The 72,089-nt window shown below is 34.9% G+C and overlaps 1 protein-coding gene and 1 long non-coding RNA gene across 2 annotated transcripts; both read right to left on the bottom strand.

Moving 5' to 3' along the window:
* Positions 1-21,081: 21,081 nt before the first annotated feature.
* Positions 21,082-22,568, bottom strand: LOC127085698 (uncharacterized). Its single transcript, XR_007789254.1, has 2 exons — positions 21,872-22,568; positions 21,082-21,765 (listed from the first exon to the last, which is right to left on the bottom strand). It is a non-coding gene; the product is annotated as an uncharacterized LOC127085698 (long non-coding RNA).
* A 23,342-nt stretch (positions 22,569-45,910) lies between these two features.
* LOC127085697 (uncharacterized) lies at positions 45,911-49,423 on the bottom strand. The gene is made up of 2 exons (XM_051026193.1): positions 49,199-49,423; positions 45,911-47,353 (listed from the first exon to the last, which is right to left on the bottom strand). The coding sequence occupies exons 1-2, from the start codon at positions 49,290-49,292 to the stop codon at positions 46,332-46,334; spliced, it is 1,116 nt and encodes a 371-aa protein (XP_050882150.1). The 5' UTR covers positions 49,293-49,423; the 3' UTR covers positions 45,911-46,331.
* Between the last annotated feature and the right edge of the window lie 22,666 nt (positions 49,424-72,089).

The raw sequence follows: 72,089 nt of genomic DNA, 5'->3' as shown, positions 1-72,089 counted from the left end.
GGTAGTATCCATAGAAGAGTCGAAAGATTTATCAAAACTGACAAAGGAAGAGCTTCAAGGGACGCTTGAATCTCATGAACAAAGAATGACTGAAAGAGCTACAGGAAAGTCAAAGAGTGATATGGCTTTGCAGGCTTAATCGGCAAAAGAAAGAAACGAAAAAGGAAGTTGGAATGGCAAAAGAGGCATAAGAGGTTACAATAATTCGACTAGTCGAAATCAGCAAGAAGGAAACTGGTCGAATCAGAGAAAATCCTGGAACCAAGGCAACCAAAGAGGTGGTGCTGAAGGTAGAGGAAGAGGTGGTGGTCAAAATCCAGACAACAATCACATTCAGTGTTATAATTGTCAAAGGTATGATCATTATTCTATTGATTGTCCAGAAAAGAAGAAGAATCAAGAAACTTATGCAAAGCTGGCGAAACACGAAGAAGAAGAGACGTTGTTGATGGTTACAACAAGAGAAGAAGAGAGATTCAAGGACCAGTGATACTTAGACTCAGGATGCTCATCACACATGTCTGGAAGAAAAGTTTGGTTTGTCAACTAAAGCCTTCAATGAAGAATATGGTGAAATTTGCAAATGACAACACTCTAGCAGCTAAAGGTGTTGGTGATGTTCTGATTATGAGGAAAGATGGCAAGAGGTCAGTAATTTCAAATGTGTTGTACATACCAGGCATGAAGAGTAATTTGCTCAGCATATGGCAGTTGATCGAAAAGAACTACAAGGTGCCAATCAAAGACAAGATGATGAGAGTTCTCGACTCAAATGGAAGGTTGATCTTGAAGGCTTCAATGTCTCATAATAGAACCTTCAAGGTTGAGTCTAATGTGATGGAGCATAAGTGCCTTGCAAAAGTAGCCAGCAGAGATGAATGGATATGGTATTATAGACTTGTCCACCTTAATTTCAAAGACATCAGAGATTTGAAGAGAAAAAATATGGTTTCAGGATTACCAGAAATCGACGTTCCAAACGAAGTGTGTGAAAAATGCGTGCAGGCGAAGCAACATAAGAATAGCTTCAATAAGGATGCAGGAAGCAGGTCGAAGGCAATTCTTGAAGTCATATACTCTGATGTATGTGGTCCTCTCCAGGTGGATTCGATTGGAGGTAATAAATTGTTACATTTATAGATGATTTCAGTCGAAAACTGTGGTCTTACCTGATCCAGAAGAAAAGTGAAGTGATCGAGGTATTTGCCCAGTTTAAATCTATGGTCGAAATACAGAGCGGTCAAAAGATCAAGATCTTGAGAATTGATGGTGGTGGAGAATATGTGTTGAAATACTTTGATGCATTATGTGTTAAAGAAGGGATTGTGCATGAGGTGGTGCCACCCTACACTCCACAACAGAATGGAGTCGCAGAAAGGAAGAATAGAACCATTATGAATATGGTTAGAAGTATGTTGAAAGGCAAGCAAGCATCTACCAAAAGAATTATGGGGAGAAGCTGTGTCGAGTGCGACATATATCCTGAACAGATGTCCGACGAAGAAGCTAGAAGGAATTACGCCAGAAGAATATTGGTCTGATGTCAAGCCTAGCTTGAGTCATCTGGGGGTGTTTGGATCTATAACATATAGACATGTGCCATATCATTTGAGAAGAAAACTTGATGACAAATCGAGTCAGATGATCCTGATAGGATATCATTCGACTGGAGGATACAAGTTATTCGACCCAGTGAATAAGCAAGTGGTGATCAGCAGGGACGTGATAATATATGAGCTTAAGAAGTGGGATTGGACTGAGAATGTCAAGAAAGATTCGGTGAGAATCTTTTATGATGAACCAGCTAGTGAAGTCGAAAGATAAGTTTTCCAGGAAGAAGTCAGAGGTGAAGCAGACCCAAGCAGACCTCAAAGAACAAGACATGTGCCTGCAAGGTTACGAGAATGTGTGATTACATCAGATGATGTGGTCGTTGAAGAAGGTGAGCTGGTAAACTATGCTTTCTACGCAGATGTTGAACCTGTCAATGCAGTTGAGGCGTTGAAAGATTCGAAGTGGATGAAAGCAATGGACAAAGAATTGAAGTCAATCAAAGTCAATAACACTTGGTCACTTATCTAATTGCCCTAAGACAAGAAGGAAATCAATGTGAAGTGGGTATACAAGGTGAAGTTGAATCCTAAAGGAAAAGTGACTCGACACAAGGCGAGACTTATGGCGAAAGGATTTCTTCAGAAAGAAGGAATCGACTTCGATGAATTTTTTGCACCTGTTGCTAGGATCGAAACAATCAGGCTGGTTGTTGGTCTAGAAAACATGAGCAACTAGAAGATGTGTCCGATGGATGTGAAATGTGCATTCCTTAATGGGCCCTTTGAAGAATAAGTTTATGCTGCACAACCATCTAGGTTTGTGAAATATGGCGAAGAAAGAAAAGTGTATAGGCTGCATAAAGCCCTGTGCGGACTTAAACAAGCTCCAAGAGCTTGGGATAAAAAGATAGATGGCTTTCTAAGGGAGAAGAAATTTGTGAAGTGAAAATATGAACATGGAGTATATGTAAGAAGAAGCAAAAGTGAATTGCTTATACTATGTCTCTATGTCGATGACCTGTTGATAACAAGTAGTTGCAAGAAGGAGATCAAAGAATTCAAAGGTGATCTCAACAAGGAATTCGAAATATCAGATTTGGGTTCCATTTCATATTTCATTTCCATCAAATTCTACAAGAGTGGTAGAGGTTTGATGATGTATCAAAGAAGGTATGCAAGCTAAATTCTCAAGAGATTTGAGATGCAAGATTGCAACCCAACTTCGACTCCAGCTGAGCCTAGGTTACAACTGTCGAAATATTCAAATTCAGATGATGTCGACCCGACCTAATATAGAAGACTTATTGGGTCACTTCGATACATTTGTCATACAAGGCCTGACCTAGCATACAGTGTAGGTATGGTGAGTAGATTTATGTAGAAGCCAAAGGTATCACATCTAGCAGCGGCGAAGAGGATACTAAGGTATCTGAGAGGAACTCTCGACTATGGTATTTTATTTCCTACAAATGATGAAGGAAAAGAATTAAAATTAGTGGGATACACCGACTCAAGTTGGTGTAGTGATGCTGAGGATCGAAAATCCACAACTGGCTATATGTTTATGCTAGGTGGTGCACTAGTTGCTTGGAGTTCGAGAAAAGATCCAGTAGTGACATTATCATCGTGCGAAGCAGAATACATAGTTGCTTATCTTTATGCATGTTAAGCAACATGGATGGTGAATCTGGTCGAAGAAATAACAGCAAAGAGTCATGGAGCAATTACCATGAAGATCGACAACATGTCAGCTATCAATCTGGTGAAAAATCTAATAGCCAATGGTCGAAGCAAGTACATCGAAATGAGGTTCCATTATCTTCGAGAGCAGGTAGCAGATGGGATGATGAATGTGGAACACTATAGAACTGAGAATCAGATTGCAAACATCATAACGAAGGGAGTGCAAGTCGAAGTGTTCAGAAGACTAAGATTTATAATGAATGTAGATAGCTTAGACACAATGAATTATATGGTGTATTGAATTATAATTCCTTGTGTCGAAGCAGGTTGCTCGATAGAGCAAGGAAGTTTCGAACCACCTAGTGTGTTAAGTTGTGTTAGTGTGTCAAAGTGTCGAAGCATGTTGCTTCACACAGGATTTCGACTTAAGCATATTTTAGTGTGTTAGCTATTTTGGGATTTTATAGTTTTGGGCTTTGCCTTGAGGTCCAAGTTAACCTAAATCTATAAATAGAGGGAGTAACCCTTATTTTTTGTAATGAATTGAATAGAGCATTCATAACATTGTACTCACAATATTTTATAGTTGCAAAGTGAATAAAAAGTTTCAACAGTTTGTGGACAGAGAGAAACTCTGTAGAATTTTAATTCTTCTTCTCCTTCGTCGTTCTTTACACTCTTTCTCTCTCCATTATTCTTTTCTTTTCATTGCTATAGTGTGGGTGATAACAATCTTGTTCATCAAGATTGATTGAAATTCTCCATAGGTTTAGGTAGATTTCCAATACTAAACACCTCTAATTTGAACAAAATTTAAATTATGATAACCTAAAAACAACAACATTAAAGATTCAATTCCAACATAAACCTTTTAACATTAACCTTTTACTGGATAAAAACAACAACATTAATTTAACAAATATAAATAAATTACTTGTATATGGATAAAGTTAATATCTTAACCCATGAATTACTACTTCCTCTTGACATAATATCATACATATGTTTCGTAACATAGTATCCATGCGAATATCCGTTGAGTTATTTTCGTGACTACAAATAATTTTTATATAGTTATTAATACACATAAAGCACAGGAAATACATTAACGAAAATAAAATAATATCAAAAAGGATAAGTAATAGTTACTTTTGGAAAAATGAACCTTTGATTTTTACCTCTTATTGTACGATTCACAAAATTGTATCTCTCCATAGCCTTACATGTTGGTAAAAATTAAATATGAATAAAAATTATTCAAATCTAAAAGTAAAATTTGAGTATTACAAATAATCAACGTCAACTATCGATAAATCAAGATCATAGTGCACTACTACAAAAAATACCGAACATATGACTAAAGGTAAAAGGTAACCTTTTGGTCAACAAAAATAGGAACAAAAACGTCGCAAAAAGAAACAAACAATATCAACCACACTAATAAAAAAAAGAATTTTATGTTGGTTAGAATAAAGATTTTATCAGAGTTTCATATATGAGGTAACGAATGGCGTTATAGTAATTTGTCACTTTATTTCTCGATTGTTGTTCCATTGAGGGAAAAGTTGTATTTGGTCATTTTCTATCCCCGACAACGGTATTTTTTTTATTTTCAAAACTATAAAGCGCGTGCCACATACCTTATTTTTGTTTGAAATTAAACTTGAGGGGTAAAACGTATTTTTTGTCATTAAAAATTTGTTTTAGATCCCAATTTGACTGACCTGTATTTTTTTAGATGAAAAGAATATACAAATTTTGTGACAGAATCAGAACATTTTATTTTATAACAGAACATAACTAAATATACACATAATACTAAATTACATTGTTTATAAAACCCAATGTACACATATCCAAAATAGTACACCAAGAGAATTTATATACATATTTGAAAATATAATCAGACAATGACAAAACCAAATACACGTGTAACAGAAAACCTGTACACTACAACTAAGAAAAAATTGTATTGTTGATATTCATAAACGATAGGAAGAAATCGGTCCAAGGTGATCGGATGTAATCTATATCTTCTTGTAGAAAAGATAGTTGGTCGCTAAACACCTATAATTTGAACAAAATTTAAATTATGATAACCTAAAAATAACAACATTAAAGATTCAATCCTAACATAAACCTTTTAACATTAATCTTTTAGTAGCTAACAACAACAACATTAATTTAACACATATAGATAAATTACATGTATATGGATAAAGTTAATATCTTAACTCATGAATTACTAATGTCTCTTGAGACAATATCATACATATATTTCATAACATAGTATCCACACGAATACTTGTTGAGTTATTTTCGCAACTACAAATAATTTTTAGACTTAAATAGTCTTTTAGTCCCTGTAAGTAGTGAGTTTTTATTTTGCTTCTTGTATCTTTTTTTGTCTGAGTCCATATATATCATTTTTGTGTTGGGATTAGTCTCTGACATTAAACTTTCGTTAAAAAAAATTAATGTGATCAATGTTGTTGACGTGGTAGGCCTTTTTATTCATTTATTTATTTATTTTAATCTCCAATAATTCCACATAAGCGCCTTAATTCCACATGAGCGTTGTTTTGCTTGGGGGCTTAAATCTTAAAAATGAAAAAGAATTAAAACTTGATCCTATATGGGACTAAACTCATAACCTTTATTATTTCAAACAACTAACTTTCCACAAGGCCAACTATTTTACTCTATAGAAACGTTGAAACAAAAATATATATTTTATAATTGATTCAGTATTTAATAAACTCCTTAATATTTCAAGTATTAATGATTATATAATTTATTTCAACTATAAATTACTTAATATTCCATTAAGTGCTTCTGTATTAATATTTTATATTATTTAATAAACTAATTTTTATTTCATATTAATAGTTATGGTTGAAATAAATAATTAATTAACTAATTTTTATTTCATACTATTTAATAATTATATGATATATGAAATAATATTAATATTATTAAATATTTCAATTATTATATATTAAATAATTATGTTATATTATTTCAACTATTTAATATTACAACTATTTAATATTTCAACTATTAATATTTTAGCCATTAATAAATCAACTATTTAGTTTATTAATATTTATTCTATTAAAAATTACTTTATTAAATATTAAATATTTAGTATATTAAATAAAAAACCATTAAATATTTAGTCTATTAATAATCATTTTATTAAATATAAATATTTAGTATTTTAATAATTATTTAACATAAATATTTACTATTATTTAATATTTAAAATAATAAATATTTTAGGACTAAATATTTATTATACTAGATATTTAATATTTAATAAAATAATTATTAATAAACTAAATATTTAATATTTATTAAAATAGTTATTAACAGACTAAATATTTAATGGACCATTATTTAATATACTAAATATTTAATAGACTAAATATTTAATATTGATTAAAATAATTTTTAATAGAATAAATATTTAATAAACTAAATAGTTGATTTATTAATAACTGAAATATTAGTAGTTGAAATATTAAATAGTTGAAATAATATTACATAACTATTTAATATATAATAATTTAAATATTTAATAGAACATTTAATAATATTAATATTATTTCATATATCAATAAAAATAAAAATAAAGTATAATATCAAATTATTATTAAATAGTATGAAATAAAAATTAGTTAATTAAACATTTATTTCAACCATAAGTATTAATATTAAATAAAAATTAATTTATTAAATAATATGAAATATTAATACGGAAGCACTTAATAAAATATTAAGTCATTTATAGTTGAAATAAATTAATTAATTATTAATACTCTAAATATTGAGTAGTTTATTAAATACTGAATATATATTCTTGTTGTAATGTTTCTATAAAGTATAATAGTTATCCTAATGGAAAGTTAGTTGTTTCTAATAACGTTAGAGATTAATCCCAACACAAAAGTGAGATATAGATAATCAAATCAAAAAAATACAGAGATCAAAATCAAAAACTCGTTAACTTACGGGGACCAAAAGACTATTTAAGTCTAATTTTTATATAATTATTAATTTACACAAAGCACAAGTAATACATTAGCGAAAATAAATGAATATCAAAAAGCACAAGAAATTCTTATTTTTGACAATAGAAACATTTATTTTTTATCTCTTATTTTATGATGCACTAAATAAATTATATCCCTCCATAGTCCTACATGTTGGTAAAAATTAAACATGAATAAAAATTATTCAAAACTAAAAGTAAAATTTGAATTACAAATTATACCATTTACTCACTCAAAACGTCAAGTATCGATAAATTAAGATCATAGTGCACTACTTCAAAAAGTATATACAACGAAACTCATTTTACCATGGTTCTTTGAAGGACCGTGGTGACATCTCTAAAATCAGGCGCCATCATTTTTATTTATTTTTTAGTTAAAAATAATTTATATATTACCACGGTTGGATAGAGATACTGTAGTGAAAGTTCCTAGAGTTTATAGGTTCGAAGCTCAGTGCCAGCAAATTTGCGATTACTTTAATATTATAGTGGTGCTTTTCTTTTTTATTTATTTTTAAATTAGATATAAATGTGATTTTACTACGGTTAATTATTCTCACTATGGTGATATCATTTACCTTTTTCATTTTTATTTTTATAATAGTGTCATTATTTTTTTTAATCTAAAAATATTACAGGTGTTACTACGGTTGTTTAAACCAACCGTTGTGACATATTTTCCCTTTTATTTTTAAATTTTTAAATGGTTAATAACTAACGTCTTTCATAAAATTTAATTAAATAAGTCAAATATCACCACAATTGGTTTTATCGACAGTGGTGAAATATTTTATTTATAAAGAAGAAACACAACTTAGCTTGTCTATTTTGTTGTCGTTTTTTCATTTCATCACAGAGAAACCATTTGAATCCTAACATATTCAGTGATGAAAAACCATTTGAACCCTAACCATATTTTCATTTCCATTAATGAAATGAAATACACATATCGTTCTTGGCTTAACGTACAAAGTCATCATTATCGTTCTTGACTTAACGTGGAAAAAACGTCACCATTATCGTTCTTGGTTTATCGTGTAAAGCAAAGAAAAACACAGGAAAACACAAAGGAGGAAGATGAAGAATATTACAAGAAAGGAGGACAAAACTCATAATATTTAGCTCTTTTAGTTATTCATCACGTTTCTAGTATGTAAATTTTTCACCACGCATGTACAATAAAATATTGACCTATAATGTTGTTATTGTTTATATTTATGTTGTCGTTGTTGTTTATATTGTTGATGTTGAATTTTTATGTTCTTGTTGTTTATATTATTGATGTATTCATTTTTATGTTCTTGTTGTTTATATTATTGATGTATTCATTTTTATGTTCTTGTTGTTTATGTTTATGTTGTTGATGTTGATATCGAAGAAGAAGCACAAGATGTTGAAGATGCTGAGAAAGTTGAGGAAATTGTTGATGACTACTTGTTGGCAAAGGAGAGGCCAAGAAGACTCATCAAGCCACCTCAAAGACTTGGGTATGAAGATTTCATAGCTTATGTCTTAATTTCTGCAAGTGAGGTTCTAGATGAATAACCTAGAGACTATAAGAAAGTTATGAAGAGTCGAAATAAGACTAAATGGCTGAAGGTCATGGATGATGAAATGAGGTCTCTTCATGATAACCACACTTGGGAACTGATCAAGAAACCTGTTGGAGCCAAGTTAGCAAGTTATAAGTGAATTTTCAAAGTTAAGGAAGGAATCAAAGGAGTGACGTATGTCGCACCTCAAAAAATGAGAACACGACTTAGCGAAGCGCAATTGCACACTCACAAGATGGATTGAACAGAGTCATCAACGAACTTTATTTATTTCTAAAAAGGAAAGGGGAAATATCAGTAAAATCCAAGAAAGAACGACAAGATATTGGTTGGCGCAACCAAATCAAGGTTTGGGAGTCAATTATGCAAGGGGAATGTATTAGCACCCCTCACATCTGTTGTACTCAATGAGAACTATTAGGTTAGTTGTGTGCGTTAGTGCTAGCTTAGAAATGTTAGGCTTCTCGAGTTATTAAGAGGTAAAGAAAGAAAAGAAAAGAAAAAAATGTTTTTTTGGATTTTTTATTAATGTGCTTGGAAAGATTTATAAATCATACTCCTACGTATCTCCGGGTGTAATAGAAAACTCAAGGCTTATGTAGTTCTAGGTAGAAAATGTTTGTTTGTTGGTTGATTTTAGCGAAAGTTACTTTGTGTCAATCAACGAAAACATTGTTCGCTACTCAAAACAAGTGGATAATGGAATTTTTGTATCACGGCCGAATGAATTTACAAATCAACATTCGTGGGCAACGTTGCAAGCTTACTCACACGTTCAAGTGAGCGAAACATTATTTTTGCATCGTCTCAAGACAAAGCACCTTTAGTTTGAGTAATGGCGAGAATTTGGATGGGAAAAATATCCATCTCGAATCCTAGCTTCAGGAGCTCATGGTATCCACCATGTTCCATTTCCATCTTATTTGCAAAAGTGTTTGATATTTTTAGGTGTTTTTAATATTTGATTAAGAAAAGGTTTGAAGAAACCGTTTTGACAGTTTTGAATGATGGAGAGAGCTAAGATGGGAGAGATATCCATCTCGAATCTTAGTCTCAGGAGCTCGTAGTATCCACCCTATTCCATTTCCATCTTTGTTGAAAAGTGTTTTATAAGCATTAAGTATTTTTGAATTTTATTGTGAAAATGGCTTGACGTTGGATTCAGGATTTGATTAGTGATTGCAAAAAGAGTTTGAGTGAAATAGTTGGAGAGATTAGAAATGGATAGAAAATAGAAATGGGTGTCTTTGAGAAAATACTCGACGTTGGATCGAGTTTTTATTTTTTTGTTCTTTTTGAAAAGGGTTATTCTTGTGTTAGAAACTAACTAAACAAAACAAGCAAACAAAGAATAAAGCGATAAAATTATTACACGTCATGGGAGTGGGGATACATTTTATCGAATGGGGATATGAGATAATGAAACGATTAAATCATACCCAATTTAAAAATGTAAGTAAATGAATGTACATGCACGAGAGAATGGTCTCATTGTAAGAAGGCCGAAGAGTAAGCCATGTGAATTGGAGATAGCAACACACAAGTCATATGTACAACATACGTTCATAAATTAAATCGAAAGAAGTAAAGATGAAGCGTGCACGGATTAAGATCGTGATGCTACGACGTGAATGGTTGTCACATAATGCAAGAACGTGCAAGGTAAACGGAAGTTGAATTCAAATTTAATTTAAACAACAACAACGTTGGATCGTTGTTTGTTATCATGAATCAAAATAAATGCAATGGGAATGAACTCAAGCACTTAACCAAATAAAGTCATAAAGTGAGGATTAATTCATACAAACAAATGATACCAAAACCGGTATTAAGTAAACCTCACAGTCGACAAATGAAATAAGCAAGAAATTGAGAAGTCCAATAAAAACACTAGGTAATGTTCTCAAAGTCGATTTGTGTGTATCGACAACAAATGGGACGTCGTATGCAAAGGTCATAATGCGTAAAAATACAATCAATGTATCGATAAAAAATTGGTAGCATAACGACATAAAAATGTTGAATCCGTAGATTAAAATTCGATTTTTATCAATGAAATGAGTCAAAGAAAACAGAATAAAATCCACATGCATATCACACCTTATTAATCATTAATATTGTGAAATTACAAATATCGTAATCAAAATAAAAAATGGTAAAAAATAAACATAAAAATGAAAATAGAAATAACGTGTTAGTATGAGTTAAATGCTACAACCCATAAAAAATGACAAATTAATCGGTTAAAAGAAATGCCAAAAAAAAGTAGAAAGGAAACAACAAATAGAAAATGCACAAAAATGATCAAACTGTGGCAAGTAACGGTTGAACCTAAGACATGGGGGTTAGGAGGCGTGGCCCTCAACCAACTCAACTATGATTCTAAATTGTCAAATAAAATACTGGACAAATATATAAGAGAAAAAATAAAACTAATGGAAAGTAAACACAAATCACAAAAAATAAGAAAGGGTCGCACATGTCTCGAACCCAAGTCATGGGAGTTGGGAGACCGAAGCCTCAACCATTCCATTCATTACCTCAACCTATCAATAATAGACATTGAAGAATATGTAAGGTAAAAAATAGAATAAACGGAAAAGTAAAACAAAGCATCAAAACACAGTACCAACGTGTTTCCTTGACATTATTCATTTTCTTCTTCCCTCGTGATATCTCTTAACATCCAAAATTGGATACTACAAGTTTAACACATCAATCTAACATTCACAACGAACGCTGTAAAATTGACATATCACTTTGAAATCAACATCGAATGTTGCAAAACTAAGAAACCAAACGTAATGTTAAACAAAAATGTGCAACACATAACCAACTCTAATAAGTCCGGAAATGAGTGTGACATAGTCAAAACAACTCACGTAGCGAAACCGATTTGAACGTCTAATACGAAAAAATAAGCATAACGGGAATGATTTCTAATAAAATAAAATGAAGATTACCGATGTCGTTATGGTAAATTATGTGGTTGTCGGATCTGTGTTCTTGAAGGTGAAACAACAGCAGGTTGTGTCGTTGTTGTTTGGTGCATGGAGTTGCAAGGTCTGGAAAGAGCTTAGCACGGTTGTTTGAAGAGTTGAAGGTGGAGGTGGCTTTCGGTGGTGTTTGAAGGGAAAGTGGAAGGTTGAAGTTGTTTGTGTGTCAGTTGTTCTTAGTGGTGTTAAGGATGAAAGAAGTGATTTTTCACGATGACGGAGTGAGCATGTAAGGGAGATGGTTGTTATTCAGTTTGGAGGGTGGAGTTATGGATATGGAATAAGGTGAAGTGTTTGGTTTGAAGACGGTGGTTATGACGTCGGAGTTAGGTGGTGGTAAGGAGATTTTTGGTGGAGCTTCGCCGACAAAAATGGGAGCAAAGTAGTGGTGAAGAGTGGTTGGAATATCGAGGAAAATTTGTCTAGCGGTGAGCAGAAGAAGAGAAACGAAAATGCAACAACCGTTTCTCAATTTTTTTCTCCTTGCCCCTGTTGAAACGAGAGAGAGTATCTTTTTTTTCCTTCCAAAACCAATCAATTTTTACTTTTATTTCCTTTTCTTCTTTTTTAAATTCAACCCATATCCAATGAAATATCAGCGCCACATATCCTCATCATACAGACAAATGCGGGGCAACGTGAGCTTTCCTTCATTTTCAGTGGATTCCCCTTTATCCTAATTCCATTGGCCAAATCTAAGTTAAAAGATAGGCTCTCCAATGAGGGGTTGCCATGTGTCCTACTCTTGCTGGAAAATTAAGAAAAAATTGATTTTCTAAACCTTTACCATATAATTTGAAATATAAAAAATAATTTTGGGAAATTAAATAAAAATAAAAGAAACCAACAAAAAATTACACTAAATACACGATTAATTCTAACTAATTATACTGATTGTTTTAACTAAAAAATAAAAATAAAAGGATAAAAAATGAATAAAAATCGAACACAAAAGTGCTCAAAAAATTAAAATGAACGCACCACAATGATCAACACAAAATAAACTTCTCGAAAACATATAGGTTTTTGTCAAATTTTGAAATAGAAAACGTTGGTTAAAATGCTCATACGGGTCAAAATGTGACCGAAAAAGTAGTCAAAAAATAAAACGAGCACACCAGTTTAAACTACGTGAAATGTAGATTAACAAAACTGATGTCTGCAAGCTGAATTTAGAAATTTTCCGCCCGCTAATTTGACACACATTTAACGGTTGATTCAACCGGTCTGTCTGTAGATCCAAAAATTTATTTCGACTGACATTTTAGGCATTATGTTGTATGAAATATATGTTATGCTATGCATAGATGCAAAAGCTACGATGTATGTATCGATTCAGCAATTCAAGGTCAAAATTAAGGTGTGACCGTTTCCCCTATTTAATTATCTTCAACCAGAGAATATGAAGAGGAACACTCTTTTTATGATCATAGTGGGAGATAGTTAAAATACTTAAAAAGACCCAAATTTTGATCTTGAATGCATATGACATGATACCTTATGTTATGCAGGTATGTAGAACTCTCTCTTTTTTGACTTGCTAGGTATATGATGAAGAATGAATGACAGATATGTGGGAAATGAATGGAGACAAAGTAACGATGGCCCATAGGAAACAAAAATGAGGGTAGAAACTCAACTAGGGATAACAATCCTGTAGGAGAAAAGACATTATGGAGTATTCAAAGTGAAATTTGACAAACAACACTTTAGGATACAAGAGAATTCAAAAGTTCTTGAGATTTCTGACAAGAAATATATCCTACACAAAGATTTGGACTTTTCTAACAAGAAAAGAATCCAATTAAACAAAAATGTTAAGTGTGAATCACATGTTAGAACTCTTAGATCAAGATGTTAAGTGACTTGATTCGAATCAAGTGTTAAGTGTGATTTGAATCAAGAAACTTGTGAAAATTGGGATTTGACTCTGGATGAACTGATTTGAATCACAAAATGAACCTGATTCGAATCACAACCTCATGTGATTCAAATCAAGTGATAATCCTGGTTGGAATCATATGTCTCCATGAAGCTAAATTTGGGTTCTTCTCAAATTCACTCAACTCAGGAGTTTAACTTGACTTGAACCGTAATATCTTGTGATTTGAATCATGATTTCTTCTTGACTTGAAACATAGCTTCACAAATCCAATTTTCTATGTTATATTTAAATAGTTGTTTCTTTGATCCCATAACAAGTGTGTGAAACCATGTGGGTGAAACCCATAGATATGAAATGTCAATTTGTCTTCTATTCTTTATTGTGTTTATTCTTAGCACCTTCAGCCTTTATCTTGTTTTCTATAATAACTTCTTGAGTGATTAATCCATGTCATATTCACTTCTTTTTGTTTCACTTTGTTCTTGTGCAATTTGTTGTTGTCTTAAGGAAAACTAGAGAGAGAGAGAGAGAGAGAGAGAGAGAGAGAGAGTTGATCAAGTAGCGATTCATGGTTGATCAAGCTCATGATATCGATCAAGAATCAAGGCCCATTTATCAAGTAATTAGAGAGAACCTTGTGTGTGTGTGTGTGTGTGTGTGTGTTCTTCTTTCACCTATATCTAATTCCTTGACTAACACCTTGTGAATTAGAGTATTTGTAATATTCCTTGGCCTTGTTCAACATCTTCATCCTTAGTCAATTTCCATTATTGTAAACCTTCATCTCAAAGGATTAAATGTTGATATAAACTAGTGGTACATTAGGGTATCTAATGTTTATGTGTGAACTTTGTTGTTTGTAACAGGTGCAAGCATCATTTTATGGATGCGGTTTGGTTTTTATTAGTATCGATCAAGAAGAAAGTTTTAGTATATCCATGGAAGACTTTGGCGAAGCCTAGTACAAATTGTTCGTAAGGTGAAGTTGGAAAATGTATAACTTTGGTGAGATTTTGGAAAGGCTTGTCGTAGACAAAGCTGGGAGTTGTCCTATCAATGCTTAGATATGGAAATCACTTAAACAAGAAATCGGTGGGATCAGGTGGATTGCCACACATGAAGACTTGGGCAAAATTATTGTGGATAGCAAGGTTATTGTATCAAGATCTTTAGGGATCTTATTTTGTTATCCATTTGAGTGTCTGCATCAATAAAGGTAATTATCGTGTTGTAGTTTGTTGTAATCAAAATGCTTGTATCCAACTTATCAAAATAGTGGAAGATCATGATTATATCACGGTGATTCTTTAACACCATTGAAGAGTGGAGTGGACAAAGCAAAGAGAAACTTTGAACCAATATATATATATCGCTATGTGTCTTTTCCTTCTTCTCTTACGTCTTTTAATTTTCTAGCATTCATTAATATCGCTATTGCAATAGTGCATTATTGCATTGTTTGTATGTCGTTTAGGTTAGATCGTGTTGTCGTACCCCAAAACTTGCCCTACCCTTTTCACTTTTTATCGGACCCACGACTTGAAATCCATCTGCATTCATCCATTATGCATCGGGCATTCATGCTAATATTAATCCTAATTCACGCCTCTTGGTTAACTGAGGTCATTAGTTGACTTTCTGGTCAACTAGTTGACCAAAGTCAACCATCCATCCCTCAAGTCCGTATTGTCTCGACCTTAGTAACATCGATTGTTTTCAATGTCCGTTCAACTCATTCCATTGTTATATCCATCTTGGTCTTAGGATTAATTCTACATGAGTTCTTATCTCAAAATTGTTCCTAATTATGAGGCTAATTCCCGATTAGTCTTAATTAGAGTTATTCTTTAATCGTATTTTAATTGATCATTAATTCCAAGTTGAGTGAAGGCGTATTTCAATCCAAATGTAAAATTTCAATTTGATTCTAATCAATTCCAATTTTTTTATTTAATCCAATTTTACTTTTAAGTTAATTCTAGTTAATTCTAATCAATTTTTAATTGGATTCCTTTACCTCATTTTTAAATGACTCCTTATTTTCAAATTAAATTTTTAATTGATTGTGAATCCTCAATTTGATTTTTAATTGATTTTAAATTGGTTTGGGTTTAATTCAATCTTAGATTTTTCATTTTAATATCAAACTAGTAAAGGACACGTGCGTTCGCACGGGTTGCGCAAGTGCAATAATTTATTTTAAAAAAATTAAAATATAATATATTTTTTTGTTTATATATATATATATATATATATATATATATATATATATATATATATATATATATATATATATATATATATATAGTTGGATCAACGTACACAAATTTATTGCATAAGAGTTTTTTTTAATGTAATGGATGTTAAATGATCAATAAATGGGTTCAAAAAATTTCCACAAATAACTTTTTCCAGTTTGGGACATAATAAAGTAAAACATTATTAATTTATAGTAATATAATTTGCTTAATTTTTTTGTATACTATATTAAGGAAATAATCAAAAAATATAATACAAAAATATTTTTACAATTTATTGGTATATTGATATATAATAAACATTCCATTGTTAATGTTATGAATAAACATTCCATTTATCATTGAGATTTTGGACATAAGAAATAAAAATATATTTATTTAGTAATGGATGAAATTTTCCAATCTGTTACTAATTTGAGGTATAAAAGTGCAAATATTAACCTTCATAATAAATGATTATTTAACCAAAATACATAAACCATGTAAAAGAAATACCAGAACCTCATTTGTTTTAAAATATAGTAATGAATACTACCAAAATACTGAAATTAATTGCAATTAATACAGTAAGGTTTAATGCAACAAAAGATATTGAAACAAAAGGTTCACAATTTTAGTTAAAATTGTGAGAAATAAGTCCAGCAACAAAAATGATTTAAATTCGTACAATTCTTTGGTCCTTAAAAAACTGGGTTTATACAAAACCTGCCCGCAACCTTTTAGGAAGTGATGATTCATTACCCTGTAAAAAACAATTACATTCATATAAACAAATGTTAAAACATAATGTATATTTTATACAACTCATTCAATAAAATTCTAATAATAAACAACGACATTTGTTGATATAATATAACTAATGAAAAACTTACGTTCTATAAGTTTTCAAAAACTTCTTTGAACACGACGTTTGTTGTAGAATTCAATGGATGGTTATCCTTGTCATGGATTAATATCTTGAGCCCTTTTTTGCTTTTGACCCTTGATATTGCAACATATAGTTGACCATGACTAAATACACTTCTAGGCAAATACAATCCAACATAATCCAATGACTGAGATTTGTTAATTGTCATAGCATAACATATAGTTATGGGAAATTGCCTTCTAGTCATTTTGAATGGCCACGGAGATTGTGTTGGAGTCATATCCATTCTTGGAATATAGATAACCCCTCCAATATTCTTTCTAGATATAATCTTTGCCTCGATAACGTGGTTTGCCAATCTTGTAACTATAAGCCTTGTTCCATTGCAGAGACCTTCAGGTTGATCAATATTTCGAAGCAACATAATAGGGATCCCAATCTTCAATTTAATCTTGTGGTTAGGTAGACCGGAAGTTGATTCACATGATTCATTGTCAAACAACAGATGTTGTAAAACTTTAGGAGCGGGTTTTAACAAAGGTAACTGAACTTTTCCTGATCCACAACACATGGAAAATTTAGGATTGGACACATGACGACATTTGTTTTTCCTTTCCGAATACCACATATTTGCACCACAATATTGACATTCAATGACAGGATCCCCTATATCATAATACCCTCCTGATCATCAATAGTATTTAATTCATATGTTAAATGAGTTGTATTTCATAATAATAAAATATTATTTATAGTAAATCATTTTAAAATATCTGATGTAATTTCAAAAGTTTCCATAACATATGTTCCATTAGACATTTCATCTTCATCAAAACTTGAATTTGTTGCTGAACTGTAACCTTTTGACATAACATTTATTGTGTTAAGAATATTGTAATATTCTATGACATATCATAAACAAATTAACTCAAATGAAAAATAATTAAGAATATACCGTCAGATTCATCATTCATATTATCGTCTCCACTATCAGATGCAAAAAGCTCATTGAGTTGCAATTCTGGTATTGGATCTTGGTTTGATGTTGTTGCAGCAAATGTATTGTCAAACCTCTTAGATAAGTTAACTCCTAATTTGGTAATGTTTCTGCTTGATATCCTTTTTGATCTGATATTATTATTGGTACTTGGCTTAGTCTTTAAGGACGAATGAAGTTGACGACTTACTTCAACGTTGGCTATACCACGACCGCCATTTAGTATGTTTGGCGAAAGTTCTGATAGTGGTATCCTCAAAGCTGTTGAGTCATTGTCGCGTCTTTTATCAAATGTACCGTTTTCTTTTAGAGCAGTTTTCAACCTCTTAGATTTCTTGTCATCAATAACACTCTTTCTATAAATTTTGGCTTTTGCAGCATTCTTCCTCCTCAAAATAGTTTTAAAATGTAATTCTTCATCTACCATTTTGAATATTTTCTATTATAGTACTCACTCAGGCTCTATAATTCAAAATGATCATACTTGATCATACATCTGAAAAAATTACACATATATAACAGATATTATATATCTTCATCATTATAAATAAAACAAAAGATATATAATTTTATAGTGAATAAAAATATCAAATGTTCACCTGATAAAAAACATAACTTACATTGTCATGGCTTTATTTGAATAAAGTTTTCTTACCGTTTTTGCTCATTCAACATGATAAGTTCATTTCTTGAATTTGGAACAATACTTAAAATGCTAATATATAATATATAAGGTACATATTCCCTCCAAAATAATTGGCAATTACGTAACATGTGGATATGTGTAATATAGGGAAATGAAAAGTTTTTCATCAGCCTATGTATTAATATAGCCGTAAAAACTAAAGGGATTTCATTAGAGCATGTTTATCTATAGTTTTCCCAAGTTCCTACACATTTACCGATATTGCTGTGTCAGAAGCATTTGGATATTTGAGATTTTCCAACGTTCTCTCATTTGCAATGTCCATAAAGAAACACACGCTCCTACAATTTAAGTGGTTCATATTTATTATTAAAAAAATTCAATTTGTCATTTAAAGAAAATCAAACAACGATAATATTTGGCAAAAAAATACAATAATAATTAATTTGATTTTAGGATATTGATTTCATTTTGGAATGATAAGATTGCAACAACAATAAAATAACGGTAATATTTATTATTAAAAAAATTCATTTTGTCATTTAAAGAAAATCAAGCAACGATAATATTTGGCAAAAAAAGTACAATAATAATTAATTTGATTTCAGGATATTGATTTCGTTTTGGAATGATAAGATTGCAACAACAATAAAATAACGGTAATATTTTTTAGTAGTATAAATAGGTAAGAAAAAATATTGTCAATGTAAGAAAAAAACAGTATTGAGAAAAAATATTGTCAATGTACAAAATGAATTTATAAAAATTGCAATTACATAATGATTTTTTTTAAAAAAATATATATGAATCCAAACAGAATATTGTACCTGAAATTAATTTAAAATTGTATTTTAGTAATCTTATAGGGGAATGAAATAAATTTGTTAGATTTCAAAAAAATTAATATTATATTATTGAAATTTGGTTTCTATCTTTATTGAAAAGTATGATAGATATAGATTTGATTTGATGTTAAAGTAGAGCATTAATGATGGTTATTTTTGGAAAAGTTTGCTTCAAATATAAGCAAAAAATATTGAAGTGAAAGGTGTGGATATACTGATTTTTTAGGGTTGAAACACGTATATTGGAAGTTGCATATCTATATCCATTACATTTAAAATGGTATAATATTGTCAGTGGTTTTGGAATAGTGGTTTTGGAATATTTTGAGTTATTAAGTGGGTAAATGAAATTAATAATGATAATAATAAATATTAATAAATAACAATATTAATAATAATAATAATATTAATTTATTCAATTAAATAAAACCCTAATTTTCATCAAACCGTTTCATATTACTTCTCCCTCTTTTCATATTCTCGGTTTGACATCTCAGAAAGACCACTTAAAAAATCAGTATATTTATTATTAAAAAAAATCATTTTGTCATTTAAAGAAAATCAAGTAACAATAATATTTGGCAAAAAAACTACAATAATAATTAATTTGATTTCAGAATATTGATTTCATTTTGGAATGATAAGATTGCAATAGGAACCTGAAATTAGTTGTATTATGGATTGTAATTAGTGTAATTAAGTAATTATGGTGGTAATTAACTTTTATATATTAAAAGTAGAAAAGTAGATTAAAAGTAGATATCCGGTTCAAATGCAGTAGAATTGGTTGAATCGATTGAACTCTCTTTTAATGTATTTTGATATATTTGAATCAACTTTTTAATTATATTTTATATAATATATAGTTGAATCAATTTTTATGTTGGTAATTAAGTATAGGAACATGAAATTTACTGTACGAAATCATTTTGGTAATTAATTATATTTTATATAATTTATAGTTGAATCAATTTAGTACGAAATCATTTTGGTAATTAATTATATTTTATATATTAAAAGTAGACTTATCATTATTAAAAATTATTATACATTATTGAGGAATCACATACTATTTGTTAAGAGTTATTAAGAATCATTGTTCTTTATAACCATATTTTTGTAATCTCTTAATAATATTTTCTAATTATTATGTAATTAATCTTAATAAATCTACTATAATAAGAAAGTACATGACCACAATATTACAATCAAATTCGAACTTAAACTAAGATAAGTGGAATCAAATATATTCAAATTTTAAACACAAATATATTCACACAACTAATTGTAATAATTACACCTCCTAATAAACACAAATATACGTGTTTTTAGATGCAATAAATGACCATTGATAATGAGTGAGTATCTTGAAAACACTTCCCTCAATAAAACTTCTTCTTCAATAAACCCTACGAATAACAAATAACTTAAAATGTGAAAAAAATATTTTTTCTTTTTGCTTATTTATTAAAAATTAATTATTATACATTTGATTATTTTTTAAAAATAATATTAAATTCTATATTATTTTAATTTTAGCATTATTATAAAATGCTCAGTCTAACAGGTCACTATCAACACAATACTATTATGGATTGTAATTAGGGTAATTAATGGATTGTAATTAGGGTAATTAAGTAATTATGGTGGTAATTAACTTTTATATATTAAATAAAAATAGATTAATGGTAATTTTAATAATGTAATTGAATTAAATTAGTTTGATTAATTTTAATAAAATGTTAGAATAAATTGGTAATACATTCCAATCTCATGTCCATAATCAATTGACCCATTTGTAAACCATATCCAAATTAAACCCATATCCATTATCCACTTTTAAAGAAAAAAGGAAGCCATAGTCCACTTGTATATTGGGTCACCATTTTTAGGTCCAGGCCCATGTCCGTCACAATAAAAAAACTCCAGGATGCACGTGAATTGGGAACGAAGCAATACAAAACACCACAGAAATAGAAGACAGAAACGCAAGCCAAGCCAACTAGCTGCTAATGAAATTTGACAGAAATTTGGAACCATACAACCTGCAGAATTTTGAATACAAACATGAAGCTCCACCGTAATTAACTTAGCTTAGCACACATAGAATCACTAACACAATAACTGATTTGTGAATTTACTAACCAACTCTGAATTTAAGTTGAATTTCAGATGAATTTGAGTTGGAATTTCTAACCGATTTTAGGAAAGATATAAATAATACTCTTCATCACTTCTTCAATGATTCACCTTCAATCTTCAATTCCTCTTTCTTCTTCACCTTCACCTTCAATATCCCCCGTTTCTGCAACATAACTGCTCCTTCAGCATCAAACCTTCTTGAACCTGCTCCCTCGATTTTCTGCAAAATCCCTTGGTTCTGCATCAGATTTCTTCAACTCTGCAACTGGTTTTCCACTCCTCCTGCACATCAAACGTAATCCAACACAACTCACCAACCGCACTCACTCGTTCAAGAACAGAGTAACAATCCGGAAAGAAGGAAAGTGACGCAAAAAAGAGTCATTACCTGCAAAATCGTCGTCGTCAAAGACGTTCAATCCGCACCTTTTAAATTCCCCACTCTCGCTCGCAACAGAGTCTACATCCTGGATGCGGCACTCACAAGGATTAGTGTTCAGCTTCCAAATTGGAACTCCACGCGCAGGACTCAAATTTGTCGTAGAAGAGAAGACGGAACGGATCTGAATCAGAGAATAGGAGTATGTACTGGTTCAAATCGGAAGTAATCTGGTGAGTTCTCCTTCATTCTCTTGGATTCGTAGTTCATCGTATCGGCACGCATAAACTGATTTGAGTTGAGAATCCAACCATACGGTGAGGCTAAGCGCGAAGTCGAAGGCCGGACACTATGAGAAGCAGGTGATAAAGATTGAGAAACGTGATTTGATGAGCATTATCCTTCGTTGACGAACGGTACGCCGCGTGTGGAGACTGAGTTTGAAACGTAGACGCGGCGCCGGAGATGCGCGACGATGTCTGAAGCGCGATGCTACCGATGAACGCGATCTCTTATGATAATACGGAGAAGCCAAGTCCATGGACGCACTCCCATTTCAAAATCGCGGCGATGATGATATCGAGACACGAGCAGAATTGGATGAAGAATACGATCAGGTTTAGAGCTTGCAGAAGTGTTTTCGACGGTGAAACGTTTTCAACTTTTTTTTCCACACAAGCTTCGTGTTTTAGGCTGCATCTTGGGAAGTTCTTTGGGTAAGCACAAGGACATTTGAGCCATTTGGGCCACTAGAGTTGGGCTTCGGCTGAACCGATTTCATTCGGCCGTTGCACATGTGGGCCCATTATTTCCTCTCCACACACCCCAACGCTGGGAATTTCTTTTTTCACTCTTGGATTCAGCTAGCTTGGGCCTGGGTCTTGGGCTCACATCATTGCCAAACAACACACCTCCAGTTCCAGGTTCATACACATTGTTGATTATTTGATTAATAGGAGTTATATAGTTTGATTAGTTTGAATTAGGAATTAATTTGAGTTAATTAGTTTGAACTGAGAATTAATTCATATTATTTTTCTTTTAGATAGGACTAATCATGATTAATTAGATTCCTAATTAGAATAGTTTTAGAATATTTCACAATTTAGGTCTTAATTAAATATCTTAGAATTCGTCTAGTTTTATTAAGCCATATTAGTGATAATAGATAATAGATTTTGAAATGTTAAAAATATTAGAATATTATATTTTAGTGTTATTTAGACGTAATTAGAATTTTAGAATTTGATTGATGTTAAGATGTTAGGATTTAATTAGACTTTTTATTAGAATTGTAATTAGGACTTGGATTAGATTTTAATTGGTCTTTGATTGAATTTAGAATCATCCCATTTTCACCATTAGGATTAGAATTCAATCTTTAGGTTAGAATCACCTTTAGGCCAGGAATAAAATTAGACATATTTTTGCAATTGACTATTATACCCTTTTAGGCTTATTTTGATATTTTTGTGTTAAAATGGCATGCTCCTCTTAGGATTAGAATTCAATCATCTCCTAATAACTGTAGGACTTAACATAGAATTTTAATCATGATTTTGATCAACATTTTGACATGCTCCCTTAGGATTTCTAACTTCTAATTTAGAATATTCAATCAACTTCTAATGCATGATCCCTTAGGATAGTTTCTAACAAGTACTAACTTCAATTAGATCTAAAATTAGCTCCCTTCAAAACTAAAACAAAACCCCCGATTAGATTGATCAAAAGCAATTTTGATTAATTAAATCCTTTGAACTTGTATAATCCCACCGTCTAAGTTGAGTGACCAAAAGATCCTTGGTCACTTAATAAGACTTTTCTTCCAAGTTGTGGAGCTCAAGGCCTCGAGACAAGATCTTCAATCAAGGCATCCTCAGTCATACCAAGCAGCGGATTATTCAAGCACGTCAAAGGTGACATCTTCAAAAGCTTGTAAAATCAAAGTTAGAAGTGTGTGGCACGAGCCTTAAGCAATAGAGAAGGAGTGGGACTGGAGTATTCCTACCCCCATTCTAAGTATCTTTGGGTATGGGACGTATGACTCAGCGCTCATCGTATTCACCTCTATTCATAGACTTTAGCACAATTCTAACCATACGATTAACAAGTCTATCTTCACAAAGCAAACTACAACAAAAGCAAGGACTACAATCAACAACTTATCGATCATGAATCAAGTTGTACGATACGAGCCTTAAGTAATGGAGAAGGAGTGGGACTGGAGTATTCCTACCCCCATTCTGAGTATCTTTGGGTATGGGACGTATGACCCAACGCTCATCGTATTCACCTCCGTTCATAGACTTTAGTGCAATTCGAATCTAACGATTGATAAAGTCTTCATCTTCCATGCAAGAAACAACTACAAAGACTCTTCTCTCTCCACTTGAAAGTTAGTGTGATTCTCATCCAGTAACTATCAAGCCCCTCCATTCCACTTCAATCTCAATCATCCATTTCCTCTTGCCTCCAATCTCTTTCTTTTTAGTCGTAGTAGGTTGAACTACGAAAGCTCTGATTTCCTTATTGCACTATAAGGATACGTAGGCAGGAGAATCCAGATTCTTCGCGGGCTACCTTATTTATCAATTTACCTTATCTATCCCTATCTCATTTATCAATCTATCCTATATAACGATCAATCATTCAATCCTCATTCAGTTCATGCAAGGGTCACATACCCATTTCTCAATCAATAGCTTCATGCATTGCCTATCAGTTCAGACTATGGCTTACTTTGTTACTTGTCCTCAAGGTGCAGATCTTGGCAACTTCCTTTAGCCCATGGAGTTCAAACTTTGGCTTTATCCTTTGCCCTCAAGGTGCAGACCTTGGAAACTTCCTTTAGCCCATGGAGTTCAAACTCTGGCTTTATCTTTTGCCCTCAAGATGCAGACCTTTGAAACTTCCTTTAGCCCATGGAGTTCAGATTCTGGCTTTGCTTCTTGCCCTCAAGGTGCAGACCTTGGTAAGCTTCTTTTACCCATGGAGTTCAGACTATGGCTTTATCCTTTTCCCATAAGATACAGATCTTAGCATCCTCGCCCTATTAAGTTCAGACTCTGGCTATCTTGATTTTAGCTATACATTTCAGACTTTAACATACTACCCTGCCTTACAGTTTAGGCATTGGGATTCATTTATCCAGCCCTTGGAGTTCAGACTCTGGCTACCTTTTGTGTTGCACATATAGTTTGTACTTTGGAATGATACTCTTCCTCTCAGATGGAGTTCAGACTCTGGCATTTAAATCCGTTCCTTTGACTTATAGTTCATACTATGGCATGCTTATCCATCTCGCCCATGGAGTTCAGACTCTGGCAACCTTTGACATTGACTCCAAGTTCAAACCTTTATATTATATCTCCGTTGCCCCCCTTTGAGTTCAAAGTCTGGGAATCCATTCCTGGCCTTGTATTTAGTTCAGACTATGGCACTCATCTATATTGCCCTATGGAGTTCAGACTCTGGCAATATCTCATTTGTCCTTGTGGTTGATTACCATCATTGGTTAGTACCACATCCTTGCTTGTTAAGCAATCTACCTCGCCTTTGGGAAATCCTATCGAATCTCTCTTTCTTTTCAGCCCTAGTGGGCTGAACTATGATTGCTCTGATTTTCTCATTGCACGATGAGAATACGTAGGCACGAGGGTTCGAACCCTCTGCGAGCATACTTATTTGTCATTCTTGCCTTAGGGCATTCCTTCCATTCATCTCCATGATACATTCGTAATCTACAATCGCTCACTTCATGTGATATACCTTATTCTCTGAGCCAAATACACTATCTCTTTATGCTCCATCTTGTATCTCCTTGTGAACCAAGAGTTGTTTGGCCCGTAACCCAAACACCTAATTCCTCTCTTTTTCGATTATTCCAATATAGTGATACCATGTCTTAGACCCCTCACTTGTTGGTTCACACCAGTTTTACTCTTGGGTTCACATTTTCACCCCTTGTTGGAGTTCAAACAACACAATTCTTTGATTCAAATCATACCTTCTATCACACTTCTTTCCACCTCTTGCCTCCAGTTCCTTGAACGACGAAGCTCTGAATTCCTCATTGCACTATGAGGATACGTAGGCATGAGGGCCCTAATCCTCACCGAGCACTTTATCTATTTCTCTTCCTTTCCCATTCTTTTGCGAGTAATCTTAGATCTAACACCTATTCGACCGAGAACAATCAAAACAGTTCCCATGGAGTACCACGGATGTTTGGGGTGCTAATACCTTCCCCTTGCATAACCGACTTCCTTACCCAATATATCTCTTTCCCCCGGGTTTTATCGATGTTTTCCCTTCCTTTTGGGGATGAATAAAGTTCGATGGCGACTCTGTTGTATGTTCGAGCGTGCGATACGTTTGGGTATATTTTCGCTAGCTTCACGTGCTTATAGATATTTAATGTGTAAGCTTAGGTCTGTGATGCATCAATGTTATTGGCTTATCGTAAATTCAATTATGTATTAAATGAACATCTATGTAAAGTGTGTTTAAATCGCTTTGTTTAAAGCATCTTTGGTTGTCTTGTGATTGACTTGCATTATAAGTAATCATGTCCTTAATGATATCTTATAATATTTCACTTGGTTTGATTTCTTGAGATGCTTATAAGCTCTCTTAGTATTGTGTTTTTCCTCTACATTTCTTAAAATAGCTGATTTTGTTTATGAGTGATTTATCCATGTCATATTCACTTCTTTTTGTTGCACTTTGTTCTTGTGCAATTTTTTGGTGTCTTTAGGGAAACTAGAGAGAGTGATTTAATCAAGTAGTGATCCATGGTTTCTCATGCTCATGATATCTATCAATAACCAAGGCCCACTTATCTAGTAATTAGAGATGACCTTATGTGTGTATGTTCTTCTTTCACCTACATCTAATTTATTGACTAACACCTTGCGAATTAGAGTGTTTATGAGATTCCTTGGCACTGGTCATCATCTTCATCCTTAGTCAATTTCAATGTTGTAAACCTTCATCTCAAAGGATTGAGTGTTGAGGGAAAATAGTGGTACATTAGGGTATCTAATGTTTTCTTGTGAAGTTTGTTGTCTGTAACAGGTGCAAGCATCATTTCGTGAATGCAGTTTGGTTTTTATTGGTATCGATCAAGAAGAAAGTTTCAGTATATCCATGGAAGACTTTGGCGAAGCCTAGTACAAATTGTTCATAATTTGAATTTGGAAGATGTCTAACTTAAGTAAGATTGTGGAAAGGCTTGTCGTAGAAAAAGTTGGGAGTTGTCCAATCAACGCTTAGTTATGAAAATCACTTAAATAAAAAAACGGTGGGATCAGGTGTATTACCGCATGTCATACGGTGAACTGACCTTGTGTGTTTTTGCTTTGGAAAGCAAATGTCGCGGTTAGCAAGAGTCGCCACCGACTTTTCTTTTATCCAATAAGGAAAGGCGGAAAAGAACAGGAAAGACCTTAATTAGATTTTGGGTTCGGGAGGTACATTATACAAAGGGAAGGTGTTAGCACCCTTTGAATCCATGGTTATCCATGGGCTCTTAATTGCTGGATCACTTATGTTTTTCTTGTCTGAAAAGTGTTTGTGAATTGCTTAGAAAATGTTTTGAAAAGAGAGTTTAACTTTGTAATGATTCTTGTACGAATGTATACAATGTATTTATCTCGTTTAATTTTGAAAGTTGTTTAGAAAAATATAACTTGGCAATGATTCTAGTATGAATGTATACCAAGTGGTGATTTTCTAGTAGATGTTTTGCAAAGTGTGAGGTGTGAAAAGTATTTTAAGTTGTGATTCAGCATTTAAGAGTTATACCTACCCAAGGTCTTTATGGGCATTTCCTATCCTTATGAGGGTAAAACTGTCCTTACTATTGAGAAGTAAGAAGTTTTATCCTTTGGATATGAGGGACATCGTAGGGTCATCGATTGGTCATTGAAGGCAACATTTGTAAGGATACCTTAGCATTCGAAGGGACGATCATCATTTAACCGTAGGCTACAACGACGGGTCATCGAGGGACAAAATCATATATTCGCAGGCAACATCCGAGGGACTATGATTTATTTTATAGGGACATGATGATTTAATCGAAGGGTATTTGCTAAGTGTATCCCCACATTCGCGGGACATGACCGTAATACCGTAAGGCAACAAAGAGAGGGCTAAGATCACATATTCAAAGGCAATATTTTATAATCAGTTAGGTAATTAGGATGAATCTCCGAAACATTTGTAATCAATTAGGTAATTAGGATGAATCTCCATAAGGGTATCCCACAAATAAAGTGGAATACCTAGCAAGCTACCTTCTTCGGGAGTATGTGAGCCCTCACAATATTCAGCAAACAGGTCAGAATACCAAATGGGGTGCAATCAAGGATTGCACCAAACAAATCAGTAATAGTATCAGGTAAACAATGCATGGTTATAATAAAACAGGTCAGATGAGCAAAGATCAAAACAGAACGAAAAACAGCGACTGTCATGTTCGCTGCTGCCTCGCCTAGCGAAGGCTTAGCGAGCCCTCGCTACGTGTTCGCTCAGCGATGTGCTAGCGAACGGCTGTGGGTTTTGGATTTAACAGCAGTGCGGTTTCAGCAAGCTCCAAACCCTATGGCATTCATTACAACAATTACATGGTTAAACATTCCAGATATGGTTTTGCCCATTCATACATACTTAAACCCACATGCAAAACTTGAGATACGTTCAGAAATTCAATGCCTTATGTATTTAGTAATTTCAAATTGGAAGTATAAAAATAGGAGAGATATAGAAAACCTGTTTGCAATTGAATTGCACCGTTGAATTGGCATATCACACTTAGGGTTGGTGTCGGATTGAGTTGGGTGGAGGTAACCTTTGTGCAGATGAGTTGCCTTCAAGGTTTCCTTTAGGGTTGCTCTGAGTTCTCTTGGTTAGCCTCCAGGGTTTGCTCGGTTGCTTCTGTTAGGGTTTCTTTGCTAGGGTTTCTGTTCGTATCCTTCTGTGTTTTCTGACCGATCCCCTTTTCTGAATGATGTTCTGGTATTTATAATGATTTTGGTGACCTAATGGGCTCAGAATGAAGCCCAAAAGTTCTGGTATTCGTAAGCTTCGCTAGACGAGTGCTGCAGCGAAGGATTCGCCATGCGAAGGATTTTGCTCGCCTAGCGAGCAAGCCATTTTAAGCCATTTTCTGGATTTGGCTAGGTCTTTGTCCCTTTAAGATCAATGTCTTGAAAAATGAGTTGGAGTGCCTTGAAAAATGTCTTGCAAGATTAACGGGCAAATTTTGGGGTATGACAGCTGCCCCTGTTCAATACTCTTGACCCGAGAGAGTTAGAATGGTATGTACGCCATTCGTGGTCTGGAGGTGGAAGATTATTGAACACTAGAATGCCCCAAAAATTTGCACTTGCTAATTAAAATTTAGTCTTGATGGAGATGGGCTTAAAGATGCCATCCAGAAGGTTTGATGATGAGAGCTTCAGAGGGCGTCGTACATTAGACGATATCTGAAGACAGGGGTGTCATACAGGGTCATACGCTAGACCGTATAATGAGTCATCCATTAGGCTGTCGACTTCGCTGGGGAGTCAGAATGTGTCATACGCTGCTGGGGATAACGGATCAGAATGGATCATACGCTAGATCGTATCTGAATAGCAGAATGAGTTGTCCCTTAGGCGGGTGATTTCACTGAGGATGAAAGATCAGAATGGACCGTACGCTAGATCGTATCCGAGTTGCAGAATGAGCCGTCCATCAGGTTGTATCTGAGGATGAAAGGGTAGTCGTACGCTAGACCACGTTTCAGAATGTACCGTACGCTAGGTAGTATCGAAGGAATAAAGATCAGAATGGATCATACGCTAGATCGTATCTGAGGGGATGAACATCCAAATGGGTCGTACGCTAAACCGTATTGGAACAGTTGGAGGAACCATACGTTAGGCTGAATCAGAATGAACCGTACGTTAGGCTATATCTGAAAATATTTGTATATGTTGTATTTGCAACAAATGTCTGGGATGGGCTTAAAGATGCCACCATTAGGAGGATATCAGAGTGCTTGTCGGAATGGATGTTCATGTGGATTATATCTGAAAGATGTAAATGTAATCGATAAAGTTGTCCATCTGAATGGATCTTTATTTTGACCGTATCCGGAGGATAATTAACTTGAAAAATAAAGTTAGCTTCATGCCATGTCATGATGCATGAGATGTTTTATGCTTCTGAAAATAAATGCGAACAATGTATGCATGCGTATGCTGTGAAATGATGTAATGAATGAATTATGCGTCTGAAAAGTTCTTCCAGGGGAAAAAAATCCCAATATTTTGGTTGGAGATACTTGTATTGATGACCCTTTCTTAGCCGGGGATACTTGATTTCTGTCTGATGATAGAAATATTCAACAGAGACTGGTTGGGGATGGAAGAGATGACCAGTCTGTCTAGTGATGCCAATTTCTTCTAGGGAATAGCTGGTTTTGTTGGGGAATAGAGTTAGCAATCGGATTCATTGGAAAGCGTGGTTAGACCTTCTCCTCGATCCTGAAGTCTTTTAGTAATTGCTATTTCTATTTTATGCATGTATTTTCGGTAAACATCAATCATATTCAAATGCATATATTAATTCAAACTAAATCAATGGACGTTTACGCAAACAAAACAGAGAAAGTAAAACAACAGCATTTTTTTCGAAATAAAATTGTATTGATTTTGAAAGAGGGCCTATAAACAGGCAATTTGTGTACAAGGAGACAGAAATCCTAGTAAGAGGAAATTGTCAAGAAAACAAAGAGAAAGCTATGCAGAAAAAGTCCTATTGATTTTAATTCCACTACTGTCATTACGTCTTCAAGCCTCTCATCTCCTGCTGTCGGATAAAAGTGATTGGCTTGTTCAGTCCCTTTGACTTGGGTGAAGCTGACCGAGAACGGGACATAGTCATACCCTTTAATCCCTAATTTTTGCCTGGACCGCCTTTTCAGATTTTCAGTCCACCAGGATACCCTTTTTTGCCCAAGCCGCCTTTTCAGGTTTTCGACTTGCCGGGTGTACATTTTTATATGTTTATCCCTAATTTTTGCCCGAACCCTTTTGGTTCGTCGGGATGCCTTTACTTTTGCCTAGATACGTCGACCTAGCGGGTCTCTTTTATGCGTAGTATTTTTTAACTATGTCCGCGTTCACAGGATGCGGGAAATCTTCGCCATCCATTGTGGCAAGCATCATGGCTCCACCAGAGAATACCTTCTTAACTACAAATGGCCCTTCGTATGTGGGAGTCCATTTGCCTCTGGGATCACCTTGTGGTAGAATGATATGCTTTATTACCAAGTCGCCAATTTGATACACATGTCTCTTGACTCTTTTGTTAAATGCCTGGGTCATGCGCTTTTGATATATCTGCCCATGACAAACAGCCGCAAGTCTCTTCTCATCGATCAAATTTATCTGATCGAGTCGAGTCTGAATCCATTCATCTTCATCTAAGCCCGCCTCTTTCATGATTCTTAGAGAGGGAATCTGAACTTCCACTGGTAAAACGGCTTCCATTCCGTAGACTAAAGAGAACGGAGTTTCCCCTGTCGAAGTGCGCACTGAAGTGCGATAACCATGAAGAGCAAAGGGTAACATCTCATGCCAGTCTTTGTATGTTACTGTCATCTTTTGTATGATCTTCTTAATATTCTTATTAGCAGCTTCTACGGCACCATTCATCTTTGGTCGGTACGGAGAAGAGTTATGGTGTTTTATTTTGAACTGCGTGCAGAGTTCAGTAATCATCTTGTTGTTCAAATTGGTGCCATTATCCGTGATAACTCTTTCAGGGATGCCATATCGACAAATAAGACTATTCTTGATGAACCGTGCCACCACATTCTTGGTAACAGAAGCAAATGAGGCTGCCTCTACCCACTTTGTAAAGTAATCAATAGCAACAAGAATGAAACAATGTCCATTAGAAGCAGTAGGTTTAATCTCTCCAATCATATCAATGCCCCACATTGCAAAGGGCCAAGGTGCCGTCAACACGTTCAATGGAGCCGGAGGTACATGTACTTTGTCCGCATAGATCTGGCACTTGTGACAAGTTCTGGAGTGATGGTGGCAATCAGCTTCCATGGTAGACCAGTAATACCCTGATCTCAGGATCTTCTTGGCCATCGTATGTCCACTAGAATGAGTCCCAAAAATACCGTCATGTATGTCTTCCATAATCTTTTCCGCTTCCCTTTTATCCACACAGCGCAGCAAAGTCGAATCATGATTACGTTTGTATAACACTCCATTACTCAAAAAGAATTTAGCGGAGAACTTCCTCAAAAAATTTCTGTCATTGATGGATTCCCCTTCAGGGTATTCCTGAGTTTCTAAATATCTTTTTACTTCGTGGAACCAAGGTTTCTCCTCTACTCCCTCAGTATTAAGTTCATAACAATATGCTGGTTCATTTAATCGTTCAATGGTGATCATGGGAGCTTCACTGTCCCATATGACTCTGAACATGGATGACATGGTAGCCAATGCGTCCGCCAACTGATTCTCTTCTCATGGAATATGTTCGAATGTAATCTCTTCAAAGTATAGGATTAATGTCAACACCTGCTCTCGATAAGGGATGAGATTCGGATGTTTAGTGTCCCATTCTCCTTTGACCTGACTGATTACTAATGCTGAGTCTCCATACACACTCAAAAACTTGATTCTTAGGTCTATAGCAGCTCTGAGTCCCAAAATACATACTTCATACTCAGCCATATTATTGGTACAATCAAAACATAGTCTAGCAGTGAAAGGCGTATGGCAACCCCTGGGAGAAATAATTACAACACCAACATCGTTGCCCAATGCATTAGAAGATCCATCAAAAACCATAGTCCATCAGGATCCCAGTTCGGGTCCTTCATCCGGTCCAGGTTCTTCATAATCAGTGACAAGCATGACATCCTCATCTGGGAACTCAAAATTCATAGATTGGTAATCATCCACCGCTTGATGAGCCAAATGATCAGCTAGCACGCGTCCTTTGATTGCTTTCTGGGTAGTATACTGGATATCATACTCTGTTAAAATCATCTGCCATCTTGCTATTCTTCCGGAGAGGGCGGGTTTCTCAAATATATATTTGATAGGATCCATCTTAGAAATCAATAAAGTGGTGTGATTCAACATATACTGTCTTAGTCGGCGAGCAGCCCAGGCCAAAGCACAACAAGTTTTCTCAAGCAGTGAGTATCTTGTTTCACAGTCAGTAAACTTTTTGCTAAGGTAGTATATGGCATGCTCTTTTCGACCAGACTCGTCATGTTGCCCCAACACGCACCCCATTGAATTTTCTAACACGGTCAAATACATGATTAGAGGTCTCCCTTCAACTGGTGGTATAAGAATTGGAGGTTCCTGGAGATACTTCTTGATTTTGTCAAAAGCTTCTTGACATTCATCATTCCATATCATCTCTTGATTTTTCCTCAGTAGTTTGAAGATGGGTTTGCAGGTAGCAGTCAAATGGGAGATAAATCGGGCAATGTAATTCAAGCGTCCCAAGAAACCTCTGACTTCTTTATCTATACGGGGAACTGGCATTTCTTGAATAGCTCTCACCTTAGCTGGGTCAACCTCAATTCCTTTACCACTGACAATAAAGCCCAAGAGCTTACCGGATCTTACTCCAAAGGTGCATTTGTTCGGGTTCAGTCTCAACTTGTATTTCTTCAACCTCTCGAACAGTTTGTATAAATGATCGAGATGTTCTTCTTCAGTATGAGATCTGGCTATCATGTCATCCACGTATACCTCTATTTCATGATGGATCATATCATGGAACAAAACCACCATAGCACGCTGGTATGTTGCCCCTGCATTCTTTAAACCGAATGGCATTACCTTATAACAGAAAGTGCCCCATTGCATCACAAACGTAGTTTTCTCCATGTCCTCAGGCGCCATCTTAATCTAGTTATAACCTGAGAATCCATCCATGAATGAGAATACCTTGTGTTGAGCGGTGTTATCTACCAGAACATCAATGTGCGGAAGTGGAAAGTCATCCTTGGGACTCGCTTTATTCAAATCTCTGTAATCTACACACATTCGCACCTTACCATCCTTCTTTGGCACTGGTACCACATTAGCAACCCATTGAGGATAAGAAGTAACAGCCAGAAAACCCGTATCAAATTGTTTCATAACCTCGGCTTTAATTTTCTCAGACATTTCAGGACGCATGCGACGAACCTTTTGCTTAACAGGACGACAATCTTCCCTCATTGGCAGCCGATGCACTACTATATCAGTATCCAGTCCTGGCATGTCTTCATAAGACCAAGCAAAAATCTCTACATAGTCATGTAACATCTGAATCAATCTTCCTTTGACACTGTTTTTCAAGCCTGCTCCTATTTTGACTTCTTTCTTGTCTACTTCGGTACCCAGATTTACAGTTTCAACTGACTCCTCGTGCGGCTGTATAGTCCTTTCTTCTTGCAGTAACAGTCTGGCAAGTTCTCCAGGTACTTCACAATCTTCCTCACTTCCATCCTCGGCTTGGTAGATCGGATTTTCAAAGTCATAATGAACAGTAGTAGAACTATTATCAACAGGATCCAGAGAGGGTATGGATCTGCAATTTGTTACGTGAGTGTGTGTAAGAAAACATAGCTTGTTTGGAAGATGACAGGAAAGATAAAGAGCGCAATATTTGAATGCAAAAAGGTCCATTGATTTATTGAATGTGAATATGCTTATGAATATGACAAAACCCTTAACAAATTAGCTATTGTGCCCCGGGCATAGACACAATGCTTTAAGAAGTTCAATTGTGAAAATTAAAAATTTGCAACACTAAAATAGACAAAAACAATTACTCCTGACTAAAGGAAATCGGGATAGTGTCTTCAGCCTTCCAATTATTGAGTCCGTCACCAATTGTTGGGAAAATCCAGCTATCCAGGTCGCAATCGCTGTCAACATCTTCTACAACATTAATCTGATTCTTGACTACCTTCTCAGAGCTGAATCCCAGGCCGAATCTATCAGACTTGTATGGTACATCGATCAGTTGACCCCAGCCAGTACGACCACCATCTTCAACCACGGCTTGAGCGTCCTTCAGAGAAATCATAGCAGGAGGAGCACGAATAACCTTGGGCACACAGGAAGTTGGCTTAAGGACAGGATTAGTCGGAGGAACTACTTCAAATGACTGAGACGGAGTCTCAAAGAATTCACCATCCATCTCGACGTATCTGAAGGTATGCACACTACTGACAATATACTCTTTTTCCCCACACACAGTGACAATCTTACCCTCTATCGGATACCTCAGCTTCTGATGGAGAGACGAAGCTACAACACTTGCCCCATGGATCCAAGGGCGTCCTAGCAAGCAGGAATAGGCAGGACGAATGTTCATTACGTGAAAGGTAGTGTTGAAGGCTTGAGGTCCTATCTTGATAGGGAGAACCACTTCACCATGGACAACACTCTTCGCACCATCGTAAGCACGTACCACAATGTCACTAGGTTTCAGTTCGATGCTTTTACAGTCAAGTTTATCGAGCACAGCTTTCGGCAGCACATTCAAAGAAGAGCCATTATCGATCAGTACATGAGACAAGGTGATCCCCTTACACTCAATGGAGATATGCAGAGCTTTATTGTGATTCTTTCCTGCTGGTGTCAGGTCAGCATCAGAAAAGCCTAGGCCATTGTCAACAGCCAAGTTAGCAACATAATTTTCGAACTGGTCGACAGATGTCTCTTGAGGTACATGAGCGGTCTTCAAGAATTTTATCAATGCATTGGCATGAGATTCGGAAGATAACAACAAGGATAACATCGAGATCTTAGACGGGGTATGCCCCAACTGTTCTACCACATCAAAATCACTCTTGCGGATGATTTTCAGCACTTCTTCCATTTCTTGTTTGGCAACATCTTCGGTAGCAACTTCGACCGGAGTCCTTGACTGAGAAGGATTGATTACTGGTTCTTTTCCTCGAGTTTCAGAGGCGGGAGGTGAGATGTCCGGAGAGAAGATCCTTCCACTTCGAGTAATTTTACTAGTCCCAACTATGCCATTAGGATTAGCAGAATTATCAACTTGCTTTATGCCGTGGATGTAAACATCATCTCCATAATTCCACGGAATGGCTTTGCTTGAAGAATACGGTATTGGGCCAGGTGCAGTAATGATGAGGGGAGCTACCTTGGGCTCAACAGTAATCTTCATAGGCACTCTAATAGCGGTAATCTTCACTGGAACTTTGGACCTAGCAATCACGGATACTTCTTCAATAGGGTTTTCCACCTTATGAATCTTTTCGAAGAGAATTTTACGATCGTCCATCAGCCGTTGAATACCATTTCTCAACTTCAAGTAATCATTGGATCGGAGTATGCAGAGATCGCAATTTTCAGCACAACCTGGAAATAAACCAGTTTGCAATAAATTCTTCTTGATGGTCAGGAGAGAAGATGCTAAGTCAGCTACATTAGAAATGTGAGAATTGTCATCCACGACATTAACAGTCTTGTCAGGGTTAGGCATAGGAGCAGTGATGACATTAGGAGTGTCTGGAGGATCAAATTCAATTTCTCCAGCATCGATCATATCCTGAATCTTATTCTTCAACGACCAGCAATCGTTTGTATCATGCCCGGGGCTATCGGAGTGATATGCACACCTGACATTGGGATTATAACAAGGAGAAGTAGTGTTGGGGTTCGTAGGAGGATCTCTGAGGGTAATCAAATTTGCTTTTAGCATACCCTGCAGTGCCTGTGCTAAAGTCATATTGATCTTGGTAAACTGCCTTCTTGGCCTGTCTTATCTGTGCTGGAAGTTTTGAGATGGCGGTGCTGCAATCGTAACTGCTCCAATGGTATAGTCACGATTTTTCTTGTTACGACCCCTTTGACTGTACATAGCATTTGATTCGTTCCTCCCCTGATAGGACCTTTTGGTGCTTGCAGAGGTAGCCGCCTCTATCTTTCCACTTCGAATGCCGCTTTCAACACGTTCACCTGTCAATATAAGTTCAGTGAAACCCGATGAAGAACTTCCCAGTAGATGGCTGTAGAATGGGCCAGTCAGTGTACTCATGAACATGTCCACTAATTCTCGATCAGTCATAGGGGGTTTGACTCTGCCAGCCAAATCCCTCCATTTTTGAGCATATTCTTTGAAGCCTTCTTTAGATCCCATAGTCATATTCTGTAACTGTAGCCGAGTAGGCACTAGTTCAGAGTTATACTGGTAGTGCTTGTAGAAAGCTGTCGCTAAATCAGTCCAGGTGCGGATGTTAGAGCTCTCGAGCCGATAATACCATTCTAACTGTGTGCCAGCCAGACTCTCTTGGAAGAAATGGATCCATAGCTTCCTATCAGTGGTATACGGCTGAATCTTTCTCACATAAGCTCTCAGATGCATCTGAGGACAAGATGCACCATCGTACTTAGTGAAAGTGGGGATCTTGAATTTGTGAGGAATGGCCACATCGGAGACCAGACCCAAGCTTTCGAAATCCAGACCGGGCGCCTTCTGACCCTCCATAGCTAGCATACGTTCTTCCAGCAACTTGTACTTGCCATCTCTTGGAGAGTACTGTTCATTCTCATAATCTTCATCGTCGTCCTCAGGGTTGAAGAGATCAACATTCTCCTCTTCTGAATCATTTTCTGTCTCCTCTTCTTGATCCTTCGGAATTCTAATCTTGACTCCTGCAGCCTGTCCTTTAAGCCTTCTTCCCGGGTTAATGTAACTCACAGCTTTCTTGTCTTTCTTATTCTCGAGCAAAAGAGCCTTCAGTTCCTCCTGCCCCTTGGATAAGCTCAAGATTATCTCCTGGAATTGAGCATTCTGAGCCTGGAGATCCTTGACAGTTTGTTCGAGGGCCATTTTTCTGTTTAGAAGGAAGACCGTAAGAACATTGATCTTTTAGAATACCTGTTATGCAATGTTATGTTATGCTATGCAATGTATGAAATGCTTTCAAGGACTTTTGGAATTTAACTTTGCGTAAACCACCAAAAAAGGAACTTTGATTAATATTGTTTTAATCAATGTTTATTACAAAAAATAATAATAAAAATACAATGAAAGCTCAAGTCTCCCAGGGACGACTTCTTTTTGGGCGAAGATATGCATTGAGTCTTCGTTCCTCATTAAGCTGGCTGGTGAGCTCTAACACTTTCTTCCTTTCAGCACAAAACTGGGCTTCAAAAGTATCCCTTTCTTCTCTCAACTGGATCCAGGATCTCTTCAATTCTTCAACATTGGTAGGCATATCTGGATAACGAATGATCTGAGGAGTACCTCCTTCAACTCCTGGTTCAACAATCAATGGTCCGACTGCAAGATATGGCATGACAAGTTCACGAGCTCTTGCGCGTACCCATCTGAGATAAGGTTCCATAGGAATAGAGTTTTTCTGTCCTAAAGTACTTCTTTTCACCATGCCCCAAGCTCGTACAAACCTTTGACGGAGACCTTGAGAATCGTTGTCATAGTCAAACATAATGCCTTCGATGATTATTCCATGTAGACCATCTCTTCGAGCACAACCGAATTGACGTAGGGCTAAGGCCGGGTTATAAGTAATACCTCCTCTTATTCCTAGGAGTGGTACGTTAGGGAACTCTCCACAACGGTCAATGATGATAACATTTTCTTTGAGATGAGGACACCAACAAATGTCTGAATGGGAGAGCGACATTATCCTTTGAGACCATTTCAAATTCTGCTCGTTCTTCAAGACTGATTGAGGAAGGTGCGAAATAAACCACCTGGATAATAAAGGTATGCAGCACATGAGAGTCCCTTGCCTTTTCATAGTACGAGTGTGAAGGGAATGCAAAATGTCTCCAAGCAAGGTAGGCACAGGGTTATGAGTGAGAAATATCTTAATAGCATTCATGTCTACGAATTGGTCTGGATTAGGAAATAACACCAAACCGTAGATTAGCAACGCTAGGACATCTTCGAAAGCATGGACATCCCTAACTTTTAAGAATTCTCGGACCTTATTTATCAGAAATTTGGCAAGTAAACCCTTAACTCCACTTCTCGTTACCCAATTAGTTTCAACGTCGGACTTTGTCATGTGTAAAGCTGCGGCAACTTCTTCGGACTTCGGAATCTTTTCTAAACCACTGAAAGGTATTTGATCAAGGATAGGTATCCCAAGCAGTCTGGAGAATTCTTCTAATGTGGGTACCAACTGATAATCTGGGAATGTGAAGCAATGATGTTTAGGATCGAAGAACTGGAATAGAACTCTCATCATATCTTCTTTGAAACCAGTGGTAACCAAACTGAGAAGAGAACCATGTTTCTTGATGAACTAAGCATGATCAGGAAGCTCTGACATTAAATCCCTGAGTTGAGGAGAGATCGCTACAAGATTGATCCGGATGGTTTTCCTGGGAGCCATAGTCTTACAAAATAGAGCAAAGTTAGATCCCTAAGTCCTTGAAATGGTTAGTACAATGCCATATGTTATGATGTTATGATGTTATGATGTTATGTAAATGACAAGCACAAACAAGTCACACAACAATCATTCCTAAATTTTAAGGCTTGCATGAGTTCCATAGGTAAGTACCCTCCCCACTGAAGTTTGGTTGGTTCAACCTGTCCTAGAATAGTAACCGGGTTCTAAAAGGATCTCCAATCATTGATCTTCCTTTAAGTCCACTTCAGTGCAACACCAAGTGGTTGACCGAAGCTTCCCTAAAGTCCAATCTCAAAGAGTGTAGTATCGAGTCTCAACCAACCCCAGTTGGAACCGAAGTCAGTTATCTCACTACTTTCTAATGGCCAGGATGAGTCAGTTAGGGTTCTAAAGGTCTGGTTAATGCTTTGATGACACCACGCGGACGCCAAATTTTTCCTCAAGTAAACATGAGGAACATCAGGACATCCAAAGTGTCACATTAACCGTAGCTATCATTTTAACCATTCCAGTATACGCCGGATAGTCGCGATGATCTATTGCTACTTACCTAAGATACACTAGATCCGGGTGTAGGATCTTTCACTCAAGCATAAAATACCCAAGCAGCCCCTTAAAAGTAAATCAGACAATTCAAATAAGTGATCTTTTTTTTAAGGTAACCTCTCTTTGTCGTCCCCAGCAGAGTCGCCAGTTTTGTCATACGGTGAACTGACCTTGTGTGTTTTTGCTTTGGAAAGAAAATGTCGCGGTTAGCAAGAGTCACCACCGACTTTTCTTTTATCCAATAAGGAAAGGCGGAAAAGAACAGGAAAGACCTTAATTAGATTTTGGGTTCGGGAGGTACATTATACAAAGGGAAGGTGTTAGCACCCTTTGTATCCATGGTTATCCATGGGCTCTTAATTGCTGGATCACTTATGTTTTTCTTGTCTGAAAAGTGTTTCTGAATTGCTTAGAAAATGTTTTGAAAAGAGAGTTTAACTTTGTAATGATTCTTGTACGAATGTATACAATGTATTTATCTCGTTTAATTTTGAAAGCTGTTTAGAAAAATATAACTTGGCAATGATTCTAGTATGAATGTATACCAAGTGGTGATTTTCTAGTAGATGTTTTGCAAAGTGTGAGGTGTGAAAAGTATTTTAAGTTGTGATTCAGCATTTAAGAATTATACCTACCTAAGGTCTTTATGGGCATTTCCTATCCTTATGAGGGTAAAACTGTCCTTACTATTGAGAAGTAAGTAGTTTTATCCTTTGGATGTGAGGGACATCGTAGGGTCATCGATTGGTCATTGAAGGCAACATTTGTAAGGATAACTTAGCATTTGAAGGGACGATCATCATTTAACCGTAGGCTACAACGACGGGTCATCGAGGGACAAAATCATATATTCGCAGGCAACATCCGAGGGACTATGATTTATTTTATAGGGACATGATGATTTAATCGAAGGGTCTTTGCTAAGTGTATCCCCACATTCGCGGGACATGACCGTAATACCGTAATACCGTAAGGCAACAAAGAGAGGGCTAAGATCACATATTCAAAGGCAATATTTTATAATCAGTTAGGTAATTAGGATGAATCTCCGAAACATTTGTAATCAATTAGGTAATTAGGATGAATCTCCATAAGGGTATCCCACAAATAAAGTGGAATACCTAGCAAGCTACCTTCTTCGGGAGTATGTGAGCCCTCACAACATTCAGCAAATAGGTCAGAATACCAAATGGGGTGCAATCAAGGATTGCACCAAACAAATCAGTAATAGTATCAGGTAAACAATGCATGGTTATAATAAAACAGGTCAGATGAGCAAAGATCAAAACAGAACGAAAAACAGCGACTGTCATGTTCGCTGCTGCCTCGCCTAGCGAAGGCTTAGCGAGCCCTCGCTACGTGTTCGCTCAGCGATGTGCTAGCGAACGGCTGCGGGTTTTGGATTTAACAGCAGTGCGGTTTCAGCAAGCTCCAAACCCTATGGCATTCATTACAGCAATTACATGGTTAAACATTCCAGATATGGTTTTGCCCATTCATACATACTTAAACCCACATGCAAAACTTGAGATATGTTCAGAAATTCAATGCCTTATGTATTTAGTAATTTCAAATTGGAAGTATAAAAATAGGAGAGATATAGAAAACCTGTTTGCAATTGAATTGCACCGTTGAATTGGCAGATCACACTTAGGGTTGGTGTCGGATTGAGTTGGGCGGAGGTAACCTTTGTGCAAATGAGTTGCCTTCAGGGTTTCCTTTAGGGTTGCTCTGAGTTCTCTTGGCTAGCCTCCAGGGTTTGCTCGGTTGCTTCTATTAGGGTTTCTTTGCTAGGGTTTATGTCCGTATCCTTCTGTGTTTTCTGACCGATCCCCTTTTCTGAATGATGTTATGGTATTTATAATGATTTTGGTAACCTAATGGGCTCAGAATAAAGCCCAAAAGTTCTGGTATTCGCAAGCTTCGCTAGGCGAGTGCTGCAGCGAAGGGTTCGCTAGGCGAAGGATTTTGCTCGCCTAGCGAGCAAGCCATTTTAAGCCATTTTCTGGATTTGGATGGGTCTTTGTCCCTTTAAGATCAATGTCTTGAAAAATGAGTTGGAGTGCCTTGAAAAATATCTTGCAAGATTAACGGGCAAATTTTGGGGTATGACACCGCACACAAAGACTTGGGCAAAATTATTATCGATAGCAAGGTTATTTGATCAAGATCTTTAAGGATCTTTTTTTTGTTAGCAGTTGAGTGTCTGCATCAACAGAGGAAATTATCATGTGATAATTCATTGTAATCAAAATGCTTGTATCAAACTTTATAAAACTTAGGAAGATCGTGATTGTATCATGATGGTTCTTTAACACCATTGAAGAGTGGAGTAGGCAAAGCGAGAACAAACTCTATATCTCTATGTATATTTTCCTTCTTCCCTTACCCCCTTTAATTTTATAGCATTTATTAATATCGCTATTGCATTAGTGCATTATTGCATCGTTTGTATGTTATTTAGATTAGATCATGCTTATAGAGATTTAATGTGTAAGCTTAGATCTGTGATGCACCAATCTTATTGGATTATCATAAAGTCAATTATGTCTTGAATTAACATCTATGTAAAGTATTTTTAAATTGCTTTGTTTAAAGCAACTTTGGTTGTCTTTTGATTGACTTGCATTAGAAGTAATCAATTCGTTAGTGATATCTTGTAATATTTCACTTGGTTTAATTTCTTAAGATGCTTCTAAGCTCTCTTTTTCTTCCCGTGTTTCTTAAAATATTTGATTTCGTTTCTGAGACCTAAAATATTTTGAAATTGTCTTTTAGGGGATAGGTCTACTAAGCATCCCCCCCCCCCCCCCCCCCCCCCCCATTTTAGATATTTTTGTGTCCATATTCACACCAAATAATCAGCATGGCCACCTGAAAATAGAAGGTGATGTTTAAAGTGGTTAACACTAACAAATTAGCCCGTCAATTTGGATGATATCGCTCTTACTAACAAATGTCTCATAAATATAAGTTTGAATAGATTTTTTTTTACAGATTTATAAAATTAAGATTTTGCGCCATTAGGTTGATTTTAGTTGAATAAAGAGAATCAAACACCATAGCTCTTAAAATGGAAACATCATACACCATCAGTCAAAATAAGTAAAATGGATGACCAATCATGTGTGAAATAAAATGATGTTATCATAGACCACTTGTAACAATGGTCAATGGTAGTCGTTGCCAAACTTACAAAATTATAACACACTATAACAATGGTCCATGGTAGTCATCAAACTAATATTAAACTACCGTTCACATTTAGATATTCAGTATTAACCCAATGATATACATAATTTTTTTAAGATCAAGATACAATACAAGAAAAGTTTAGCTAAATGACCCTGAGATAACATCCATATTGACCTAGTCCACAACATAGTTAAATATGAGGTATTGTTACTCCCCACAAGGTATCACTGCATCCTCAAAGGAAGACTAATATCTCCCACAAAACGAGTTCATTCACATAATCTTTGTGGGGTGAACTAAAATTGTTGTATGATACTTAAATTGAAATGTTCTGACAAAAATAAAAATAGGCGGGAAAAATCTTTTAAAATACACAAAAAAATCAATAAACAAACAAAGATTTCAAAATAACTTGCTAAAAGGCATAAAAATCCATTAATGAAAAGACCCTTAAAAAGATACATTATTCAATAAGTTGTTAACCAAATATATTTCAAATGACAATAACAAAGTGTAGTTATTGGACGAGATTGACTCGTCTTCCTTGTGAATGGAACCTCATCCCCATCATCATGGGTGGTGTCAGGCTCCAAGGCAACTTCCTCCCGCCTCCACTCCAAACGACCTTGGGACCTTGAATCTATCAAGATTTCCTATATCCAAGTTAGGGTAAAGAGATAACACTTCTACATTGCCCATTTTCTATGTTTGATCAGACAAATCAACTACCACCGCCTTAGCTTCATCCAAATCTTCTTATAACTTGGCTTTAGTAGTGACATCTCCTTGTGAGGTCTCTTTCAATGTTTGGATCTTTGCCATTTCTTGGACATTTAGCGAATTTTTGTTTTCATCCCAGGAATGAGATGAGTCTCATCAGTAGCTACTGGTTTCACGGTAGAAATGGGTGTGGTTGGGATTATACAAGTTTCCTCTTCTTTACACCTCGGGCGATAATCATAGAGGCGGCTCTTTGGATTGGTGGACCATGCTTCACCCGAATAATTTGAGTAAGAATAATTTATAATGAGAGATAAAGAATATGAATATAAGTTTGGATTATATAAATGTCCAGTCTTTAAATTTTGTATGAATAGTGTAACTAAAAAAATGTTAAAATTAGCCCAAAAAAATTTGGGATTTTATAAAAGAACTACATTCTAACCTCCAAGGACCTAAGAGTTCGAAGTAGGGATCCGTAACATACCATATTCTTTATTCTTTTTAAATCGGATCCAGAGGGATATGTCGCACCCTGGCTGAATTGAAAGAGACAATTTACAAAGATTGTAGGACATAAAACCTAATATGGTATGATAAAAAAACAAATAATCTAAAAAACAACAAATGAACCTGACCACCAAATAAAAAATCAAAGTCAATTCTAGCCAATCAGTCGTAATTCATTCCTAAAGGATTAAAGCGGATTTAAAACCATCCCAAAATGCTCAGTCAAAAAACTAATATGAAATTGAATCAGAAAATCAAACCACGAGTTAAAACCAACATAATCCTACTAATATGATAGTGGAAGTACAACGAAGACATAAAGAGAGGCAATTGTGGCTTGACGTACTGATAAGTGATTATTGCAACACATTTTTAACTTATTTTATTCTCATTTTATTGTGTGTATTTTTTTCGTTTTTATGCATTTTTGTGTGTTTTTGCTGATTTCAGCTAATAAAGAAATATCGAGCTAGATTGAAGTGAAAAATGCGAAAAATTGAGCATTCATAAGTCATCCTAGTACAAAAGACATGTGTCCAACACAATCTGGTTGTGTCAGCTGACACGGACCGTGTTGGCCGTTGAAGCATCCCCAATAGTAAAACTATGAGGAAAACACTGGTTTGTCGTGTTGCCTAACATGGACGTGTTCCTTAATATGACCCCTAGTGTCAGACAATACTGCATGTATCAGGCCCAATTTCTACTGCGAACTTCCCCATTCCGTAACATTTTTTCGACTTCTGGACTTCTAAAACTGTATTTTTTTCATCCATAAGTGACCATTAATGATAGTACACAAATTATGAGTGATTAATTGATTGTTTTTGTATAGTAATGAACTTGAACTTGAGACAAAGGATGACTTGTTACCTCCACAAGCTTTCTAACTTTCAATTTTGGTTCTTTTATCTTTGTATTTTTCTACATGTTCTTGTTATGTTTTTCAAACTTTCCTTCAACCAGATTCTTTATTTTTGCAATTGCCTTTACATTATTTAAGCATGCTATATTTTTACCTTCTTTATTTTTGCAATTGCCTTTACATTATTTAAGCATGCTATATTTTTACCTTGTTTTATTGTTGTTAAGCTCACCATGAGCGAATAGTTTTCTAAGGACAATGGATCGTGAGACTCTCTCATGACGATCCCAAACTTAATTTATCCGAACCGAACATATTTGTATTAATTGCAAAAATAAAGACAACCGAGATACAATTGTAGTCCAAAAATATATGAATCGATATCGGACCATGGATTGCTAAACAATCGAGAAACGAGACAATGTAACTCGCTCTCAATTGAAAAAGTGGATGAGTCAAGATAGATGATCCCTACCCCATTAACACCTCTAATACACTGTGAACTTAATACATATTTATCTAGTTTAATTTCGGGTCGATTGTAATGATATCGCTATCACTAATACAAGTAGGATAAAAATATAAGACTGAATAGTTTTTTTTTTTTACACATAAATTAAGATTTAACTCTATCAAGTTGATTTCAATTAAACAAAGAGGATCAAAGACAAGGATCTTAAAATCGAAACACACCAATGAGAAAGATTTAGAAACGGAAGAGCAAGAAGTGTGAAAGAAAACATCTATCATGGACCACTTATAGCAACAAACTAATATATTAAACTACAGTTCATATTGAGTTCATTTAGATATTCAACTTTAGGTCAATGATATACATAAAGTTTTCAAGATCAAGATACAATACAAGCAAAGGTTAGCTACAAGATAGCCAAATAAGTTGTTGAGTTGCAAGGAAGCCTTTACTGATTCATTCTCCACAGATACTAGCAAGTGTTCTCGACAAACCAAAAATGTAAGAGACAAGCCCAAAAAGATTCTCCCTATATAGGATCAAACTGTGAAATAAAGTTTTCACCAAAAATGCAAATATCCCAAATTTCTACTTGTTTTTGATAATCCTTACCACATATAGCTAAATACTCTTGCAACCAGTAACCATCTTGTTCCAAAACTTACAAATACTATTGGTCCATCAAAAAACGAGGCACGGTATGGTGTGAAAACTATCGAGCGCGAAAATCCCTTTTTCGACTTTGCTCTCTCTTCCAGTAATGACCTGTTTGACTATCACCCCTTTGAAATTGAGATCCATTATAGCCTGAATTATGTCTGTTAGAGCCTTCCCTCATTTGGTAATTCTGATTCCCACCAGTCCAACCTCCTCCATTGTTCCTTCTAAATTGCGAGTCGCTTGAAACATAAGCTTTTTCTTGTTGCTTCCATCTTGATACATTTGTGCCACTGTTTCCCCATCCCGTGTTCATTGGAATTACATTTTGTTTACTAGAATTGTGTTCCCAAGAGTTTCCAATATTAGCCAAATTATTTGGTTGTTGCTGGCACCAAGAACTATCCCTGGCGTTGCCCCATCCTTTATTCTTCGGTGAGCAACCGGAATTCCAATATCCGCACTGATTACTATGGTCCCTTCCTTCCTTCCAACCCGAAGACTTATCATGACCACCTTCCCAAGCATTGTCAGTCAGTCTTTGATTTCCATGAAAGAAGTTACTCTGCCAGGGATTGTTCGTAGTAACCGCATTTTCAGAATTATCATGATAATCCCCCTGGTTTTGTCCTTGGACTTTATTATTTTCTACAGTTCTGCCAAGAGATTTTGCAGCAGATTCCCAAGGATCTTCACCATCAGCTGAAATCTTTGTTCTTTTATTATTTAAGGCATTCTCTTGTTCTTCTTCGTCTTGTTCTTCTTCATCGGGGATAGTAAAGTGTGCGTTATCTATTTCCTTGATCAGTTCAGGGTCAATACAAGGATTCCAATCTACATGCTCGATATAAGCATCTAGATCAGGCAGGGAAATGTCACAGGGAAGGTTTTTGATTTTCGCCCAGTAACGTTTTTTGGCATTTTGAAATGCTTCTTCGGCACCTGAATCCTTCCAATCGAGCACATTTTGGTGGCAATAGATCAGCTCTTTGGAATCAACAATCTTCTGCCATGCTACACACCCACTCAAAGTGCAATATTTCTTCTCCCATAAAGGTATTCCATCGTGCCGAAAATCTAACAAAGTTGAAAACGATAAATTCAGTACATTAGTTATGGTATTATCACTAGTTTTCAGAAATAAAACTAACCACATGTAACCAAAAATACAAAAAGAAAAACCACAAAAGCTATGTCAAGAAATTATATGAAAGTTCACGCAAATCCTGAAATTTTTCTTAAACTTTTGACAGCCAGAACCTATTGAACCACACCAATGATGTAGGGTAGTCATCTGATATGTATTGGAATTTTATTCGAATGAAATAGGGAAGAATTCCCCTGTTTGTCTGCACCTCCCAATGTTGTAAGGCCCCAGTTTTAACAAATATAATACACTATTTGAACCTAATAACTATCTAATTTTCTCTAACTAATTAAATGGGTTATCTAACAATACTCCACCCTTCTCCCATGTAGTGAAACCGGTCGGCAAGAATACAACTGTTTACAACTTTGCCAGTGATCTTTATAGCTACTGCACAACCAATTGCTCTGGCAGTAATGGTTGTGGAAGATAGGTCAGTTAGCACGTGAGCCGAACTGTGTCAGTGGTCACGATCCATCCCTTTCTGCGATAGCACTCAAACACCCTTTCATTATCTATTCCAGCCTCAAGCCACCACAAGGTGATGTTTCAGTCAACATTTACATTTTCCCTTTGTTCCTTCCTCAGTGTGATTCCTGTCTCTTTCATTGTTAGGTCAATGTTATTTCCCTGTTTTATACTTGTTCCTCCTCTGCGACTGAGAACATGATCTTCACTAACCCTTCAAGACATCGCCTTTCCTTCTGTTTTCTTGTTTCATTTCTATGTCCACTTCCTTGCTTTCATCCAAGTTAGTTTCTGCTCAATCCAAACTTCTGGGTACCGCTTGAGCATCTCCTGATGAAAGTTAGTTGGTAGATTTGTATTCGGATCGTCCTCTTTCAAACAAAATCACCATTTCAAAACACTCTCAATGCTATGGCTTATGATAGGTGTGAGTGACTAATCAAGTCATCCAACAGCCCCAAAATACCGAATAACCTCAACAACTCCAATCAATACCAACTGATAGGAACTACAATCATATTTCAAAGACATCACGAAGAGTTCCCCTATTTTAGGTTACACATCACAAAACTTTGACAGTCCCTACCTCCTAATTCTAAATCTCCCCAACTCTCTTTTATTATTTATATACGTCAGAAACAATGCCCTCTCTCTAACCACCTAAATCGACCAACTATTTAATGGTATCAACCTAATTTTCAATGTTATCTAAAACCTCTAAATGGCTTCATAAACAAATACTAATACATATGGCGGAAATACACCGCGGTTCTAATGGTAAATATTGGCCGATATTAAGGGGTTTTCCGCCATAATCCTCTATAATGGTGCCGCAAAGCGGCCAGTATGGCGCGATTTTACTCTCCGCCATCGACAACACTGCTCGAAATACACATCTAGAATCAATAAAGGGCTAAATCAAACCATCAAAGGAGAATCATTACCAGTCACATGCATGAAGCATATACAAGTACACTCCACACTAAAGAAACAGATTCAACCTTTCATCTCCTCTAACTACACCTCACAAACAACCTATACTACTACCACATTCAAAAACCAAACCAGACACCAAACCAACAAAACATCTATATCATGATTCAGCTACATCAAATTGTTCCAAACCAAACAAAATCACAATCAAACGATAGACAATGTGTTACACAGTTCAACCAATTGATTTTCAAAACAATCACACAACAACGACCCTTTCTCTTCAACTAGGTTTTCAATCTAACCAATACAAAAAACTTTTCTTATCCCAAACAAAGAAAGAACATCATAAAAAACCGTAAAAACGAAATTACCAGGAAGAGGGGCTTTGATGTCGTAGAAAACAGAAGGACGATCGGGAGATCTACGACGGGAGAAGAACCGAGGACGATGATTCCATTTCCCCATTTTTCTTTAAACTTTTGGATAATTTTTTTTTTAAAGATTAATTCAGAACGTTAAAACGGAAGTGAAGAGTTTTGAAGCGGTTTGGGAGTGGAATCGCGTTTCAGGATTTTACGGTGAATGAAAGAAATCCTGCTATTTATAAACCACTTGTCAGGTTTTATACTGTTTATCGAAGAGACGAATGTGCCACGTGTTGATCATGTATCCAAAGGTACTTGTTTAGAAACATAATTTTGTTTTTTTTTAATTTTCTACGGAAATATAATATTAAAACAATAAAATAATAATTAATTAAATTTTGTGAATTTCGGTCAAAGATATACGGTTAATGTGCTTTAAATGAAATTACTACCTAATATAAGTTCTAAACAAAATGAGAAAAAAATTCGAGACTCATGATTTAGTAGTAAGCCTCTATATTGAAATGTGGGATTTCTTGGTTCAATATAACTTCAAGTAGCGATGTAGTTAAATGAAGCTTTTAGATTAAAATCAAAAACAAACTTTTCAAACATTATCATTCACTATGGAACATCTACATGATCATCGTGATTGCTTTGCATCACTAACCAAATGAAATGTAAGAAGATAAATTTGAAGTCAAGAGAAGTTTTGAAGTCCATTTTTCTTTCACAAGGTTTACATCATCATCCAAGTCCATTTTATACACGAATATTACCATCCAAGTGTAAGCTAAACAAAACTCAAGTGAGGGACCAATTTGAATTAAAATGGAATTGGAATTAAAAGAGGAAATAAATTATTTTATTGATTCATAGTGAAATGTTTACATAAAATTTACCGCAATGTAAATTACATTGAGAACTGACAATAATATTACAGCATTGAATTACACAAATTCTTGCACATGACTACTAAGAATCACACGGTTTTCCCTTTGCTCTTCCACTCCACAAAATTAGGGTCAAATCCCCACTCTTTTCCTCTCAATTACAGCTTGCACAACAAATCACATCCCTCACTCATACTTATCCCCTCATCATACTCACACGGATTCTTTCTCAAGTCCTCAAAAATAACTTCAAATTTCACATGCTTTCCACCTTCAAACACTTATAATTAACCCTAAAAATCACTATAAAACCTAGCCATCATTCGTGCAATTCCTCAACAGCCAAAAAAACATATAGAACTCATAGTCACTAATTTCCTTGAGCATCCAATATGCAGCCACCTTCAAGTTCCCCTTCACTAAAGCTCTTTTATAGCCATTAGAGTTTCACCTTGAAGCTCTAATTGAGCTGAGCTAAGCAACATCTCAGTAGAAGCAATATACAGACATATTCAGAAGAAGCAGAAAGAAGGAGAAAAGGTACACAAGAGTGGAAAGAAGAAAAATAAGTAGAAAGAATGAGAAGAATACACATGAGTGGAAAAAAAGCATTACCTGAGATATCAAGCTTGTCGGAAGTTGGAGCTCCTCACCGGAAAATTTCCAGCTTCGATTTGGTATCTCTGTTACCTTTTGTGGTTTTCTCTTCATGTTTTCTTGTTGGCATGTGTGGTATAACCATTTTTCATAGGATAATTTTTAGTAACTTTTATTTGTTTGTATGGATTGAATAGTTGGGGGAGGGGTTTACGGTTTATACGGATTTGCTTTGATTTAGTATGATTAATATTTTGGTTTTTTATTTTTGATCTTATATTCGTGTTTAGAGTGTAAAGTTAGGTGGGGTTGGTGTTAGGATTTTGTTGATTCGAGTGGGTTTTGTGCATTTATAGTTTTAATACTTAAGAACACTCAAAGTGTTATTGCGTACTCTTGATGAACATTCATAAGAATCTAGGAAAAAGGGGTGTTAGATCTTATAGAGAGAAAAATTGTGAGTGTTTATTATTTTCAGAGACAGTAGAGGGAAGAGAGAGGGAGAGGGAGAAATATCTATATAAAGACTTGATAGATATCAAGTTAATTTTCAAAACAAAAAAATTTCATCATTCCTTCATCGAATTCAGAACCATTTCATAATCAAATCAATTTCATACAAATGCGAATCAAACACTTGATCAACATCAAATATTTTGCGAACTTAATCAAGAACACTTCAAAAACTTCTTTCATAATAAAGCGGATGAAAAATGATTAATTAGGCGTAGGCCTCTTTCTTCCCTGAGTATTTGGATACTAGCTATAGAGCTTGCTTTTTAAATGCTCGTCTTCCATACTAAAATACGATAATTAACCGAGTTTAGTCCATTATTTCGTGGATGAAAAAAGATTAATTGGTTGTAGGCCTCTTTTCTCCTCGAGTATTTGGATCCTGGCTATAGATCTCACTTTTCGAACACTCGTCTTCCGTAAAGGAACCATGACTCAATTCACAACGTGTTTTTTATAATAAATTTGGAGGGAAATGATTAATTGAGCGTAAGTCTCTTTCTTCCCCAAGTATTTGGATACTAGTTGTAGCGCTCGCTTTTCGAATACTCGTCATCCGCCTAAAACAATCTCAACCAATTAAACCTATTTTTCTGTCTTAGTGCAACGTAAAACCTTTTCACAAACGAATGATGTTTCATCCATTCCAACGTGAATCACGAACTAACGCCTCAATCCTCCCATGTGAAAGTATCAAGCAACATTGTCCGCTCGAATGCCATTAAAACACCATTTGTAAGAATTCATATCCTATTTTATCCATTTAGATGTGATGGACTCACAATGTTTCCTACATCCATTATTGGGTAGCAAGCAATTTTTTTCGCTCGAATACGACCTAAGTATCCTTCACTAAAATCGACCAACACACAAACATTTGATGCCCATAACTACGTAGCTTTGAATTCCTCATCGCACCAGAGGATAAATAGGAGCGAGATTCTACTTCTCGTCAAGCACTATAATAAAAAATCCAAAAATATATTTTTCTTGCCAATAACTACGTAACTTTAAATTCCTCATCGTACCTGAGGATATGTAGGAGCAAGACTCACAATCTTGTCAAGCACCCTAATAAAAAACTTATTTTTAGTCCTTTTTTTTCCTTTCAAACTTTTAATAGCTAGAAAATAAAGAAAATAAACATCACGCTAACACCTAACACAAAACTAATTAGATGGTTCCCGGCGAGTACAACAGATGTGAGGGGTGCTAATACCTAGGTAACTGACTCCCGAACCCAAAAAAGTATCTTGCTTGTGTACTTAAGCAAATTATGATCTTGTTTGATTATAGTGAAAATCTCTTATAAATGAAGGTAGAGAAAAACAAGAAAGGGGGTTTGAATTGTTTTTGAAAATAAAACTTTTTAAGAGTTTAGACACACACAGAGTAAAAACAAATTGACACAAAATTTTATACTGGTTCGCTTGAAATTCAAAATTACTCCAATCCACCCCGCCAAGGTGATTTCGCCTTCAAAAAAGACTTAATCCACTAATCTTGAAAGATTACACAAACAACTGCGTAAGAGAATAATCCCTTAGCCCTCTCAAGTATTTAGACTGCCCAGATTCACTTGAGGAAGTATCTTAGATAATATTTGTAATGCACAATGCTTCTAATAACAAGCAAATATTGTAGAAATATAAGAGCAACAATTTTTCATGAAAGAGAAGCAGCTCGTGAAAAAGTAAACAAGGATGATGAGAGATTTGTATTCTTGTGTGTCTCAGGTGTTTCTTTGTGAGGCATTTCATCCTTTATATAGGAGTTTGAGAGGACCGTTGGGTGATGACAGGATCTTGGTCATTGAAGAATGATTATTGTCATTACTCTCCTTGTTTCTTTCTAAAACAGTTTTAGGCGCGTCATAATTTCCTTCTAGAAATAATTTCTTTCTAAAAACAGATTTCTTCATGGTTACGCATTCTGAGCTGGCAAAACTGTATTCAGAGTCTTGTTAATCAGAGTTCGCCTTCAGAGGTTTCTTCTATCTGACCAAGTCAGAGTTTATCTATAATCTTGACTTCTTCAGATTCAGAGTATGGATTCATTCTTCTTTGACATAGTTTCTGACTTCTTTTTGGCTTTGTTGGTTCCTGCGTTGATCAGAGTCAGAACCTTCTGGACGCGTTTCCTCTGAGTAGCATCTAAATGCTGAATTGTTTATCTGATGATTCATCTATCTGATTGTTTGATCAAAGTCCTGCACACTTAAGAATTTTTTTTGTTAGGGTACCATTTTTTGTTTCATCCTTTGTTATCATCAAAATCTTAGAGATATATTGTAGAACCAACTTTGTTCTTACAATAAGTACAAGTGGACCGGACTCTTCTCGGTTTGTGAGAGAAAGCAGGATAACTCTCTATGTTATTCTTCTTTCTTGCATTTTCTATTCGCCGTCTATCTCTAACTAACTCAGATTCTATAATCTTGTGTCTAGAATATGACTTAAGAGTTCTAAAAATAAATAAAAAGTAAACATAATTCAACCCCCTACTTGTGTTTTTATCACCTTTAGTTGGCATCAGAGCATGGTGCCGCACCTCGAAAAATGAGAATATGACTTAGCGAAGCGCAATCGCAAGCTCGAAGAATGGACTAAATAGAGTCTCCACAGAATTTTATTTATTCCCAAAGAGGAAAAAGGGAAATATTAATAAAAAATAAGAAAGAGCGACAATGATTATGGTCGTCGCAACCAAATTAGGTATTGGAAGTCGATTATGCACGGGAAAGGTATTAACACCCCTCACGTTTGTTGTACTCAACGGGAACCATTAGGTTAGGTTAGTTGTATGCTTTAGTGTTAGCTTAGAAATGTTAGGCTTCTCGAGTTATTAAGAGGGAAAAGAAGAATAGTAACAAAAGAAAAGGGAAAGTGTTTTAGGATTTTTTATTAATGTGCGAAGAAAGGGAATTAAATCTAACTTTTTTTAATAATGGGCCTGACAAGTTTTACAAATCCTACTCCTATGTATCTCTGGGTGCAATAGAGAACTCAAGGTTTACGTAGTTCTTAGTAGAAAATGTTTGTTTCTTGGTCGATTTTAGCGAAAGCTAATTTATGTCAATGGACGAAAACATTAATGGTTACCCAAAACAAGTAGAGGAGGGAACATTTGCATCGTGGTCGAATGGATTTACAAATCTACATTCGTGGGTAATTCGCAAGCTTACTCACATGTTCAAGTGGACGCAATATTATTTTGCATCATCTTGAAACAAAGTACCTTTCATATAAGAAAAGGGTTTAAGGATCAATCGCACGACCGCAAGAAAAGAGTTTGATTGGTTTGAATGTGCTTTGGAAAATGGCGAGAACTTGGATGGACGAGATATCCATCTCGAATCCTAGCCTCAGAAGTGTGTGGTATCCACCATGTCTCGTTTCCATCTTATTTGCAAAAGTGTTTAATATCTATTATATGTTTTGAGATTTGATTGAGAAAAGGTTTGAAGAAACCGCATTGATAGTTTTGAATGATGGCGAGTGTAGCGGTAAATTCATGACCATCAAACTATGGATAAGTTTAACGTCAATAAAACCAGAGTCACCACCAAGATTTTATTGTTTCCAGAGGAAAAAGGAAAAGTACGAACAAAACCCAAAGATAAGAAGTTTTCAAATCAAAACTAATAAAATGCCAGAGATTACAGGTAAGGGGGTTGGTTACACAGAGGGAAGATGTTAGCATCCAAAGTATCCTATGTACTCCTAGGGAGCCCTTTTTTATGTGTGTATGATGTGTTTTCGTATAAAATTATGTTTGAGAAAAAATAGAGTGTGGGGGTGAGAAAAGAATTCATTGATTATATTTTTGTGTCTGACAAGACCTTCGGACTTGTGCTTACGTACCAACATAAAAATGAGGGATCAAAATCTCGTAGTTCGTGGTAACAATTTCAAAATGAGTGGATTGTTTTTAATCAAGAATTAAGTTTAAAAGAGGCATAAAAAAATCAAAAGTTTGAATGAGTGTTAGTTCTTTTTGTCTTTTGAAATTTTAAGTCAATATGATTAGATTTCTTTATAACTTTGATTTAAGAAAAGGAGTTTAAAACAAATGCAATGGCATAAGGCCAAAGTTTCTAGTTTAAAACATGTCTAAGTTTGAAGTCAAAAGCAAAGAGAGTTTTGAAAAAAGGGAGAGATTTGAAATTTAAGAAGTGGGAGGAGATGAAGAGACTAATCCTAAGCATAAAATTAAATTTTAAGAGTTAAAAAGATCTAACCAATGGGATGCAATCCAACAGACAAGAATGTCATATAGAAAACCCATTTTCCCTTTGGACTTTTGAATCAAGCAATAATCAGCAAACACTTAGCAATATGAAGAGCAAGGCATCAAATAAAGATGGCCACATCCAAGCAAACAAATCCACAACTAACAGTCTTCTTTGTCTTCTCATGTATTAGATGAAACACTTCTTGATTTTTGCTCAGAATAAGGTGTAGTATGAGACCAAAATAACTGTTGTATCAAGACCATGTAGCAGATGAATTCAAGTGGATCCCAATACTTACATCAGATGAAATCTCAAATCATAATAATTTGGTCTCAGAAATGTTGGCATTGGCCAAGTCCCTTTGCATATGGAATGTTGCCTAATTCTAAGTCCAAAAGCTCAAATCAAACACAACAGTTTGCACAAACATTTTTTAGGGTTTTTATTGTTTATTAAGTATTTTAAGGTCCTAAGACCACAAACAAGATACACAAACAAATATATACAATCACAATATATGGCTCAAGTGAGCAATAATAACATAATCATAAACAAAGTAAATGTTATGTAAATGACAAATTAATGGTAAATGACTTGAAATTAAATTGCATAAGGTAAATGAATTGAAAATAAAAGCAAGATTAATACAAGTTAGTCAAATGTTATTTGATTAGATGTTAATGATGTTTTACTTTTCAATTGATTAAGTCATTCTTTGGAGAATACTCAACCCTCTATTCACAAGCATGGATCCTTGAACCAAGACATCTTCCATAAGAAGGAAAAAAGGCTAAGTTCCCACGCAATACCATGAAAGGGGGGAGACTTAGAATCCCACTTACTAGAATGTTATGCCTTTAGGGTCAAAATTTAGCTTTATGTTAAACAATCGTAATTGGACTTATGTAGAAGTCACAACTATCTGAGGTCGGGCAATGGAAATTTAGGTGCTAATGCATGTTAGAAATTTGGTATAGTAAACCAATCTCCTAAAACATACCACACACTAAAAGAAAAAGATCAAATGGATAGACCTATCTCATCCATACTTGTATTGGTTCATCTAACATAAAGTTATTGGTGAACCAATTAGTCTTAGGATGTTGAGATTTCATTGATCAATGAAAAGGATGGGATTGAATATGAAGAGGGGGGGGGGGGGGGGGGGGGGGGATGAGATAAACACAAATTGGTCATGGGAGGAATTTTATCAAATTAAAATCATCCATTCATTTTGGGAGATGAAATATATATTTCATCAATCCCCTAAATCCAATGATTTTAACTTAACAAAAAGTCAAATCAACCTTGACCAATGCCCAAATAAATAGTTAAACATCAAGAGTCAATAAAAATGGCTCAACATAATTTATATTCAATTAATCAATTAAAAATCAAATTAAAAATACATTTAAATTCAATTTAATTTGGCCAAAACCTAAAACCTCTTCAAAATACCAAATAAATGGCCAGTAGATTTATCCTAGGTCAAGAAGCTCAAAGGACCTTGACAAAAAAATTTCATGATTTTTGAAAAGTCAGAAGTATTTTTAAACAATTAAAAATATACACAAAAATAATTAATTCATAAAAAATACCAAAAATAATCCAAAAAATAATTTTAATTTAGAAAATGAAAGAAAAAAATATTTAAAGATTTTTTGTGAAAGTCCCATATTTTTTGGATTAAAAATGAAATTTATATGAATTAATCAAAATAAGTGGATTAAATGAAAAATCAGAAAATACAAAAAACAAAGGCCATCAGATCTCCCTCATTAATTGAGGTGGCAGATCTGATGGCCACGCGTGTGCTATCCATGGTGGACTTGAGTCAAAGCGCCACACGCGTGGTGATCAAAACCAATGACCGGGATTAGAACATTTAAATTAGATCAGATGGCTTGGACTTTGCCAACGCACCACCGGAGCCCTAACTCCGGTCATCTTTTCCGGTGATCACCACCGGTCAGGTTCAAGCTCAACTTCATGAAAAATAAAAAGTGGATACATATTTGAAGGAAAAATGCTCAAGAGCATGAATCTGACCTTAATTTTCTCCAATTCCAAGTATATAAAAAGATATAGGGATTTGAATTTTGAGGATCATGAACTGAGTTGCTTCGATTTGGCCTCAAAGCAACTCAATCTTCTTGACTACATTGGTAGGACTTCAGCCAACCAAAAATCATAAAGAATGGTGAAGAATTGAGAGAGAATCGAAGAGATGAAGTTTCTGAAAAATCACCTTCGAGTTGGTTCAAATTCACTTGATCTTGATCTGGATTTGCTTTCTTTCTCTTCCTCTTGCTTGCAGAAACCAATTGAGATGAAAATGGATGTGAATTTCTGGAGTTTGAACTTCCAAGCAGAAGGTGAAGTTCAAGCTCGATTTCAAGAGAAATCTTCAGAAATTCTATGCAATGGAGGGTATGGATAGGTCTGGCAAAGCTTGGGCAAGGTGTTGATGAAGTTCTAAGCTCATAGCACTTGTATTTATATCCAATTCAAATGCTTTCCACACACTTTCTTTTGAAATCCAAAAATAGCAATTGCATCATGCAATCTTGCATGGACGTGTAAAAAGCCCAAAGAATGATTGGAATAGGTCCAAAAATATGCACAAGTAATGCTGAAAGCAAATGATTAAGCAATGCAATATGGAATGGAAATTGGTTATGAGAATCTTTCAAATGGTACCATGCATTACACCCATGCGCAAGTCCTTCAATTTTGATCCAAATGAGATGATCTTGAACTTTTTGGAAAGGTGAGATCACGGGGAACAACTTTCATGTTGAATACTTTTTCATTTGAATCTTGGATCATGATGAATTTTGAGGCAGAAGTTTGAAAAATTAAACATATTTGAAAATTTTCTAAGTACCAAGCCATATCTTCACTTCTTCCACCTTGAATAAATTTTTCTATGGACTTCAAATGAAAATAGTTCCTTCATCAAAGTTGTATCTCTTTCAAAACTCTTCAATTTGGTCACACATTTGACCCCATTTGGATTTGGCATGAAGGAGTTATGCATTTAAGAAGTTGAGGAAAATCACTTGTTTAGTGGTAATGGTCCAAAATGACCTATAATGTTTTATCTTGGCACATGAACTTTCAAGTTGAATTTAAACTTCCTTAAAACATCAAAGTTGAAGTACACATCTTTAATATGATCATGGAATTTAAATGGCTTTCATATCATAAAAATTGAGCAAGTTATGGTCTTGAGAAGTTGACTTCTAAACTAGGGTTCAGACAAAATGACCTATAATCTTTCACCATAAAAAATGACTTTCCAAGCAAAACTAGCTCTTGAATTCAACATGAAAGTTGTTTGGAATGTCAGCTTTGAGTAACTTTTCTCTTGGAATCATTTTCGTTTGACAAAAATTGTAGGAGATAGGGTCTAGGGAATCCCAATTTTGAAAAGTTGACTTTCTCTGGTCAACCACCATGAACCAACTTTCCAGCTTTATATTCTATTGACTTTTGGGACTCATGAAGGATCATATATGTTTAAGATGATGTAATATGAAGTATCCCTTGAAATATTTGATCATATGTTAAAGAAACTTGTTGAAGAAGTCACACTAGATACCCATATGAATTAGGGTTTCCAAGGCAAACAATCTCCGAACTCTTGATGAATTCTTGATCAAAATGACATGTGAAGATCATGGGGATCCATATATGATGTCTATAGCCATTGTGAACCATTTCTTGATTGGTCTCCTTGCATTAAGGGTCTCAAACCCTAGATATGAGCTTGATGGAGCGTAGGTGAGCACACACACTACCTACAAAAGAGTTACACTATACATTGACATATCTTTTGGTATTTTGGTTAGTAAATAATAAAAAACAAAGTATGATACAATCAAAAGTGTGCTTGGTAATCTCTCCCAATGCATACCCAATGAATGAAGGGTAAGGAGGATGCCAAGGTGTGATCCAAAAGCTAATGCATATGATGAGATAGCATGAAGGATCTTAGGGTCAAAATTGGGGTCTTACAGCGAGAGCTAAGATGGACAAGATATCCATCTCAAATCTTAGTCTCAGGAGCTCGTGGTATCCACCCCGTTTCGTTTCCATCATTATTGAAAAGTGTTTGATAAAATTAAGTATTTTTTAGTTTTATTATGAACATGGCTTGACGTTGGATCAAGCATTTGATGAACAATTGCAAAAGAGTTTGAGTGTAATGGGTTAAAAGAAATGGAATGGATTGCAAAATTGAGTTTGAAAAAGATTGATTTGTTATTGACAAAATACTCGACGTTGGATTGAGTTTTTATTTTTGTTCTTTTGAGAAATAGATTGATTGTATTCTTTTGTTATAGAACTAGGTAAACAAGCAAGCAAACAAATGGAAAAACGATAAAATTATTACACATCATGAAAATGGGGGTACATTTTGTCAAATAGGGATATGAGATAACACAACAATTAAACTGAAACCCAATCAACAAACACAAGTAAATGAGTGAATGTGTGATCTCATTGTAAGGAGGCTCAAGAGTAAGTCATGTGAAGGAAATAGCAACACACATGTTATATGTATAACACATTCATAATAATTAGATCGAAAGAAGTAGAAATGAAGCATGCAAGGATTAAAATCGTAATGCGAGAATGCAAATCAAAATCATATAACGCAAGGACATCTAAAGCAAAATGGAACTAAGAAGCGCAAGCAAAACCCTAAGTAATGTGTTCAAAGTCAGTTTGTGCATATTGACAACAAAGGTGATGTCGTATGCAAAGGATCAAAACACGGCGAAATACAATCAATGTATCGGTATAATAATCAGTGGCATAATGACATGGGAAATGTCGAATCCACAGACTAAAATCCGATGTTTAGCAATGAAAAGATTCAAAGGAAATGGAATAACAATCCACAAGCATCACATTATATTAATCATTAATATGGCATATTTACAATGATCGTAATTGAAATAAAATAATCGGAAAAAATAAAAATACATAAATAAAATTGAAAATGAACTAAATGGCAAGAAATGTATGTCACAAAAATTAAAAAGAAATATCAATTAATTTGGTAAAAAAATGTAAAAGAAATCAAAATAAAAGATGGAAAAATGTTTTTTTTTTTGAAAAAGAAACAAAATAAGAGAAATGGTGGCAACAAGGGTTTGAATCCAAGACATGGGGGTTAGGAGGCATGAGCCTCAACCACTCCCCCAAAGTCCTCTAGTTATCAATTAAATGCAATCAGAAATATATATATATATATATATATATATATATATATATATATATATATATATATATATATATATATATATATATATATATATATATACAAAGGAATGGTGTAGGCAATGTTCAAACACGGGTCATGGTGGTTGGAAGACCGAAGTCTTAACCACTCCACCATGACCCTCTAGTTCTAAAATATGTGAAGCAAGAATATATATATATATATATATATATATATATATATATATATATATATATATATATATATATATATATATATATATATATATATATATATATATATATATATATATATATATATATATATATATATATATATATATATATATAAAAACACGTGAAAAATGGGAAAAACAAAAAAAAAACTGCAACACAACAACAATAGTTTTCGGACAACATGAAAACTCAATGCATACACAATTCAATGATTCAGAAGAAAAATTTAAATTTCGTGGTCAAGACAAAACAAAAATGGTAAAAAAAATACAGAATAACCGACATCAAATAATGTTATTGCGTTTACTCGAAGTTGTAACGAGTTTTTTTGGTGGAGGTCACAGAGGAAGGTGATGGCGGAGGAAGGTTTTGAAGGTTGTTGAAGGTAAGGGTCGCGGTTGTGAGCAGTGAGAGGTGTTTAGGTTTAAGGTTGGGTTTTGAGTGGAGTGAAGGAGGTTTTAGTTGCTTTGTGAAGGTGGCTGTGAGGGAGCAGTGATGGAGCAGCATGAGGTTTTAAGGTTGAAGAGGGACTTGTAGTATTTCATGGATGGATGAGCAACGCCTATTTCTGCCTGGTGAGTGAAAAAGGTCTTGCATGGTGTTGTGTGTTGACGTTAAGGAGAGAAAAAAATGAAAGATTTGGTTGGCTGTTGCAGGTAAGGGAATAGGAAGGAGTTTATGATGTTTTGAGGATGAAAGTGTGAGGAGGTGTTGCATGAGACTTCATGAGGGTGCTCGCCAAAAGCAAGGTGGTGGAGGCTGCTACTTGTGTGGCACGATGGTGGGAGGAGGAAGAGGGTGTGTGAGGTTGTTATTGAAGATATATGTAGTATTTTTATGAGCTAAATAAAGAAACGAGAGAGAGTTCACGAAACTCATCTTCTTCAAAATTTATTTCTTATTTTCACTGAATTAACAGAGAGAGAGAGAGAGAGAGAGGTATTTAATTGGTTGTGGTCATTGGTTCATGAATTTTATCTGTCTTTTTTAAATCTTTAACTTTGAGAAAGAGATCATTGGGATTGGTGAGCGTCTTCTTTTGAGGTTGGTGGCTAGGATTTTTCTCTCTCTTCAACAACGCAACATTTTTATACATGACACGTCACCTAGGGCTTCTCAATAAAATAAGCTTGATAAAAATATAATAATAACTAAAAATAATCTAATAATAATGATATAATGAAAAAAGAAGAAAAATATATTTTTTGTAATTTTTGACCATTTGTGAAAAAATGCATAAATTGATAAAAATAAAATAAATAAAAAACAAAGTATAAAAAAACTAAATTAAAAATAAAAAACTAAAAATACAATTTATTTTGATTTTTATTGTAAAAATTAGAAATAAAAGAAAAAGAGAAAAATGCACTAAAAAAAGGGAAAAGTGGGATTTTATGTTAATGCTAGTTATGTTTGGATTATTTTAGTTTATATTTATTGAGATTATTGGGATTTTGTGAGATTTTCGGAATGTATTGAATTTTAATTTGAGATTTTGTGAGTTTTGAAGAAATTTGGTGTTTTATGGAATAAAAAATGCAGATATGATACATAGACCTCTTTTCGAATTTCTTTTGCTTTTTTTGGATTTTCTGATTTTTAATTAATTTCGGGATTTGAAAAATAGTGAAAATTTTAATAATATCAGAAAATGAAAATTAAAAATAAAATAAAAATGCATTTTTTTAATGAAAAATAAAAAGTGATTTTTATTATTACTTATACTAAAAAGAATGGCAACAATAGATCACAAAAAATAAATCATCTATTCATATACAATTAAAAGAAAAACTATCACTACTAAAAGAATAGGCAAAAATAAAAAAGGAAAATAACTCACACGCATATTCATATCAAATCATAAAATTACTTGCTTGATAAAAATCACCCAAATACCTTTCATAAATTTTCTTAAGCACCGATGAACCTCACACGCATTTTTTAGTAGAATTTGAAAATTAGAACAAATGAACCTCTTTTTTTTTGTATTATTATTATCAAACAACAAAGAGAACTAAAATAGAGATTACATAACTAAAATTCAATTATTTTATGTAACATTTTTTAATATATATTTTAATTATTTTTTGACTATTTTTTTTAAATAAAAAGTGAAAAATAAAAAAATAATTATTTTTTAAAATGCATATTAATCAAAAACGAAAATAAATAATAAAATGAGAAAAAAAAAGCAAATTTGACATTTTTTGTTTGTTTTTGTTTTTAATGGACTAGAAAAGAGAAAGGTGAAATTCGAATCCAAGACCTCATGCTTATACCTTCTTTCACCCACTCTACTACCAAATGGGCTACTTCTTTCATTTAAGATGAATTGTAACTAAAACCCATATAGTAGTAAAATCCCCGGACAAAATTGGGGTATGACACACCTGCACAGTTCTTTTTTATGACGTACTAAAAAAATACTCCTAGACCGATGTCATCTCCAACCCTACGAACACACCCACCATGCTCATTTGTTCCAATTGCTTCTACTAATATATCACGCTGTGGTTATGGAACAAAGGTACCTTCACGGGATGAGTTAACCAACAAATCCTACACAACATGATAAGACATACATTGTTAATTACCAAAGCGATATAAGTAACAATAAACATATGCACAACAAGTCCTACTTACAATTCTCTCAACTACCAATCTAGAGGCATCTGAAGTGTAGTCCTCATTTGGTCTTAGTCGAGCCCTCTTCCACTTCTCATGTCGTGATGGTGGAGATGATTCTTGATCCCTACTCATGTGTCATACCCTAATTTTTAACCCTAAGACCCCACATCTCATTTGCATCTTTTGCATACAAGCAAGGTCATATCTTGGTCATCCCCCTATTTATCTTTGGGTTTGCTCCTTGCAGGGATCACCAAACACCTTTTTGTTTTACCTTTGTATTTATTTGACTCATTGCTTATCTAATCACTAATCAAAATACCAAAACACATGTCTTATTTCTCTTAAGTTTATTGTGCAAGGTAGGGCTTCTCAAGTCAAAAGCATCTCAAAGTTTGGTGGCCTACTTCTCAAGAAAGTCAAAGGTTCATGTGTTTATTTCCATGCCTTCTTCAACAAGCAAATTCAAGCTTTGAGCAATCTAATCAAGAGGCAATCAAGTACACTTTATTTTGAGTTCATATGATCACCCATGTGCTTTGGAATGCAAGTAAAGTCCAAGTGCACAAGCTTGTTCCAAAGGGTTTGACCTAAAAGTCAACATTTTGAAGTCAAAGTTCCAAGAATTATAACTCCTTCAATTCTAAAAAAAATTGAGTGCCCCTTTTTGCATATGCCTTTTTTCAACATCATGTACAACTTCTCTTTACATGACAAGAGCCAATTATGCTTGGAGGATCATCAAAAGTTTAGAGACATTATAGGTCATTTGTGGACTTAGTGAAATTTGACCTATTTTCAAGTGACTTATGACCACCATTTGGACAAGGTGGTTCTAAGCATCATTTGAACTCAAACAAGTTACCACAATGTAATCCTTCACTCTTTCATTCTTTCCCCTAACTTATTTGGTGTTGATTGATCGTGTTCATAATTTAATTTAATTTTTCGTGACTTGCTTATTTCTGAAACTTCTTTGAAATTCTCTTTGCTTAGTTCACATAAATGAATTTGAAGCATAAGGTTGAACTCAGGATGAGAAGAGGATCACAATGGTGGTGGTCTCGTGTCTTGAAGTTACCAAATGATGAAACTCCGGTGAGAGCTCACTGGAGAAGATGGCCGACGGATTTCTCAGGTGATCCGAGTTTGGATCAGACACGTTGGCATTTTGAAATGTCTTGATTGGTCAAATTCAAACTAGATCATGTGTTTGGCTTTTAGCGTGTTCCATCATGTCTCTCATCATTTGGAGTGTTGGATCTACCATGTCAATTAATGAGGCGTGATCCAATGCTCATGGTCTTTTCTGATTTTAATTCTTTTTCTTTTATTAATTTAAATTGCTTTTTCTTTAAAAATTCGTAGTGATTTCATTTTTTATCCAAAAAATCCCAAAATAATTTCTAAAACTCTCTTTTATTTTTCTTCATCTGATTTTTATTTTTCCATATTTTATTTCATTGATTTCCTATATTCATGAACTTTCTCTTTTCTCCTTTGTTTTAATTGCTTTAAAAATAATATTCTGCATTTTTTAATTCTGAAAATTTTCCTGTATGTTTCTCATTTTATTTTCAACCTTCCATAATTTTCTTGGCCATTTATTTGGTGTTTTAAAGGACTTTGTGGATTTTCCATTTTATTTTCATTTTAAAATTCATTTTAAAATACCTTTAATGCAGTTTTATTTCATTTAATTGCATTTTTTATTTTTTTAACCTTGTGGATTTCTGTTGGCCTTAGATCATAATGATTTTGACTTCAAGTCTCATAAAACTCAATGGATCTTGGATGTTGATGGGGGTGAAAACCCTAATCCATCAAAATGGATGATTGATTTTGATGATGACTTGATCAAATTTTTTATTCAATTTGGGTGTGACTTATTTTGTCCTCTTTCATCTTCATCCCTTTCTTTTCTTTTGATCAATTGGATGAATTGGTGTCCATATTGTTCATGATGCGTGGATTGGTGTTTGATGAACTTTCATCATTTCAATTCTACCTTCTAAGTGATCATGAATCATTTAAGGTACTTTGGATTGATGCATAAGTTTGTCCTAAGTGTCATAAAAAGTGGATTTAAGTAATGGACCATCCTCCTAGCTTTTGTGCTTGATCATCCCCTTTCATTTTCTTTTCTTTTATGACATAACTTTAGGAGGATGATTTACATATCATTTCTCTAGCATGTATTAACACAAACATTATTAATGACTGACCTCAGATAGTTGTGACTTCTATATAAGTCCAATTACGATATCTTAACATAGCGCTAAATTTGTCTCAAAGGCAATGACATTTTTATAAGTGAGATTGTAAGTCTCCTATTCCTAATGGTATTGTGTGAAAATTTTGCTCCTTTTCCAATTGTGAGAGTTAGTGGCATATATGTTGATTTTATCCAAGTTGGAGCCCTTCTTATAAATGGTGTATAAGGTTCATATTTTCATGCGTGTGAGTGGATAGTTGAGTGTTCTCCAAAAAGTGACCAAAACATCTTTTCATCTTCGATTACTAACATCATTTACTAACAATTTACTTGTATTAACTTTTACTTCAAAGTAATTTACCTTGATGACTTTACTTTTTATGTCAGTTACTTTATATTTTATGTTTACCATTTCATGTCATATTGTTGTGTGATTATATTATTTTGTTCTTTGACCATTTGGATCTTTCTTTTGATAATATTTTAAAGAAGACACTAACAAAAACCTAGAAAAGGAAGCTTGTTACCCCTAATTCATGGACTTGTGATTACTTTCCTTGGCATCTTTTTGGAGTTATGGACATAGAATTAGGATCCTGACCTTTGCTTTGGGACTTGTGACTTGAGATCCTGGAATTCAGCTGATACCCTTGACTTTGGATTTCTCTGTGAAGACTTGGCTTGATTACTCTAGTTTCATCTGACATGTGGATTACTATTTTCTTATTTTGATTGCTTCAGGCTTAATCCAAATTAGGGAATTCATGCTTGACTTATGTCATAAAGCTTGTTATCTCTTGGTTAGATCTTTCTTCTTTAACTTTTACTTTACTGCTTTAGGATAGTCTCTTCTTCTCCTCCCCCCTTCTTTAACTTTAAAAATATTCTCTCTTTTTCAAAACCTTCTTGTTTTAACTTAAACCACTTTCTCAATAAACCTTGACTTTTGTCAAGTGATTTTCAAACTTTTTCTTAATAAATTTTAATCTATCTTAAGTATGTTTAGACTAATTTCAAAAGACTTAAAAAATGCCTAACTCACTCAAACCATTTTGTACCCTTGTGTACTTTTTCTTTTAAAACTTTTTCTCAAGGCATTAGACATGAGTCATTTCCATAGTTGAGTTATAATTATCCTATCTCCATAGTATTTATGATGATTCTTTTCCATTTGTGGGAGCTAGTGGCATACTTGTTGATCCTTATCCAAGTTGGAGCCTTCTCATGATGATGCAAAGTTCTCATACTTGTGAGTAAATAGTTGAGTATTCTCCTTAAAATGTCAAAATATCTTTTCCATAAAAAATTAATCAAAATGAACATTTTTGTTACTTTTACCACGAACTACGAGGTTTTGATCCTCCATTGCACTTTGTTGCTACGTAGGCATGAGATTTTAAAAGTCTTGGCAAACACCAAATCATAATGAAAATGCTTCTTTTCCCATCCTTCCAATCTTTTAACAAACAACACCTTTTTCAAGATAAAATATGCATATTTTCAAAGAGGTTCCCATGGAGTACCATGGATGTTTAGGGTTCTAATACCTTCCCTTTTCATAACTAACCCCTGGACCCTTATTCTCTTTTTACTAGTTTTGTCTTAAAAAATATTTGGGTTTTGTTCGTACCTTTTCCCTTTTTTCCTTTGGAAACAATAAAAGCGCGGAGATGACTCTTGCTTTGCGAGTTAAGTTAATCAATAGCTTAATCTCAAAATTTTTACCATTATAGTGAAGTGTCGACTCTTGTTCTCTTTTTACCTTCCCTTTTCATAACTAACCCCTGGACCCTTGTTCTCTTTTTACTAGTTTTGTCTTAAAAATTCTTTGGGTTTTGTTCATACCTTTTCCCCTTTTCCTTTGGAAACAATAAAAGCGCGGAGATGACTCTTGCTTTGCGAGTTAAGTTAATCAATAGCTTAATCTCAAAAATTTTATCGTTATAGTGAAGTGTCGACTCTGCTAGGGAGTAGTCCCCAGTGGGTTAAGCCCATCTTTGTTTTTTATGTATATATTATGTTTGTTGTTGTTTGTTATTATTTGTTCTGTCTGGTGCTTGGTGATCTCTGTGTGGTGAGATAAGTCTTATACTCGAACTTGAGAGCTATTATGATAGGATGGTAGTATAGTCATGTTTCGCTTACGTGGAGTTAATCCTTAATAAGCTGACCTGAGATCCCCCACTCAGTGGAGGCCCCTTTAGGATTACTGATGTCATGCGAGTAGTCGTAGTTGGCATTACTTTTTCTGACCTGGGAGCCCGAGAAGCCGAGGACCTTAGAACCCCCAACCCATCTTGGCCTTTTAGGACATAGTGTGGTGGCTATTCAGGTGTAGACTTGAATTAGTTGTTACGTGATACTACACTCGGACGAGTTTCTCTTGAGAATATTATTAGTTGACGAGTAGTCGTATAAACCGATAATATCCAAAATATGGAATTACGACTCTGGGAACTTTTTAGAACCTTGTTCTACAGGTGATGATATCCTTAGTACATACATTGTGGGTTGTTTATTACCCTTGGCTCCATGCTCGTGACTACAAACCTTTGGACCTTGTTTGTGTTCTTTGTGTGAACTTGTTTGTGATTGTTGCATGATGCACTCATGGCATTCATAAGAATTTTACTCAATTTTCAAGGAACTTAGAGACTCTTGTTGCAAACATCGCAAATATTTTGATCATGGATATTGGAAGCAGAAATACTCAGAAATACAGTTTCAGATGTCCCAATCTCATGGAATTAAGGAAGCTAGCATCTTTTGTGGATGATCCTAAGGGTTTCAGAGACCGTTTTGGAAGACTTTTGTCTGTTCTATCTCTTGATATTTAGGATGGTCTTCTGTGCACTTTGGTTCAATTCTATGATCTTGTCTACTGGTGTTTCACTTTTCCTGATTATCAGTTGTTTCCTACCATAGAGGAGTATGCTTATCTTTTGGATGTACCAGTTTCTAATAGAGTTCTTTCTAGTGGGGTGGAAGGAATTCTTGAATCTCAGGTTATTGCCGGAGCCATTCATCTAAGGAAGTCTGACATAGATGCCAATCTCGTTGTCAAAGGATGTATCAAATGGTTGACTTAAAAGTTTCTATTGTAGAAGGCCTTTTCTTTTGCTAATTCTAATAGTATGGTGGCTTTTGAGACTGCTCTTGCCTTACTCATCTATGGGTTGGCCTTGTTTCCTAACATTGACAATTTTGTTGATGTTAATGCTATGAGGATCTTCTTGATTAGGAATATGGTTCCAACCCTGCTCAGCGATACTTATTTCTGCATTCATCATAGGACTTCTAAAGGGGGTGGAACTATTGTTTGTTGCGCGCCTTTACTATACAAGTGGTTTATTTCGCACTTGCCACAGCCTCATGTCTTCCAAGAAAACAAGGGTTGTTTAAGGTGGTCTCAAAGACTTATGTCTCTCACCAATGACGACATTACTTGGCATTCTTCTGTTTATGACGAAGTTGAGATTATTGATAGTTGTGGGGAGTTCTCTAATGTGCCTTTTCTTGGTACACAAGAAGGAATCAACTATAATCTGGCTTTGGCAAGACGTCAACTTGGGTTTTCTATAAAGGACAAAACTAATAACACTTTGTTAGAAGGTTTATTTTTCCAAGAAGGGAAGGGCACTCAAGGGTTTAAAGCTAGGATAGTGCATGCTTGGCACAACGTTCATAGGAAGAGAAAATGTGAGATTGGATTGAGGAACTGTGTAGCTTTTGAACCTTACACTAGTTGGGTGAAGAAGAGAGCAAACGAATTCAAGATGTCGTACACTTATGAAAGACCTATGTCCTTAGTAATGGTCAAATCTGCAGCTATTAAAGGCACAAAGGAGTTGCAAGAAGATTTGGATAGGATGAAGCAAGAGAGGGATGATTGGGAAAGAAAATTTCATACCTCACACTTTGAGAAAGTAGAATTACAGGAGCAGCTAAAGGAAAAGGATGACTTGATATAATTACTCGAGAAACATGCTGTGAAGAGATCCAGAGGCCGATAGGATTTATTTTCCTTTCACAGTTTATCATCTACTCATCTTCCTACTTCCGGCGTTTGGAAAGGCATTATAGACCAGCTCGTGATAGAGAAGGATGCTATGAAAAGCAACTACGAACGAGAGATCAAAAGACTTTGCAAGAAGTGTCAGCTTGGAGTTGGGTCATCATCAGACATGATTTCGTAGATCTAGTTTCTTTCCGCTTATGATCATTGAAATTATATTTTTGATTGTAATCCTTTCTATTATTCATAAAATGAGATTCTTACATTGAAATGTGTCATTCTTATGTTTGCAACTTATGTCTTAAAGTTCCTTGGAAAACAAACAATACAATATTTGCGTTTGTAGCGGTGTATTCGTTACTATATGATCTCTTGATTAAATCATAAGCAATGTATACAATGAATTAGAGTCGCCACCGCACTTTTATTTATCCTAAGGACTGGTTAAAAAGCGAACAAAAACCTAAGAAGTTTTACACGTAGAAAACTAATGAAAAAGATCAGAGATCGGGGTAAGGGGTAAATTACGCAATGGGAAGGGGTTAGGCACCTAATGCGTCCTAGGTACTCCTAGGGAGCCCTTTTCACAATTGTTGTTTGAAATTATTATTTGACATGACATAAGTATTGTGCAAACACGATTGGGATGATGAGGAAAGAATGTACATGTTAATTATTTTTGTGTTTGAACGGATGAACCGTTTCCTACGTACCTTTCCATGAAAGGTAAAGGATCAAAACGCCGTAGTTCGGCTAAAAGATTTCCAAAAATTAGTGAGTTCAATTTTAAACATAAGCCCTAAGGTCTTACGTTACCCACGGGAGAAAACTCAACCTTATATAACAACTAGTCCACCATGTGAGAAAAGCTTCAACTTGCCAGAGAGGGGTTAACCCTATAATAGGCAAGGAAGACTTACAATTCATCTACTAAGGACAAATAGGTGAGATTAATATCAACCAACTAGGGTAAATCAAACCTATAGCTAATGTATGAAAGCTTAACAAATATGGACAAAGCCACAAAAATCATTGAATGGGTGAAGTTAATTGATTTGGTTTATTTACAAAATGGGGTCAAAGTATGATTAAAGTCAATTCAAAATGAAGTATTCACAAAAATGAAGTTTGGAAAATCATGGACTTAAGGTCCAAGTTTCTAATTTGAAAAGGGGTGAGAATGTTTGCACAACATTTATTTCAAGTTTTAAAACATGTGTGAAAAGTTTAGGACACAATGGGGTGAATGGAATGGTGTGTATGTAAAACTTCTTAGGAGGGTCCGCCTCTTGAAATCATATAGAAGATGATTCAAGTGGGTCCTTAGGAATAGGCTACGAATGAGCAATAATATGAACATGGTAACAGATGAAAGTCAATAAAAGCGGATACTGGATGCCACTCAATGGTCTTATACCTGTCTCCTAAAACAAGTAAGGATATCAGAAGCCACTCTATGGACTTACACTAATCTCCATCAGAATAAAACAAAAAAACAAAACAGGGAAGTCAACTGCCAATCTATCTGGACTCATGTTAACCTCCACAGTATGATCATAGGAATACAAATGCCACATCACAGGGACTTACAATGAATCCTCACATACAACAAATAAATGCACTAGGCAATGGATATGAGTGACCAATGAGGTCTTACACTCTACCCCTTCCATGTCATAGGAACAGATGCCAACTTACAGGGACTTATAACTGGTTCCTCAATGGGTAAGCAAACAACTCACATAGGTATGAAATAATGGACATGCTACAAGGAGCAATGAATGATAGTAAATGCACTAAGGCAAGCAAGCAATCATATACAAATGCATAATAAATCACAAATAATCAGATAGCACACTCTATAGCCAAACAAGGAGGCTCAATCAAAGGGTTTGACTATGAAAGTCCACTGTAATAGGTAAGTGTCGCTCTTAACCTTGCCATTGAGGGGGCTAAGGTGAAGCAGATGAAAGGATATGAGGGGTGTGCCTCATTGCTTCTATCTCAGGTCCGAGAGAGCATGTAAATATAAGAATGTGGGGGAGTTCAGAAAGATGGAACTCTTTCCCCAATTGAAGATTCGATTGATCTTGGGTTTGGATCTCAATGCTACAACCATGTAATGGGAGCAAGGAGAAGACACACAGAATAGTGGGAGATAGGCTACTTATCTCTTATATCCACCAATTGCCTCACATGAGGACTTTTCCTGCTTGGGACAAATATAAACACACACAAGCATTGCCTCTTAAGGAGGACTTCAGACAATTTGCCCGGCCAAATAACAGGCCGGGTCTCCAGACTACATGAAGAAGAAGGTGCTATACCTCAAT

Source organism: Lathyrus oleraceus, chromosome 5 (genome assembly GCF_024323335.1).
Source record: "Lathyrus oleraceus cultivar Zhongwan6 chromosome 5, CAAS_Psat_ZW6_1.0, whole genome shotgun sequence".
NCBI classification, from domain to species: Eukaryota; Viridiplantae; Streptophyta; class Magnoliopsida; order Fabales; family Fabaceae; genus Lathyrus; species Lathyrus oleraceus.
Note: the sequence above shows the minus strand (reverse complement) of the source record. Positions and strands in the feature narration are given on the sequence as shown.

Bases quoted from the DNA above. Each gene is read 5' to 3' on its own strand.
- LOC127085697 (XM_051026193.1), bottom strand. From the start codon at position 49,292: ATGGGGAAATGGAATCATCGTCCTCGGTTCTTCTCCCGTCGTAGATCT. The intron at 47,354-49,198 runs GTAATTTCGTTT...CAACTTTGTTAG, and splicing joins CATCAAAGCCCCTCTTCCTG to ATTTTCGGCACGATGGAATA.